This window comes from Wyeomyia smithii, chromosome 3, assembly GCF_029784165.1.
Source record: "Wyeomyia smithii strain HCP4-BCI-WySm-NY-G18 chromosome 3, ASM2978416v1, whole genome shotgun sequence".
NCBI classification, from domain to species: Eukaryota; Metazoa; Arthropoda; class Insecta; order Diptera; family Culicidae; genus Wyeomyia; species Wyeomyia smithii.
Window position 1 is genome coordinate 103,071,318 of NC_073696.1, and position 52,347 is coordinate 103,123,664.

Here is a 52,347-nt window from a genome sequence, read left to right on the forward strand (position 1 = left end):
AGCAATTACTGCAGACGAAATCACACCGCACAAACTATGGCCAGCATGAACCTGTGCGTCGGATGTCCCTGGTTTATAATCGACTCAACGATGATTTTAGTTTCTAGTATATTTAATTGATTGATGTGTAATGTTTGTTTTGACATTATTTGTGTTATCTGTATCGAACTATTTAAATATCTCTGTATATGTTTAATAGATACTGTTTTTGCTGCCTTGCCAGTCACCCTACAGTGTCTTTTAAGGTGCCTAGTCCATATATTAACTTATTCATTAATACTTCTAGTCGGATGGATTTAATTCAATAAAAAATAATGATTAACAGCGACAGCTAAGTGGCGCATTTTTGTCAATGGACAAATGGACATTCGGTATCTGATAAAATTCGTAATTAAACTGTTTCTTTTTTATTTTTCTGTAATTTACGATGGAGCTACAAAATCCAGTCTTCGGCTGAAATCTTTCCCCTGGGCATAAGGCGCCTGCGAATTTGCATTCAAAAAATATAAGCCACGTGTTCTGAAAATAATTAAATAACATGTACAATCTGCCATAACAATTCATTTGCATAAAAATATAAACGTTTGCATGCTGTACGATTTAAATTAGTTGGCTATAAATATCACAGCGGTTAGTTTTTAAAGCGCATTGCATGCATACATGACCAATCTGCGCCCAAGTGGCGTTACAGAATATATAAACATCGCGCCAACCGACCGACCAACCAGGAACAGTTTTCCATCGATGTCTTATTATCTATTACCTCGAGCATGGTGAGGATGAAGACAGTGCAAATGATATAAAACAGAATTGCAAATTAGCCTGTATGTGCCGCAGTATTGTACCAGTGATCCCATTTAACAACAGTAATTGAAATAAAAGGTGTTGAGAGTAACGCTGTTACATTACGCAGTTTCATAACAACGTTCACCAATATGCTTTCGCACTGATCGTGTAGATATAGATGCATATCCCGCATAAATTGGTGATCGTGAGTTGCAATTCATTAGATTGCTTTCTTCATACAATTGCTTGTGCATTAAGATGTTTATATACTCTCATAAACAAACTTTGTTGGTAGAAAGTGTTACTTTATGAAAATTTTAAGTTTAGAATATAATTAATAAAAGCAACGAAATAAATGAATTTTAACGTGAACCTATGTTGCGGAAATAAGTTATAATCTCGAACACACAATATTCAGCTTCCTGGATATAAAAATTTCCCGTGAACCAATGTGGTTACCTTTTTGGACTGTTCACTCAAGCGATAAAAGAGATAAAGAATAAACGCTAGGAAGTACGAACGCTCGATGGAAAGCGATACCACCACCAGCTGGAGCATAATTTCCCACCACCGAGTATTGTTTGGATGCTGCAGACCTGAACTAATGCGTTCCGATAATCATACTACTATGACATCGCTCAGGTCTATCCAACGTCCGTTCACTAACCGCTGCGAAGACGCAAAGCCAATCCCATTAGAGTAAAACAAGAAATGTAGAGGAAAAAACCAGCTTAGTTACTTACGTGTTTGGAGTATGTGCGCCCATAAGGGCAATCATGCTCTGTTCGTCGACTCGGCACATTCCCAGCATGTAGAGATACCAGTGGGCACACCTGTACCCGTAGAAACCCGCTTCCGTGGCGATTGATTCCGCGTAATATTCCGGCGCTCGGTTGTGATTACACTCTCCGGTTGTCATCGTCGTTTGCTGGCTGCACCCTGGCTGTTCCACGCCACCGTTAATGTAAAAATCTGTGTGGCCACTGGGGTGAAGGATACCTCTCGCAAATACGTCCGTGTGAATAACTTGCACAAATTCCGCGTCCGACTGGTCCAGTTTAAATTCGCTTGGCGCAGTGATGAAGAGTGGCTTGGCTGGATCTAAGCCAGTTATTCGTTGCAGTTTACCCGCTCGAAGATAATTGCCAATCATGCCGGAAGTCTGACCTCCGAGGCTGAACCCCACAACGTGAATGTCACTTAGGGTGAACATCCGGCGCTCGATCATATAGTCTAATAGCTGGGCAGTACAGTTCGCGACCGTGGGGAGATTTCGCACGGCCTGGTAGTAGCATGGTTCTAGCGCCAGAGGGTTGTAGTCCAAGGAAACAATATTATATTCGCCGTCGGCCAAATATGCCGGACGGATCGACGTGTTAGGTGCATAGTCTCGGTGCCCAGTATAACCGTGAATCAAAACTATCAATGGACGGCCAGGAATGAACGGGGCACGATCGATTGTATCGGGTTCAAACATATTGAGGTTTGTCGGGTTGTCCTCGGTATCTCTAAGTTTAGATAATAGAAAAAAATATATGCAGCATGGATTTTAGTTGGTTTTATCAGGGGCGTTATATTAACTATGTTCGCATTTTTTCAAGTAACCTTACAAAATAGCTAATTTTATTGAACTCCTTTTCAGGTTTTCATCGGTAATAGTTCTAAATATATGACTTAGGACTCTGAAAAAAAATGATTCTAAGAATAAATCTTGAAAAACTGACGAAATGTAACGTGAATGTAATTGATTAACTCCGAAAGTGATTAATGAAAAAAAAGAAAAAAAAAGAATGCAAATAAACAGCTCGAATAGCAACACCAGAATACTGCTTTTCATCAAAGTACAATTCATATTACTAATGTTTTCAGTCATGTAAATTCAGCCGAATTTCTCTCATTCCACTGAACGCGTAGCGCAGTTAGTGAAAGACTTTCAGTCGTTGGGCTAACTGTCGAAGTTGCAAATCGCTCAAGGAGCATACCGGTTGTACGAATATGTTATTGCTACATGTTGGGGAAAACATAAATAAATCACTGTTTTATTCGCCGTGCTATATTTTGAGTCGCTGGACAAATATTCAGTTGAACACTTATGTTTAAAACTCAGTTCTGAATATATTTTCCATCCGGGAATTGGGGAGGTTGCTGAACGTAATCGGTAAAAAATGGCGTAATCGGTAAAAAATGGCGAAAAGTGATATAAAGTCGGAACAACGAGATGCGATAATTCACAGTTTGGTAAAAATACAAAAGTAACTTAACACAATTTGGTCAACACAGGTGCACTCCAAAAGCTTAAACCGAAGAAAAAGAAAAATGATAGCTATTCAACCATTCCATTGAATTTTGGTGTCCCTAGCCATTACCGTTTTTTTTTTCAGAGACTTTTCTCGTAAACATAACGCAAAGGTGACGAACACGGCGAGCAATTTCCATATGAAACTCTCACGTTAGTTGACGCGTTTTGGTAATGACTAGGGGCACCCAAAATCATAAGAGTGGTTGAATAGCTATAATCTCTCATTTTTTTCTGGTTTGAACTCCTGGAATGCAAGATTTTTTTGACAATTTGAAATTTTTTTGACAATTTGAAAAATGATGGTGAGATTATGTGAAATGTTTATAATAAATATTGGCACCCAAAATAATGATCTCTGAAGATGTAAATTAATGCGAAAACCAGGAATTCAATAGGGAGGTTAAGGGGGGACCCTACTCTAGAAGGTCGAAAAATCATGAATTTTCATATTTTTTTTTGGCTGTCTAGAGTAAAGTGAAGTGTTTGGCTGTTTTGGCTATTGATTAAGGTATATTTGAAGATGTATTTTCCATGTCGTGAATGTAAATATAGTGAGCATTACACTGTTGGCAGCTGGGAACGTGGATGCTCTCTCTAAATCAGTAGCTAACTGGTGGTAAGTTTTTCTCAGCTTCTAGTAGACCGATCGAGCTGAAATTTTTTTTCAGTATATAGAAACATATTATCTTTCTTGTTACGTAGCCGTTTTTGAAAATTCCAAAATTCGCCAAAATGGCGGCCATTTTAGTTAAAAAAATTGTTTTTTTTCATGAAAAATCACTATTTAAAAAATCATAAAACATTGGAAAACTCAGATATCAAAAAACGGCTACGTAACAAGTTAGATAATCCATTTTTACATGTTAAAAAAAAAATTCAGCAAAATCGGTTCAGTAGATGCTGAGAAAAATTTACCACCATTTGAAAAAACATGGTTTCGAGAAAAACACTGCCAACAGCGCAATACTCAATATATTTGCACCCACGGTACACAAAATACATCTTCAAATATACCTTGATCCATAGCCGAAATGCCCGAACACCTCACCTTTCTCTCAACATCCGAAAAAAATATCACGAAAATTCAACTTTCCAGAGTAGGGTCCCCCCTTAACATAGGCACCGAAACCGTAGCATTATTGGAGGGGGGGAGGGGGGTGTCAAGTAATCGAAAATATCTGATTCATCAAATTTTAAAGAAATTCTAGAAATATATAGCTGACTCATATATAAATGACTCAGACTTGACGTTAAGTGATTGGAATGGCAGTTTTGATAATAACTATCATAGACCACAACTTTGCAAAATGGCGTGGGGGTTGTGAAGCTTAAAAATAACCAATAAACTAATGTAGTTCACACGCAACGTTCGTCTCCATATCTAAAAACAATACGCAGCGCAGTTCAATATTTTTTTTACATTCTTCCATAATACCACATCCGCAACCCCACCTACTTCTGGCGTTAGTCCCTTCCAGAGGTATTTAAGACAACCGCACGGCTTATTTCATCACATTCATTTGTCCGTTGACTGGTGCGCGATTTGGGTGTAGATTATATTTTAAAATTGGTTCCAGTTCACATTTATTCTTCGTGTTTCTCGTGCTTACGTTCCTACCACGTGAGAGGAAAACGTAATATAAAAGCACAGCCAGGCTGATAACGCCACGGCCGGTATCCTTGGATTATGCGGGTTGGTACAGAAGTACCTATCGATCTGGTGGGTACAATGTACCTTAATGCGGAAGTGTTGGGATTGGCGGGAAACGCTGCTAGAGATAATAAAACGAGAACCATCCTGTCAGTGGCAATTCGCAGCGGGGGCCTAGTGTGGTTGGTAACGTCTCCGCCAAGCACGCTCGACGCCTGGGTTCGTATCCCACCGCCGACATAGGTGTCGATGGTTGTGAGGTGGCGTGATCCACTCACAACCAACCCAACTGGTCTAGATTCAATCTTAGCCGACACCGGGAGATTTTCTGAGGCGAAAAATCTCTGGGATCACGCCTTCCATCGCATGAGGAAGTAAAGCCGTTGGCGCCGGTCCGTTAATAAACGGGTCGTGAGTTAGGGTCCTGGGAGTGGAGTCGCCTCCCTGGGTGTCGGTGATTGGCCACAACAGTGGCGGAACTAGACCGACGGAAAATAAGCGAGAATAAAAAAAAAAAAAAAAAAGTGGCAATTCGCAACAACAAGAAACTGAACGAGCTTCCATCCAGTGTCACTAATTGCCCAGGGAAAAAAATGTTTTTTCGAATATCCAAGCTCCCAAGTACAGGTCGGACTCGATTATATATGATTCGATTGTATATAATTTTAGACTCGATTATATATAGAATAGGCTGTCCCAAAAAAACCGATGTTGAAAAAGTCATGGTGCTCAGCCCTAAATTGAAAGATAATGTTATTTACAGCTTTTTTGTAGAACATTTCTTCTTTCTAAGCTACAAAACCACTTCTTTGCACTTATTTCAAATCTGTTCTATTCCTACATTTTTCCATATACTTTTGTACTTTTGTGGGATCGTTTTTGAATATTTTGCATGGTTTAGTTCAGCATCGCATTCAAATATTTGATTTGCAAAGCCCATTGAACATCACAAAAAAGTGAACTTTTCTCATAATTTTTAGATAAAACCCTTCAAAACACATAATATTTTTTTTGATCAAGAACTGAAATTTATTAAAATGCATTGTTTTCCATTACATAAAAAATGCCAATATATCAGCCCCCTGATAAGATATCAAGGATATTTTTTTCATGTAAATTTTTGTCATAAATCCTGCTTCGCAGTAAAAATTTCAGTTGTTGATCAAAAATTTTTTTTATTTGTGTTTTGAAGGGAAATATCTTAAAATTAGAAGAAAAAATAATTTTTCTGTTATGTTCAATGGGCTCTGGGAGTCAAAAAACTGAATATAATGCTGAACTGAACCCCACAAAAATGAAAAAATATATGGAAAAATTTAGAAATCGAACAGAACTGGTAAAGTGAAAATGAGTGGGTTTGTAGCATTTTTTCATAAATCACGTTCGGGCGACCTAATAACATTTTTTTGGAAAGTCGATATGCTCTATAAAAATGCTATAAATAACATTATCTTTCAATTTAGGGCTGAGCATCTCGACTTTTTCAACATCGATTCCTAAAATAGAAGCAAAAAAAAAATTGTTTTGAATTTTTATATATGGCTTATCTAGGGCTTATACAGTCATACCTCGATATAAAGCAACTTTATTTTTATTTTCGTTACGTTATATCGAGTTACGTTATATCGAAGCAAAAATATTTTTTCTTTAATTTATGCAAGAATGTTAATGGTTACTCAAATATGCGCGAGAACCCATTTTCTATCACCTATCAGCAGTGGTGGGCACCATTCCGCTAATTCGCTAATTCGCTAATTTCTGAGCTGGTTAGCGAAACTGTTAGCGTCGCTAAAATTTTGGCCTTCGAAACGCTAATTCGCTAAATTTTGTAGAGTAGCGACAATAGAAATATATAGAAAAACTGTGAATCGCTGATGGCGTACGTAAATTGCTTCGAAAGATGAACATACTTTGATGCGAAAGTTATTTTTGTCATTTTTTTACCCTAGAATGGAGTTCCAGTTATCGTACAAGCCACAGGAGCATTTTGAAGAACAAGCACAAGGTCTAGATTGAATTTGCGGCACACCAAGAACTTTGGTAAATTGCAATGCGCTTGAAATTATGACAACTTTGGTTTTACTTTTTTCGATTCAGATAACAATTGAATTTTTATGAAAACATTCCTAAGAGTATCTATTTTCAATGCAAGCTAAATAACTTTTGTTATTCTTGTTTTTACAAATTCAAATATGAATACCGTTTCGTGAACCTCTTACTGTAAATAGCTTTAAAAAATAATTGTTTTCGTTTGTTTAACCAAAGCAGATCAAAGTGGTCCAAATCTGACAAAACACGAGCAATAAATATAGCGATTTGACTTTTTACATATTAAAAAGTTAGCGATTAGCGATTAGCGAAAGTTCCGCTAATGTGGGTTTAGCGTTTAGCGTTTAGCGATCATCGAGCTAAATTTTCCGGTTAGCGACTTACCGATTAGCGTCACTAAATTTTCGGTTAGCGGTGCCCACCACTGCCTATCAGTATTTTTAAACCTTTCTTATGCCCATTTAGAAATGTTTTCAGGAGCAAAAAAATTTTTTTTTTTCAATTGATACACAGGTTACTCAAAGATGCGTGAAAACCTATTTCCCATCACCTATAAGTAATTTTAAACCATTTTTATGCTCATTTAGGACAATTTTCAACAAGCAAAAAAATTTTTTTTAATTGATGCAAGACTGTTGACGGTTACTCGAAGATGCGCGAAAACCTATTTCCCATCACCTATCAGTATTTTTCAACCTTTCCTATGCCCATTTAGAGAAAATTTCAACAAGCAAAAAAAAAATTTTCTAATTGATGAAGACTGTGAATTGTTACTGAAGGATGCGTGGAAACCTTTTTTCTATCACCTATTAGTATTTTTAAACCTTTCTTATGCCCATTTAGGACAATTTTCGCATTATTTTCATTAATTTTAAAACTTACTATAAACATTTTTTTGAAGCAATTTATACCCCGAAAACAGTTGCTGTATCATTTATTTTCAATTTCAATATATTTTCAAAGTTACGTTATATCGAGGTAAAAGTTACGTTATATCGAGTTACGTTATATCGAGGTTGCCTTATATCGAGGTTGCCTTATATCGAGGTATGACTGTATGTCGTAAGAAGATATCCATAAAATACGTTACAAAGAATGAAATATATATAAAATTTAAAAAAAAAACATTTAAAAAAATTAATAAAAAAGTAAAAATATCTAATGAATATAATTTCAAACACACAAAAAGAAAATAAAAAAAAAATATAAAAAAAAATTAAGAACTATAAAAAAAAATATTTTTTTTTGAATTTTGAGAAATTAAATAACGACGAGTTTACAAGTCAAGAATTTACACTGATCAAAATTTTTCTTTACATTTGGTTGCAATTCAAGATAAACTTTTCAAAAGGTCCTATCTGCTTTCATCGTTTTTCCGGAGCATCTTTTCTTTTTGGTAATGGTTCAGCTTTAGTAACTCCCCCAAGCGTGGTTTTCGTTCAGAAGGCTAGAGTGCTCCCTCCGCTATCTACTTGTGCAAATAGCGTGCAATCATAGGTGTTTAATAAGTTGTGGTGATTGAATGAAAGTGATCGATCAAAAAAAACGATCAATGCAGAAAGGACTTTTTGAAATGTTTCTCTAGAATTACATCAGAAATAACTATAAGATACATATTTTCTTTGTAAGAAATGTTTTTTTCTGACTTTTAGGGGGATGAGTCAAAAATAAAATTCTTCTTATATATTCGAAAGCAACAAATCATTTATGTAAAATAAATGGAAATATTTTTTTTTCTCTGATTCGATTATATTTAAAATTCGATTAGGGACCATCCACATACCACGTGGACAGATTTTTAACGATTTAGACCCCCCCCTCCCCCTCCGTGGACAACTGCCCATATAAATTCTAAAAAAATTGTATGGACCGTGGAAATTACCCAAGACCCCCCCCCCCCCCCCAAGCTGTCCACGTGGTATGTGGATGGCCCCTTATATATAGTGAAAAAAAATCGGAGACTATATATAATCGAATCCGACCTGTAACACGCGTTGTTATAGAATAGTTGACGTCACCTATTCCATGACATCTCTATCACCAGAAAAGGGCAAAAATTGGAGGCTGCTATAGAACAAGTACCGATACTAGAGAAAGTATTACATAACTGCATGAAAGTAAGCTAACTTGATAGAATGAAGTAGCAATTTACAGCTCGAGTACTAACCTACGGCAAAGCGCAAATCTGTTGCTATGACAACTGCTAAACAGCGCATGCGCAAATGTGTTGTTATGCGTAATGCAACTAGATTGACAATCGTTTTTATCAGTGGCATAAATTGAAGATAGAAAATAATATTCAACATTGAAAAATGAGTTTGCTTTTGTCGTTTGAGTATTAAAGATGTTTTCGTATAGTAAAACTAGAAAGTGTGGTTAGATATACGATAACAAAAGTTGGAGTGATATTGGTTACACTGCAAGCGTTTTGTTTATCATCTGATGGCGCATTCTGACCCGCTCTGAACAAATATAGAAATCGTTCAAATAAGTAAAATATTTATTTGATCAAGTAATTTTAGGTTGGCTGCTGAATACTTCTACTTGTCCTAAGGAAAAGACCTTTACAGGTACGTAGTGTTGTTATTAGATGATGTAATGTCTCATGAAAAGACGAAGTGAGGATATTGTTTTTGTTGAACTCATCTAAATTGAAAACATCTCCAAAACCAGCAAAAACGAGCTTGTTTTAGAAATGCGCTTGTAGTACACTTATATGACTACTTACATTGTAACTTACTTTCTAACATGTTTTGTGTGTTACTCGGGCTGGTCTGCTATCGATGAAAACAAAAAAATAAGGATTATTCGATTGATTCACAGCTTTGTAGGAAATTAACTCATCCGTCACATTAGGGACGATCACTTGCTTTCAATTGAAGCAGTTAATGAGTTCTTCACATTTCAGTACTATACAGTACACGTAAGGTTACTATTCATAACTGTTCAGTAACCTGCATTACTTACAATCAAGGAAATAACTCGGAACATTCGGCATGGACCTAGGTAACAAAAAACGGACCAGGAGTGGAGACTCGGTATATCGAACTGCAGGTGACTTAATTTAGTGGGGGGTTAGCGTGCTGCTCAAGCAGTTAGAACCTCGCAAATTCGGGATTGTGGCTCTGCAAGAGATCTGTCGCTAAGGAAAGAGGGTGTGGAGAGCCCGCGGCGACAAGACCTAGTTCTACCGAAGCGGTTGTGAAACCAACGAGCTGAGAACGGGTTTTTATGTGCTGGACATAATGCAGGATCGCGTAATCAACTGGAAGGCGATTAACGAGGGAATGTGTTCGTTGAGGATTAAAGGTCGTTGCTTCAACTACAACATAATTAACGTGTACGTGTACGAAAATAGACCTGACGACAAAAAAATTGTTTTATGCGCAGTTGGAGGCAACATACGACAGCTGCTCGCCACGGGACATCAAGATCGTCGTCGGGAATTTGACCGCTCAGGTTAACAGGTTAGTGATGTAGAAACCGATAAGCTTCATTTGGGGTGCAGATAACGCCCCAGACAACCATTTAGTAACATTACATGTACGCTTAGAACTAGCTATGGTGTTTCATATACGATGAGGCCGTCCTCCTCGATCAAACATCCGGTAGTTGCAAAACCCGCTGGCTGCCGAAAGCTACGCGTGTATACTTGACGAGGCTCTACCTTTTACGGACACGGTGCTCCCATAGACCGTTATTATCAAACAAAAATTCCATCAAAACGGTGAACGCCAATTTGTTTGTTATGATGTCCTTCATCTCTGGATAAATTTTTGAAAACATCGTTGGTAGCATTTTTGAGCTATATCTGTTTTATGTTAAAAGGGCCAATATGCTTAGAAAATTCATACACACTGGACCAGTTATTGTTTTTTTGTCTCTCAGATTTCAATGGTACTTTGTAGGTATAGTTATTTTGCCAACCTATAAGCAATTTGCATAACCAAACAACAAGTCTTAGCTTGTAAAAGGGCGTAACTTCGTTATTTCAATATAAATTATATTAGTGAGAGGTCGCTCAACCGATTAAACTTATTATACACATAAACAATAAACGGTAAATAGCTAGATCCTTTTCAACTCAGTTTTTCGGTTGCAGAATTCGACTGCTTATACCGAAGATAAGGTTGAAATGAAACCAATATCCAAAAATATAACATTTACCTATGCCACTGTGATACCGCCAAATAATTTGCATGGATATTCACCTCGAATTTGAGAATACACGTTTACAAATTGGCATAATGATCCAGTTTGATACTGTAAAGTTTATAAAGAATAAATTCATCCTTGCTGCACCCCCTTCCTGCCCACGCTAATGAGATAGACAAAATCTGTTGTTTTAGGATCTCTACGTAACGAAATTAATAATCCGATTATAAATTTATAAATGATGACATTATTCATACTCCTCTCCTTCTACTACTTTACTACGCCACTGAGATATAGCAAAGTCTCAGATTACACAGTAATGTCGTGAAACCCCGCCTCACACCCAAAAACCTTTGTATACAAAATTTGCACAGCTATCGCGGAGGACGTTTTCAAGTTTACAGAGTACAGAGCCGTCGCAACGGAAAGGCCGTAACCGCGTCATTCGATGAGGTAACCTTGAGTCGACCAAATGACTGGTTTGAAGGGGAATGCCAACAGGGGATTGAAAAAAAAGGAGAGTAATTCGCTGGTTAAATTCCAGGATTTGGTGGATGAGAGACAACTGGACTACTCTCCCGTTTATCTCTTTAAGCAAAAGAATTCGTAGAGCAGTATCAAGCGGGCTTTCCGAAGCACGCGCTAACGCGGGTCAAATCTTCAATCACATCATGTCTTTGTGGACTTCAAGACAGCGTATGATATAGTTGATCGGGGCCATCTTTGGCAAATAATGTACGACTACGGGTTTCCAGATAAACTATCACAACTTGTCAAAGTTTCCTTAGACCAAATGAGGTGTCAATGAGTTACGCACCGTGCTGGAGGTGCTTTATTTATTTTTTGTTTACTGGTGAGTTTACATTCTGTGTCTCGGTGCCCACGGACGCTTTCGCATTCCTTTTTCGCTGTTTTTTTTACATTGATTTCACAGTGTATCGTTCGAACAGTCCGATCCCCTCCAACCCCTCCCGAGCAGGGTTGATATTTGTTGACACTCTTGAGTGAAAGTCAAAAAAAGCATCCATAAACGTTATTTTTTTACAATCCTTTCAGAGTTCTCCCTTCCCCCTTTTTGCATGGAAGTGAACTGTCAAAACACCTCATCATATTTTATGTGACGAAAACAAGACAACAAAATCAGTTTATCAGTTAACGAAGATTGTCAAGGCATCGGTCAGTGTCAATGAAAAAGTGTTTCGGTGAGGTTCATTTTGGTTGAGTGGACTGTTTGTTTTTCTTTTTCGCTTTGAAGTGAAGATCATTTGGTTGGATTTGTCGTCAAATTTTATTCCGTAACCGTAAACGATGCGCGCGATCTATTCCATATGAGTATAACAGCACGTTACTAGGACGAAAATCTAGTGTATCTGAAAGAGTGCTGCGATCATTGGAAGTGAAAATTGAAAATGATTGGCTGTAATTTTCGAAAAATTTTGCTGGGGAAAATGACTTTTATCAGCACTGCTCCGGAGCTCCCGGAGGGTTGAGAGAACGAGATAGACTGTTCTGCACGTTGGCCAACATTGCTCTTGAGGATTCAACCAAACGTGCGGGTGTCGGAACGAGTGTCACAAAGGTATTTAACTCGTAAGCTTCGCAGACGACTTTAACGATATTAAAAGAAACTTCGCGACGACGGAGCGCCATCCATGCGCACTGGACGTATTTGAACGAAAAGTATAAGTTTTAGGCACCCGAAAAGTATAAAAGTATGAACCACGAGCTGCAGGCACTACTTGGAGAGAATTCTATTGTGCACTTGACGATGGGCCGGGCATGTCGCAAGGATGCCTAGTGGAAGTGCGATAAAATCGGTTCTCTTCTAAGACCCACCACCCCGGCAGCAGAAACAGAGGGGCTCAACGTGCATGTTGGCTTGGTCAGGTTGGAGCGAACCTGCGAGAATGGAGACGCCTAGGAAATAATTGACAACGATTATCCCAGAACCAAGTGGAGTGGAGAAAATTATTTGATACGGCAAGAAATACCAGGGCTCTAGACTGCTGAAGTAAGTAAGTAAATAACTATATACAAGATTTCCACGTATTCTGAATGAAGATCTGGCTTCCCTGGTATACATGTTTTTTTTTTTTCAAAATTAAAAAAAAAAATCCGCCTAGACTTTTTTTTATTCTCGCTTATGTACCGTCGGTCTAGTTCCACCACTGTTTTTGTGCCAATCACCGACGCCCACGGAGGCGACTCCACACCCAGGACCCTAACTCACGACCCGTTGATTAACGGACCGGCGCCAACGGCTTTACTTCCTCATGCGATGGAAGGCGTGATCCCAGAGATTTTTCGCCTCAGAAAATCTCCCGGTGTCGGCTAGGATTGAATCTAGACCAGTTGGGTTGTTTGTGAGTGGATCACGCCACCTCACAACCATCGACGCCTATGTCGGCGGTGGGATTCGAACCCAGGCGTCGAGCGTGGTTGACGGAGACGTTACCAACCACACTAGGCCCCCGCTCCAGGCGTTGGTTGACGGAGACGTCACTAACCACGCTAGGCCCTCGCCTATTTCTCGCAGATATTATTTGTCGAAGAAACACGAACTGAACAGTGAAAAAGCGGTGATGTAACCTTTATTTTAATAGTTTTCTGTGAATTAAACTTCGTCTTTCTCCCTGCTATTACTTCTTACTGAGAATATGGGAGCCAACAGTTACAGTTACAAGCACTTCCTCCAATTATAGCACAACACAAAAACATATTGATATATCTCACTCATCAGCTGTCAACTTATCAACACATGATCATACAAACGTTTTTATCTTTTTCATAAGCACTTGCAAATGGATGAATTTACGAATTACAGAAAGGTAAGATTCATCCCTTTTATACATATACTCTTATGTGTGATTATATTCAATTTGCATGTCATTAAAACATATTTAAACAATTTTACACTATGACTCCCTGACATTCTTTTTGGTCTTTTCGAAAAAACAGAGCTTTGGTATTTGTTTCGAAATTCGACCTTCTATTTATACGGAATGGATTTCTAAACAAACCGTTAGCGTACAGGGCAATCTCGAGGATAGTACACAGGGAGAGTGGAATTTTATTACAGTACAGTATTTCGAGACCAACCTGAAGCCAACATTAAGTATGTAAAATTGTTTAATCAGAATAAATCTACATATACAAGGTGTAAGGGAGCTGACTTAAAATCCAATAAGGGGTGATAAGGGTCCTCTATCACCCTTTAAAGGATTTTAAGTCAGCTATCACAGTTCTTGTACTAGACCTCGTTAAAGGCTAACATAACCGAAAACTGAAAAACGAGAATATCTCTGCAGTAGTTAAATATTGGCCATATGCGTAGAGAGATTTTTTTCGTCAAATAGGGTCCTCTATCACTAGGATTTTAGGTGAGCTCCCTGACATTCTGTATTTAAAGCCTCATTAAATTCTGAGAAAATACCGCAAAAACTTGCACTTGACATATCTGAATAACAATTATAATAACACACCATGCCGCACCTTGTATACAGCCAAAAACTAACATTTTCATTGGGACACTTCTTCTCAGTTTCGAAACACTTAAGAAAATTCCAGTCCGCGCTTATCACGATTGATAATCCCAATATAACTCCAACGACACATGCTTGTAACATTGTTTGCTCTCCGTGGAAAGTCTAAGGCTTTCTGTTCTAACGTACGCTGGGATTTAACTTCATTTTCACATTGCACTTCATTTTATCTCTTATAACAATTGTATACAACTGTCAAACCACCTGTACCAATATGTATTGTCTGTCAGCACTTAGAACATTCTGAAAAATGACTCCCGCAACCGTTGGATCTTATATACTACGAAGCACTAAAAAAACTTGCAAAAAATAAAAAAAAACAACCAAGCTTTCTTCGTCCTGACGTTCCTCCGCATGCCACCCTCTACTGGTATTCGAGGCACCGCTATATGTCAGTCTTCTTATCATATCAACCGTTTTACCGCTTGGTGTCGCACCGAGCAAATGGCCTGAATGCACTTCTTTTAACAATGGCGATGATCGACTTCCGAAAACCCAGAGCGGCTGCAACAGCGAGAAACTTACCGGTTTCGGCGAAACGCGGTAATTGATGCCATCAGAATTATGGAAGATACTTAACTGGTACTGTTCGACGTTTTCGCACGGTTTGGTATGACGTTGAGGTAAGAAACATGTTCGAGAGAATGAAAGAATTTTGTGTTCTCCTTAGGTGGATTAGCTTCAGCAGGCGGGGTAGTAATTTCGCTTTTATGCAAATGAAGGCACTTACCGGTGATAATTTAGCAAGCCCTACATACCTTCCGAAAATACAAAATCATTAATTAACCGTAATTTCGACCGTATAAACAAAGCATGTACTAAATTGGGATTGGTGTTGATTTTTACTGATTTTGATTTTTAAAAACAAAGAGAGTGATGTATGAGATTTTTCTAGTAGTAGTACCTATGTGTTAATTTGTCACTGTCACTCTGCGTTACTTTTGTCGCAAACATACGGTGGTGCAATCACATACAGTTGCGTGACGTAACAATCGCATGAGTGTTGAACTTGACAAGTCATATCGGAATGATGAATTAACAGTGTTTTATCAGTCGGCGACAACCTAGAAACATTGTATGGTTGAATATTGTCTGGGAACAAACAACGGCAAACATTTGAAACCTTCTGGTTCAGGTTTTCCGCGGCAATAAGGAAAAACAGCAACTGATTAGCGGATCACTTTTAACATGCAAAGCGACGATATAGTTATTTTTCAATTAGAACTTATCGTATAGCTAAACTGGTAGCGGCGATACAATAAAGGAAGCAGGAAATTTAATAAGCGCTCAATCGCGGGTTGATAAATAGTTGTTTTGAATCAAAATAATTAAATAAGATATGAAAAAGAAATATACAGACATGTAATAGAAATAGATTGTCTTATTTCGTTAGGGTGAATTGCAGTAGAAGAGCAAAAATCATAACTGCAACATGATGACATCACTAAAAAAGGAGAAAATGTTCGTGAAAGTTTGTAGGCACTAGGGATACCATCCGTTTTGATTTAGCAGGACATGTCCTGATTGTGGGATCCTATTTGAGCGTCCTGATTTATTTTTCATATTTTAGCATTTGTCCTGATTTTCTTAAATACTCAATTTGGCAAATATATGTACACGTAAAAGTGCTAGCCTCAATCAACCAATGCAATGTATTCTCTCGGAAGGCACAACAATTTCTCTAACTTCGCAGAAAAAATGTGTGAAATGCATAACGCAACAGATTTATAATGAATGCATTGACAGGAATCGGATTCCGAAGCATTGGTTTGGGGCTAGGGGCTAGACACTATTGATATATTGCGAAATATTTCCAATATTCAATATTAAAAAGTATTTATCGTTTCATTTTTAGGCACCCTATATCATAGCTCATTGACGTTACATCAAGCGTTACATTATCGTTAGAGGGTGTCAATTGACAGATAAACGATAAGTATCAAAATATATCAACCAATATCGTGTAATATTATCAGAATATTTTGGATGAAAATAAAGGTGTCTAGCCCCTAGGTTTGGGGTGAACAATTAGTTTTGGGGCGTTCAAAAAATCATTTTCGTAAGCCGGTACATATAAACGATGAGACGTCCCCAAAAGCACGGTCTGCCATTTGCGCTGATTTTTGCCACAGAATTATCATTCAAGCGAATGACACAATTTTTTTAAAAATCACGTTTTGCTGTAAAAATTATGCACTTTCATCCAACACATAAAAATCAGAAATCCGTGAATAGCCAAACAACCCAATTGCAGTGTTATCACTACAATCCTTTTATTATTAACAGTCTCTTCCGCGCCGGATTTCGAATCTACGACGACTGGTATTTTAGGACCTCGAAACCAGCTAGGAGGTCTTAGGCTTAGATTAAAAGTGCCCTGATTTCTAACTCCGACCAGATGGTATCCCTAGTAAACACGGACTTAAAACAATTGTAACAATTTTTTCTCAACAGCATTTTATTGTCCGGAGGTAAGAAATTCGTGTAGGCGGAGAGTTGTTTGATCTTTTTCGTATTCTCATTAATTGCTCTCATTTCCAACAGCACAAACTCACTAAACGATAAGTCGGAAAAATTCTAACACCTAACAAACAAATCTCCTTGAACTGAAGATCTATAGATCATTGCATACTAAAATAACCTCACTTTTAGACAGTTCGGTGTTGTTACTATAGCGACAAGAATTTATTATGTCATATATATGAATAACTTAACTTATTGATCTATTATTGTGACATTCCTTACAAAAACTTAATTATTAGTTAGAAGCGAGCAACACTTCAATACAATTTTTGAGAAATATATCAATTTAATTTAATCAAGTAACATGTTTTTTGTTTTTGATGCCGACTTTTTTCTCAAAAAACTGAAATATATATGTATTTCAAAGTTACATTTTTTATCAAACGTAAATTGTAAAAATGAATTGAATTCATCTCACATCCTTAAAAATTAACAAAAATTAACATATATTGTCGTTTTCAAAATTCAGATACGGATTCAATCCGCAAACCATTCACAGATTCAAGTTAATTTTATTACTTTCGTCAAAAACATCCAGTTTTAAACATGTATTGGTAGAGTATTTTAGTATTTTTGAGCGGGGGCCTAGTGTGGTTGGTAACGTCTCCGTCAACCACGCTCGACGCCTGGGTTCGAATCCCACCGCCGACATAGGTGTCGATGGTTGTGAGGTGGCGTGATCCACTCACAACCAACCCAACTGGTCTAGATTCAATCCTAGCCGACACCGGGAGATTTTCTGAGGCGAAAAATCTCTGGGATCACGCCTTCCATCGCATGAGGAAGTAAAGCCGTTGGCGCCGGTCCGTTAATAAACGGGTCGTGAGTTAGGGTCCTGGGTGTGGAGTCGCCTCCCTGGGCGTCGGTGATTGGCCACAACAGTGGCGGAACTAGACCGACGGAAAATAAACGAGAATAAAAAAAAAAAAAATATTTTAGTATTTATTTGGAACATATACTGATACCAAATATTCCTCTTACAAACGGGTGGTCATGGGTTCGAAGCTAAGTAGAATCAGGCTATTCGATATCAAAGGACTCAAGTATGGGTTTATTCTCAGGTACCTCCACTAGAACAAGTTTCCCCAAGACTGAAAAACGTTTATCTAACTTGCTTGAAAACAATTTAGTTTTTTTTACCACAAAGTTCATCCAAGGAAAAGGGGCAGGTTTTAAAGAAATCGAATAATGCAGAGTAATTGATGTAAATTTAGTGGAATTTGAGATTAGCGAAAGTAATGGGCCTTTTTAATTATAAACCACCTACTTTTTTAAGGTAGTAATATTATTTTATAGCAATTGCTCGGATGTTACATAAATGCAAACAGATGGCGCTGCTCAGAGCTTTTGAAAAGCTTCGTTCGTTCGTGTTACGCTTTTTCACGATTCCACGTTACGTCAAATAGCAACGCAGTACACAGAAGATTTTTGCTGCACGGGCTGTTATTCGTCCGAAATAAACGTCGTAGTTACGTGTTCATGTTTAGGAAACGATAAAACTTTAGATACGAAATAATACGGTCGCTGATTATGGTGTTTTCGAATGAAATTCAAAAACTACCGAACTATCATATAAAACAAAGGTAAGTAAGAAATATTTATCATGAATCGCTCTGTTGTTTCATACTTTTAACATCAACATTCTAGTGTAAACAAACAAAAGCCACAAAAAATTAATGCAAACTTTCCTTCGTGGCGGTTCAAATTTGAATCCAACTGGATATCGACTAAACCACGTGATGGCATCGGCAGTGGAATCGACGCTCAAAATACTGTTTCTGGGTGCCGTAGATGCCGTTAAACCGAAAGCTCTGTTTGAGAGTTACCTCCGTAATAATACTCCGCTCTCAGAACAGCTACAAGTTCCCGATAAACGCTACCACCTGGTCGGTTTCGGCAAAGCGGTACTCGGAATGGCAGTTCATATGGAACGACTATTGGGCGATCGATTGAAAGGTGGGTTTATTAGCATTCCAGTTGGAACGACGGAGCGGTTTAAATTAGACAGAGATTTCCAGCTAAGCGATCCAACAAAACTGAAAGTATTTGAGTGCGCGAGAAATAATCTCCCTGATCGGGAAGCTGTTGATGCAGCCAAAATTATTAAGTCATTTGCCAAATGTCTGACCAAAGAGGATATTTTATGTGTACTGATTTCCGGAGGAGGATCGGCTCTACTGTCACTGCCGAAAGAACCGGTTTCGCTGCAAGAAAAACTGTTTATAATAAAACAGCTTGTGGCGGCTGGAGCATCCATTGATGAATTGAATACGATTCGGATTCAGCTTTCCGATGTGAAAGGCGGCAAACTGGCATTTGCTGCTAAGAATACTTCCGATTTGATAAGTTTTGTCATTTCTGATATTATCGGTGACCCGATTCCACTGATAGCGAGTGGACCTACAGCGAAAAATAATACTACGCGGCAAGCCGCTCTAGAAATTTTACAAAAATATGATTTAAACAAGAAACTGCCTTTAAATGTAAAACAAGTGCTCAATAGCTCCTTACCTGAACCAGATTTTGATATTAGGGAAAATATTCATCTTGTTGGCTCTAATCAAGTAGCTATTAAGAGTATAGTTCAGAATTGCCAAAATACTTCATTGACTGCCATAAAAATGTCTACAACTGTTGAAGGAAACGTAAAGGACATTTGTCGGGAGTATATTGAGTTAGCATCTCTGGTGATTCAGTTACAGCGAAAGCTGATCAATACTAGCGAATTTATATACAAGATGATGCAGTTCAAGACTATAGGCTGTAGTGATTTGCAGAGAAACAAAAAAATTGTGGATCACATTTTGGAGAACATCGAAAAGGATTTGCTACTGGTGTTTGGAGGGGAACCGACAGTGATTATAAAGGGTAGTGGCGTAGGTGGACGCAATCAGGAACTAGCGCTACTTTTTAGTCATGAATGCTTCGAACGTAGGGAACTGCTAGACCAGGTGCGGTTTTTATCGGCCGGCACCGATGGAATTGATGGGCCAACGGATGCCGCAGGAGCGATCGGCGGGGCTTGCGTGATCGAGTGTTATGAACAACAAGGTTTAACAAAACCGGTGGAGCAATTTATTGAGGAAAATGATTCCTATAATTTCTATCGAAATGTTAAAAATGGATTGTATCACATAGTAACTGGTCATACCGGTACCAACGTCATGGATATTCATCTGTTGTATATTCCAAAGGACAAAAGGAAATAGATTGTGATAAATAGAGTGAAATCAATTAAACACTATGAAGATATATTGAGTAGGAAATGTATTTTGTTTTTCAGAGATGGCTGAACCGATTTTCATAAAATCAGTGTCAAATGGAAGGTCTAGTTGCCCCATAAGACCCTATTGATTTGTTTTGCAATCGGACTATTAATTTGCCTGTTATGTTTGAAAATGTGAAATCCAGCTATGAAAAGGAACATTTTCCAAAGACTACTTGAACTCACTCACTTTTCTCAGAGATGGCCGACCCGATTTCCACAAAATTAGTGTCAATTAATAAGTCTAGCTGCCTCATAACACCCTATTGAATTTGACTGTAATCGGACTGTAACTTCGTCTGTAAAATACCAAAATGTGAAAATCACGAAACTTCATTATCTCAAAAACTACACAACCGATTTGATCAATATTATTATCAGATGAGCGGGCTAGTTAAGGGTTAACTGATGAATTATGATTGAACACGTAGTTTCAAAGTTTGGCTGCCCTATACGTTCCCATTCCATTTGATTATAATTGAACATAAGCCACCGTTATGTATTAAATTGTTAATAAAACAATGAAAGTCTATTATTTCACATGACTTATTTAAACATAACTAGTGTCATACGAACGAGTCATCTCTCAAACTTACAAATAACAAACTTCATAACAATTTAATATATGGCTCACAGGTTATGGAAAAAAAAGAAGACTATTTAAAACTATACCTGCTTTGATTGATATATTTATGTGGCCTCAACATAATTTAAATGTGGTTTTGTACTATTTGAACGTTCCAAAGTCATTGATTCAATATGTATCACCCTATAGTCAAAAGTTTGTAACCTCAAAACCCAGCGTTCGATTCGCGCGCACGGCTTGGAGCGGATTGCAAACAAAAAAGCTAATGCTTTGCAATCTGTCAGGATATCGAACGATCTCCCTAGTAAATAAAACTGAAAACGTTCCACTGCCCAGACTATAGCCAGCGCCTCCTTTTCAGTCTGGCAGTATCTACGCTCAGGTCAACGATTTGGAGGCAAAACTTACTACACGATGCTCGTTATGCTGGTTGAACAGGACTAGTATTGCCCCTAGCCCATGCGGACTTGCGTCAGTAATGACAGCTGTTCGGTCTGCTAATCTATAGAATCCTAGATTTTGAACATTGCTCGAAGCCGATTTGATCTTGTTGAAAGCATCGTTTTGTTCCTTTGACCATTCGAATTTGACATCTTTTGCTAACAATTTTCGTAGTGGTTGATCTATAGTTGCTTAATTCGGTATGAACTTGTTCATGTAGTTGGCTAAGCCGAGGAAGCTGCGGAGCTCCTGATCATTTTAGGTTCACGGAACGATAACAAAGCTAACATCTTCGTATCTGAAGGTCGGATCCCTGTTCTGGAGATTCTGTGTCCCAGGAAATCCAATTCGGTAACACGAAACAGACATTTCTCCCAGTTGAGAGCCACATTTCGATTTTTCAAACGAGACAACACCTGCAACAATTCATACTTCGTAAGGATTTTTTGAGTTATAAATAAAACTAGTGATAGTGGAATAATTTAAGCCAACTTTATTGACTAAAAACCGTTACATTACCTTATTGAGTCGTGTGTCATGCTCGTCCATGTCTTTTCCTTCGATGATAACGTCATCGAGATACCAAGCTACACCCTCACACCCGGCTAGAATCTCATCCATAGCCTTTTGGAAGAGCTCCGGTGCAATCACCAAACCGAAAGGCATCCGTTTGAAACGGAATAGTCCTCGTCCGGCGATAAACGTGGTCACATCCTTAGATTTGTCGTCCAGTTCGATTTGTTAAAAGGCTTCCTTTATATCCAGTTTACTCCAAATAGTACCTTTGCCTAGGCGCGCAATGTGATCATCCACCACAGGCATAGGATGATGCTCCCTGAGAACCGCTTCGTTTACACGGCGAAGGTCCAAGCACAACCTTACTTCACCGTTTGCCTTTCCAACCACGACGAGTGGAGATACCCAAGTGATAGGTCCTGTTTTCGGCTCAATGATGTCGCGTCGAAGAAGCTCGTCTAACTTCTTGTTGACAGCTTCTTTCAATGGGAGAGGTAGGCGGCGCATAGGTTGGAACACAGGAGCCATATCTGGATCGATGTGAATGAATGCTTTAACACCCTTGATAATCGAGAATGGCTGTGGTTCATTGTCGACCTGATTAATATTCAATCCGACTTTGAGGATTCCCAAGCACTTTGCTGTAGTGTCACCAAGGAGGCAACGCTGTCCACCTTCGACAACTAGAAATTCAGCCCGAATCGTCCTTTTACTAACCCCTATCTCCGCCACAAAAGTTCCTAAAATCTTCAACGGATCGTTGCTTCCGTATGTCTTGAAAATCCTTGTGCATACTTTCGTGGAGGAGATCAATTTTACTCGTTTTTCCTTTAGGTTCAACCAGGCCACGTTACTAATTAGATTCGCGTCGGCGCCGGAGTCGATCAGCATGTCCACATCAACGCCCCCGATGTTGCACGTCACAACATTGCTCTCGTTGCCGGAATAAAAAGCATAATATACCTTGTCCTGCTCAGTTTCTTCCTTGTTGCTTCCATCGCTCTGATTCGGTTTTTGGTCCTCTACGGTTCGCACTTGCTTTCTAATACGTTCAAGCAAGGAACGCTGTTTTATTTACGGCACATACGCTCGAAGTGGCCATAAATATGGCAGTTTCTACACGGTTTGCCGCGAGCTGGACACAACTTCGAAGCAGCCAGATGGTCAATATTGCCACAGTTGTAGCAGGCTCTATCTGTATTGGACCTCACCGATGAGCCTTTGTGGTTCGCAAATCGTTCCTTCGGTGGACCTACGCGACAAATCTTTTGAGGTGGCACATTCAATTCCTCGATTTGTTGATTCACACCCTCCAATGATATTCCAAGAGCTTCAATTTCGGCAAAAGGCAAGTCTTTGAGCATAATCCTTCTTCTGACCTCGTTAGAATTGACCCCTCTACAACCGCATCGGTGAGGTAAATCTCCGTTAGTATTTCTTCGATGTCACCTCCGTAGTGCTCGAAACCACATTCCGAAACTTGTTGCTTCAGCCGGGTTATAAAATCGGCAAATCTCTCTCCAGACTTCTGTTTGAGCTGGCGGAGCTTGCGACGTTCTGATGTTGTTTGATGCCGGGGCTCAAAGAATTCATCCAGTTTGTCGACCGCGGCATCGTACCATTTTGGCATCAGGGAAACTACCGGCATATGGTCACGATCTTTCAAGTTCTTGAACACGGTTTGAAGCGCTGGGCCACCTAGTTGCAATGGTTTCGCCTTCATAACCTGCTGATCCGTTATGCCATAAGCCGCGAAATAGCATCCCAAAGATTCCTTCCATGATCCCCACTCTTTTGCCAACTTGCCTGTCTCTATCTGGTTGCATCTGAAAGGTGGTACCGGGCGTGAATCTTCCATCTGAAAGTGGAATATACACCAACACCTTTTGTCAAACCCTTTCAACTAGTTAACTACGCATCAATATCGTTTTTAAACAACAACGAAACCATCCCGTTTTCGTTTGCTCGTGGAAAATTCTGCTAGTTTTCGCCTTTTCTACTTCTTATAAAAAATAAATCTTGGAAAATCCTGTTGATTTTCGCCATTTTTAATCGAACTTTCCGATACCACATGGAAAATCCCTAGGATTTTCGCCCATTCTGGAACGATCATTTAAATTCCCGGAAAGCCCTTTTCGATTTTCGCAACAACTCGGGGCAATACTTCTTATTCCCGCTTTGTTCCAGAAAGAAAAACATCCGACATTACGGAATTTTCAGAATTCGACCAACGCCACTGCCGTAATGTCGTGCTAGAAATTATCAAGCCAAAAAAAAACTCTAGCCAGAGGAAATTTTCCTCTTAACTTAAACGCTGAACATTCTCACAAAAGGCATTTGCCGCCTTTTCTAGATTTTCACAAATCCGTTATGCTTACCATGTTATTTTTCGCAAAAGAATCCCTACAAGTCGCCAGTTTGTAGTAACGCGTCTTATTCCGTTGCTTGTCGTCTCACGAAAATCCCTGCTGATTCTGATTCTCCAATCCTCTTCGCTATCCTCTCACTACTACACTCTCATTCATTTAAAGTCTATTAATAGGAAAGGTAACTGGTATGGCCCCTAAGATTCCTTGGTAGAATCGTATTTTTTGAAGTCAGAATCACTATTTTAATCTGAGCTTATTTTGAAAAATATAAAATTTTGTGTTGCTCACACTGAGGACTAACATTTTCCAGTTATGTGTTCAACCATAGTGGAGCTTTTTTCTTTCACTGGTAAAGTATACTTGGCTAACTGCTCTACTGCTCTACTATACCGAGCCTCTTTTCTATCCTACCAATATCGCCAAATTACAATTGCCTGAACTGAGGCTACACCTAACGTTCCTCTCTGGCCAGGTTTATTCTAAGAGGGACTTATTATGTCAAGAGGAAGGAGTCTTATCGAAACCTCGTTCCTCGTGCCAATATCGCCAATTACAATTCCCTGTAGAGGGTAAATATTTCTGAAATCAGTTTTATTATAAGAAGGACTTATTTTGTTAAGAGGAAGGAGTCTTATCGAACCTCGTTCCTTCCAGTATGGTCTATATAAAGTGTGGCAGTGGTATCATAGTTGTATTGGTACATGTGAGTTAAGACTTCCTTTAAGGGAAAGTCGAAAAAATATTTTTTTTTTATCGGAGCTGAGCTCCTTCTTTATTTGATGCTTAGTAAGAACTGATTTACAATTGACTCTTAACCTACGAAGAAACCTCGCGTTGTGGTCAGCTCCGTCTAGAACAAAGGGGGTGTTTGTATGCATTGCTGATAGCTAGACGATGGTGTTATGCTTATGTTGCATTTCCTGTAGATATCGTTTGGGTGGTCTGGGAAAGATTGTTGTGGTTTCCGGAATGATCTCAACTCGTCTGGTGAAATTGCGATAACGTTGTTGCTTGTTGCTAACTCCTCCCTTCTTAAATGGCTTTGTCCTCAAAGTTCACGAATGGATGGGGCGTAGTAGCGTTGGTGTGTCGAAGAATGCCTGAAGTTCTTTTTTTCTTTCTTCTGATAGTCCCTCCGTCTCGGTGATAAGTGGCGTGTGTTTGGTTATTGGAGATGACGGCTCTGGTTTTTCTATTGTGATGACTTCATCTGCTTTGTCGAATTGGACTGTGATGTCACTCTTATAGGTATGTCTGGAAAAGTAGCAAAATATTGTTATTATGCTTGCAATAAGAAATATTGTTGGTAGGCCGAGGGAACCAAAAAGATTGAGCTTCCAATTTATGGAATGATTTTGTAAATTGAGTAGCTGTAACTTATCTCTGTGTTGAATGGTCAGGTTTTGAAGGTATTCGGCTGGTTTTTATCTCATTGGCTAATAATCCTGTTGTTGGGAAATAAACTCGACCAGGTAAAGTGGTTTCGGGGTTTGGGTATAGTTCTCCGTTGATATGAAGATTGCAGTCGGCGAACTGAATTAGAAACGATCCGTTTAGCGTTTGGCTGAGATTGGTGCAATTTAATGAGACTTCTACGACTGCGTCGTTAATTAAAACTGCTCCGTCGTTTATTCGTTTCACAAGTCCTCCTGAGTATACCTTTTCAAAGGTGCAATTGGAATGTCTTCCCGTGGTCAATCTGTGTATGCAATCGTTGGCGTGTTCGAGTTGTGACATCTCGCAGAGGAAATACTTATTTTGATCTTCACATGGTTGGCTCATCTCGTATACGTGCGTGATGTTCCTAACGATGTAATTTCTGTTGAGTGCTATTCGTTTGTTAGATCTTATTATGGAATCTATGTAATCATATTCAAAAGATACCGTAGATATTTGTGGTACCTTTAGTATGTAGAGGATGTGAGTATTGTTTAACATCACTTGAGCTTGTGATTGTGACAATAATTCCTCGAATGTATTCATTTCTATTTCGTGAAATTGCAGGAATGTGGCTATTTTTGTGAAATCCTCCATGGATAGTAATTTGCTACTCGGGATTCCGTGTTTAGCCATCAGTATTGCTTCTTCTACTGTTTCCACTTGGTTTTGAAGAGAGTCTAGATTCGAGAGGACTATCAGTTGATTAATTTCTAATGAATGATTCTTCGTTCTTTCATTTTCGATCCTTAGTACTTCGTTGGTGATATCGGTTATTTCTTGAATTCTCTTGTCCATGGCTTCGTTGATTAAGACTTGCTTGTTATTTTGAAAGATGAGGGAGTTTATAGATGAGTTGATCATTCGAAGGTCCTCGGCATCTGGGCTTCCGGCGATCCATTTCCATGCTGTTCCGATAGTATCCCATCTTTTTGGTCTTCTTGTCAGAGGTTTGATTTTTGTGAATGTTTCGTACAATTTATAGTTTTTTATCTGTATTAATTCGTATAACGGGTTAGTGGAAGGATTGTTTTGAATGTCGCGATTGACGTTAGATATAGTTTTTCCGATTTGTATCAAGTCGATTGGGTGGATAATACGTATGTGTCCTATCTTTATTCTTGCTTTTCCAAGTGGTATAATGGCCAGAGGATTATTTGTCAAGTCGTGAATTTGTATGAATGCCTGCATATTAGACACGCAGAGGGCGAGTCTGAAAAGATATTAAGAGGATGATTATTCATGTGGATTCTTCCTTAGGTTACATTTGTGTATTTTTCTGTTATTTGAATCTATAATATATGTGCTGTGATCTTCTTTTATTTTGACTATGTTATATCTACTTTTTCTTTTGTTATAAGATCACGTTTTCTCATATGCGTAAGAGTCAATAGTGTATGGCTGATAGAGCTTTGGTATTATTTTCTCGTCTTTGTTTTTATAAAGTTGTAATATTTTTTCGTTATTTTTGTTTCGAATTGTGGCTATCTCCTCGTATGTTGCGTTGTTCCTACTTTCACATATATAAATGTTTTTTGGAGTAATTTTTGTGAAGGAATGTATGGTGTTATTATATTTGTGTGTTACCTCTTGAATGAGTACTTTCACGGGCATATCTGGATTTAGTGCTTTAGTGCACCTAGCTATTTCTCGAATTGTAGAATGGCATCTTTCTACTTGGCCATTTGTTTCCGATCTATTAACTGGGGTTTTGAAAATTTGTACCCCCAAATTTAGAATCATTTGCTCTACGACGATTGATACGAATGAGCGCTCATTGTCAGAAATGATATGGGCAGGCAAGTCCCAATCGTAAAGGAGTTGTAAGAGAACGTCTTTTATGTCTGAGATGGCTTTGGATTTGATGGGTCGCATTTTTAAGGTATTTTGAGAATTTATCTAATGACGATATAAAAAGGTTATTCGCGTTGTACACAAATATATCTATGTGAACTATTTCTCCGGGATATTGGGGAATGGGTGTTTTAACCGGTATGAATTTTTGTGGTTGTCTCTCATATTTTTCTGTTTTGCAGATTTCGCAAGTTTTAACATAATTTTGGATGAGTTTATGCATCCCAGGGAAGAAGAATCGTTTAACGAGTTGTAGTGAATTCTCTTTTGCGTTACGATGCGCAAAGTTGTGAATGTTTTTTATCTCGTCAAGTTGGCGTTCTTCGTCCTCAAGATCTTCGACTCTTAATTGCGAGAATCTTGCTCTAGTTATTTTAGGATTAAAGTGGGTTTTATAAATTTCTTGGATGGTTCCCATAGTTGGTTCGTCTGTAAATATACCGTTCAGGACTCCGGGATTCAGAAATTTTAGCAATTTGTCTTTTAGAAAACCGATAGTGAATTGTTGTTCCACAAATATATGTCTGGTGAATTTTTCAAAAGGGACATTAAATTCATATGATGAATTCGCTCCGATCTGAAAAATCAGCTGGTTGCGGAACACATTAATTGGGGCCTCTGTGGAGGGTATGTACGAGCTGTCGTCGTCTTCTGCTGAATGTTGGGTTACGGTTAATGAGTTAATTTGGATTCTGGATAGTGCATCAGCCACCACGTTGGACTTTCCGGCTTTATAGAACATTTCGTAATCGTGTTCCTCAAGAAATGCCTTCCAACGTTTCAGCTTAGCATTATTGTTTTTTGGTGATAATGTGAATGTGAGTGGGAGATGATCTGTATAGATTTTTAATTTTGCTCCGTATATGAAGTTCCTTAAGTTGTGGAGTGCCCACACGACACCAAGCATCTCTCTCTCTCGTTGGTTGCATAGTTTTCTTCTGTGCTGGAAAGAGTTCGAGAAATAAAAGTTATTGGTCGTTCTCCATCTGGAAATTGTTGAGACAGAACTGCTCCCAGTGCAATTTCTGATGCGTCTGTGGTGAGGATAAAAGGCTTCTCAAAATCTGGAAAGGTTACGACGTCGTTAGATGATAATATACCTTTAAGTGTAATAAATGAGTTGATTGCTTCTTCGTCCAGTTTGATTGCATGGTTTTTTGATTGATTCTTCGGAATTTGGCGGTGGCCATCCTCCCCTTTTAAAAGCTTTGTAAGGGGTTTCGCGAGTTTAGCGTAGTCCCTTACAAAACGTCTGTAATAGCCAGAGAGTCTGAGAAAGGCTCTCAAATCCTTCAGGTTTTTGGGTTCCGGGTACTTCCGGATGCATTCCACTTTTTTCATGTTAGGCTTCTGATACAATGAATCCTAGGAACTCGACTTCTGTTTTCAAGAATTCTGATTTGTCTGGTTGGATTTTGAAATTGGCTTTTCGTAATGTTTGGAGGATTATTTCGAGATTTTTCAGATGTTCTTTAAATGTTTTGCTAAAAATTATAATGTCATCTATGTATACGTGACAAATTTTTCCGATGTGTTCTCTGAGAACATCATCCATCACTCTTTGAAAAATAGAAGGTGCGTTCTTTTAACCAAACGGCAGGCGAATACATTCGTACTTTCCGTTATTGACTGAGAACGCTGTTTTTTCGATGTCTTTTTCTGACACTGGTATTTGGTGAAAGCCTGAGGCCAGATCCAATGTCGTGAAGTATTTGTTTGCTCCTAAGATAGCCAAAACTGCAGAAGTGTCCGGGATAGGGTACCTGTCGCTTATTGTTTTCGAATTTAATTTCCTGTAATCTATTACCATTCGGTACTTCTTTTCGTTAGAAGCGTCCATTTTTTTTGGGACGATCCACACGGGAGAATTATACGGTGAATGGGAAGGTCTGATTATGCCGTCATGAAGTAATTTTTCCACTTGTTTGTTGACCTCTGATTTTAATGCTTGTGGATATGGGTCAGTTTTGCTGTATACTGCGTTTTCGTCTGTTGTTTTAATGTCGGCTTTTACTCTGGTAGTAAAGGGTAATTTTTCGTCAGGAGGTTGAAATAAATCTTGAAATTTCTTAAGTATTTTGTTGAGTTCATCTCTCTGGTATTCCAGGTGACTATCGCGGATCTTGTTTACTTCTTGTAGTTTGTATTGAAGTAAAGGGATTACAAATTGATTTTCCAAAATTAATCTTTCATTTGAAGTGTCTATGACTGCTTTGAGTTCCTTCAGGGTGTCGTGTCCTATTATTGCGTCAAAGGATTTTAGTTCCTTTAGGTGGAAAAATTTGATTAAGGCATCTGAATAAGGTAAAAATAACTTTCCTCTTGAATATTTCTCTATTTTTATATCCCCGCCCACTGAGGATACATGGAATGTTTGTTTCACATTGTGTGAAATATTAGTGTGTTTTGGATAAATGAAATTTTTGTTTGAACCTGTATCGATTAAAATTTTGAGTGGTTTATTGGCTTTGCCATAATAAAGAAAGTATGGTAGGGTGGATTTTATCCTAAAAAATTGAGCTCGACATTGTTTTCTACGTCCTCTTCAGGAAGATCGCATTCTTGGTTTTCGACTTGTCTCATGTAGCGTTGGTAAGTACTGGATTCTTCGGGATAATATTCTTCATCTTCTAATGGGCAGTAGTCTGCTCTTTCGTCGTTCTCGCTTTCAACTGGTGGGTCTTCGTATTTTCCGGTTACCGTGTTAAAAAGTCTCGGACGTTTTGATGGGTTTGGTTGTTGGGGTCGATTACCATAATTAACTTGGTTTGTTCTAATTGACTGATCAACTTCCATAGGTTCTGGTGGGGGTCTAAATGGATTTCTCTGAGGGACTCTAGGCGGTTGGTTCATGTGTTGTTGTAGGGGTTGCCTAAAGTTGTTGAAATGTGGAGGTGGTCTGTTATTTTGGAAAATTGTGGTTGGGAAATACTTGTACTGGTCTAAATGGTACAGGGTCTCGTCTCGGTGCCATTCTAGGTGGTATCCTAGGTGGAGCGAGCGGAATCAAATTCGATCAAATTCGGACTCCGTTTTCGATCCTTCTTACAGGGAAAATCTGGAGATCTTCTTGAGTGCCTGCTCAGATTGTTATCGAGTCCTATTACCTCAGCTCGACCATTTGCCGGGTTGCAATTGAAACCAGGTCGAGTTGGGACCGATAGGTGATTTCCTTCCTTCTCGGTACGGTCGGTAGATTCCTTTTTTGCCGGGACGAGTGGTTAGCTGTTCCGGATACTTGGGGACCGATTCGTACGGCTGCTTCTGCGATTGGGATAGGTTTCGCTCAAAGTGCGGATGTGAGATTCTCTTACAGTTTCACTACCCGGTGTTTGATGGTACAAGATGTTCACTTCACTCTAACGTTGTGATACTTCTTTTTGGTTTCGACACTTTAACACTTTTGAACTTATTTTCACACTAGGGTCCCTATTCGGGCGCCAGTTAAGACTTCCTTTAAGGGAAAATCGAAAAAATATATTTTTTTATCGGAGCTGTGCTCCTTCTTTATTTGATGCTTAGTAAGAACTGATTTACAATTGACTCTTAACCTACGAAGGAACCTCGCGTTGTGGTCAGCTCCGTCTAGAACAAAGGGGGTGTTTGTATGCATTGCTGATTGCTAGACGATGGTGTTATGCTTATGTTGCATTTCCTGTAGATATCGTTTGGGTGGTCTGTGAAAGATTGTTGTGGTTTCCGGAATGATCTCAACTCGTCTGGTGAAATTGCGATAACGTTGTTGCTTGTTGCTAACTTGTGTAAAACTGCCATGATTTTGTTTACACTGCCGTTGCTAGGAAAGGTGCTACGTCATACCAATGTTTTAGTTTCGTTTTCCTGCGTTGCTGTAGTGTAGTGATTAAAAAAAATTGAATATTCAGCTGCTAAAACTTAAAGTATTCCGGAATGCCCAAGTGCGCAGTCTCCTGTTGTGGCCTTACTGCCTACCGTGCTGGAAAAGGTACCAGCTTACATTGTTTTCCGAAAGAACAGACTATACGGAAACAATGGATGAAATTTTGTGCCGTTAAAACAGATACGAAGGACCTCTTTATATGCTCGAAACATTTCCAGCCGCTTGATTTTGAAAAACATCTATCGTGACGATGCTCGAAGAAAATTGGTAAAAACAGGTACGTACTGACAAAATGAGAAAGAAATCATCCTGTTGAAACAGTAACACTCTAGCTGTCCCATCTATTCGATTACCTCCCCCCGAAAAACCATCAGACCGAGAAATTCGTTTTAAACGTAACACTCAAAAAGAACATGTGAGGGAACTTCTGAAAATGCACGAAACAGGCTCGGGAGGTTATGGGGAGAAATTCTGATTCGGATTGCGTCTCGCATTTCACTGCGATTTCGAGTGCAATGAGTGAAGGATCGTTGCAGACCTTCGAACAGTTAACGCCTTGTAGCAGAACCCATGCATCTGATACTGAAATGCCGTGGCAAAGTATCCCCGAGGTAGAAGCATTTCATAAAACAAATCTGCAGAGTAATCGTCCGTTCATCGACGATGTTATCGAGAGCATGAAATCGATTGGCAATGTCCAAATGATTATGTGTAGAGATCAGAAGAACGAAAATATAATTACAGAGCATCGTGCAACTATCGCTAACCTTCAACGTAATATCGAGAATTAAGTGCGAAGGTAGGTACCAAAAGATGATACAAGTTTTCTTAGATAACACTTATGGCTGTGCAGCTTCGTGAAAAAGATGCCCAGATCCATTCGATAACATCAGCCTATCAGAAACGTGAGCTTCAGACAAACAAACAGATCAAAGATCTATATCAAGCTTTAGATGATCTTCGAAAAGCTCAAGAAAACCGAATCACATTACCGGAAGAACGAATCAAACGACGTGTGCGTTCCGAACTACTCAAGATTTTCACTGAAAATCAAACTAAACTGATTTTAGGCGAACAGAAAAAGGTTGTCTGGACTTCTGAAGAAATTGCAATGGCATTTTCGCTTAGGTAAATTTTTGATTTGAAATATAGGAATATTTTCGAAGTAATTCATTTTTACACAGACATGACACAAAACATTAATCCTGATTGGTTCATGACACAAAAGCAGTTCACTAACTTTAGATTTTTTTATATTAAGATACGTGTTTTGGTGCATACATTAATATGTTTTACATTAAACTGGACAGATACCACAGCCAACCCGCATATGAGATCGTGAGGACCGATTTGAAGATTCCATTACCATGTTTGCGAAGCCTTCGTGAATGGGCATCATGCATACAGATGAGGAAAGGTATTTTGACGGAGATTTTTGATTTCCTTAAGATCGTTGGAAAGCAAATGACCGCACGGGAGCGAGTAGTTGTGTTAGGATACGATGAAATGTCCGTCAGCGGTACGGTGGAATATGACAAAAGAAACGATGAAGTTATCGGGCCTCATAAGGAATTCCAAGTTGTTGTAGCTCGTGGATTATTTTCGCCTTGGAAGCAAGCGGTGTATGCAGATTTCGATTGCAATATGTCCAAATACATTTTAGAAGACATTATCAAGCGATTTCACGATATAAATTTTACGGTTGTGGCCAATGTTCATGACTGCGGTGGAGGCAACATAAAAGTATAGAAAGAAGCCGGAATCGACTATACAGTACAAAAAACGGCAATGAAGCATACTGTGACTAATCGCGATGTATATTTCTTCCCCAACGCTCCACACTTGCTCAAATTAATTAGAAATTGGCTCCTTGATCACGGATTCCTTTACAAAGGTACTTTTTACACTTATAGATGAATTCAACCACTTTTTTTGGCTAACACGTATTTTTACATATACGTACAGGAAACCTAATTACTAAGCAATTTCTTGAGCAGTTGATAAAAAAGGCTACTACATTGAGCAATCCATTCTCTAAAAAGGAATGCGAATCAAAGCACATTGAATTCAACTCTTTGTTCAAGCTTTCAATGAAGCACATCACCGTGAGCGGAGCAGAACGACAAAATGTCGGTAAGGCTGCACAGCTTTTGAGCCACACCACAGCTGTAAATTTACGACGTCATTTTGGCCAGTACAAAGAAGCCCTCTTACTCAACGCCCTCTTACGGAAGTCATCGATAATATTGATGCTTGGTTTGATGTCATGAACTCTCACGTTATCAATCAGTCAATACCTACAAAGAAATGCTACGGTTTGGATTTGAATTTTCAAAATGAAAAATTAGATGCTATGGCTGAACTTATGACCAACATGAGAACATTGACTAAGCATTGTTTGCCTGCAACGAGTCATTTGCAGGTTATTTTTTTTTTCATATAAAATTATCGTATTTACAATTTTACGTTTATTTTAGACCTTTCAAAAAGCCATATTAGTTTCTATAACATCCCTCAAGAAATTATTTATAGATATGAAAGCCGATTACGACATATCGTTTTTAATGACATACAAGCTTAATCAAGACTACATTGAAAACATGTTTTCGCTGATTCGCTTGAATGGTGGCACGCACGATCATCCGTCAGCTTTACAGGCCCTCAATCGTTTGCGGTTGATACTTTTGGGAAAAACGCTAAACCATCAGTTGAAGAGGAATCAGAACACACAATGTTCAGTTCTTGGTGAGGACTGTATAATGGCTACACTTTTTAGGAAGCAAGGTCTGAAAAAACAGAGAGATGTACTCTCTAACAGTGCTGAAGATTCTGATGAAGATGTTGAAATGGGAAATCGGAATACTAAGGAATCGACTGAAAAAATGGATGGCAGGCAATATGCTTTCGGGTATATGGCAAGAAGTTTGCTGAAAGAGTATCCTACTTTAGGAAGTTATACGCATGAACTCGAAGACTTAACAAACAATGGAAAAAACCTGAACTACGTAGAAGATCTTTCCTTCGGTGGGTTAGTGAAACCATCAGATGTGTGGATGGAAGACGCTAATAAACTGGAAAAACATTTTGGGAGCTGAATTGGACGAAATTGATTTTCGAAATCCAACAAATGTACGTACCCGAACCGTAAAAGTGCTCAAAAAACGATTCCCTAACATGCCGGACAAAATTGTAAAAAAATATTTTACTACCAGAATCAATATCCGTGTGAAACATATGCAGAAGGTCATTCAGGAACAAAAACTGCAAAAATACAAATTTCAAAAGAAGCAACCCAAAAATAAAAAAATCATACAAGAGATAGGAACAAAACCAAAAAAAAAGATTCAGCATTTCATTAATTGAATAAAAAAACATAATGCCAACATATTCTGAAATTGTTTTAAACATTCGTTATACATATCCGAGAATCAGTTGGTGGTTATTATCGAATGGGTATATTTATGCAATTTCCAAAAAATTAGGATCATTTTACGGTTGAAGTACGTTGTTCATCGCAAAAAAAAACAACTAATTTATATCAAAATTCAACGAAAATAATCAGAGCGTGAACAGAGCTTTCCCCTAGACTATTCCTGAAATGATTTTTTAAAAATTATTTGTAAAATAAGTCAAAACATAAAAAACTATGCATTATCTCCATAAGAATAATGAACAACATTTGCGGTATGACGTCACAGCTGTACGCTCGATCGTTGCTATGATTATTCGACTCGCTAACACAATTTTACATACACTTCTTCCACACCCTATATAAACCATACTGCGTTCCTCCTACCAACACCGCGTCACAATCACAATTCCCTGAAGAGGCACTCAATGCTTCACCTCTGGTCAGGTTTATTATAAGTAGGACTTATATTTTTGTCAAGAGGAAGGAGTCGTATCGAAACCTCGTTCCTCCAGCCAAGACCGCGTCATAATTACAATTCCCTGAAGAGAACTATTATACGTTACTCAGAACAGTTTTTTTTATAAGAGGGACTTTTTTGTTAGGATGAAAGTCGGCAAGGGTACTATAGAATTCAGCTTGAAGGAAGGGTATGTAGTAGGGGGTATGTAGTAGGGACAACCAAATGGCCTGATTCTACTAAGATTCGAACCCACGACCACTCGCTTATCAAAGCGGACTCTGTAACCTTGCGGCTACGAAGCTCTCTTTAGCTACGGCTACGAACCTCTTCATCTATTAGCACAGATATAAGTGGAATCCACTTTGCAGTAACGTGTCGATTTTTTACAGTGTACTCTGGCCAATGGATATTCCATCGTAGTCGCAGGATCAGTTCGGAAATACTGTTTGTTTCAGTATTAAAGGTATACTATACGCAATATACTACGTTTCACTGGAGTACTATTGAGGAAACAGTAGCAAAGCAAGTAGTATTTGCAGCAAAAAAATACTTTCGCTATGATATGTTATGCATTTGCCGCACTTCATAAGAGCTAACACGTCATAGTTAACCTTCATTGAACCCTTGTGTGAAAAACCACACAAATGAATTTTGTTTTGATTTTTTTTCGAAAACTTCTTGATCGATTTTGATGAAATTTCTTGACAATTTCTAAACCATCAATCTTACACAAAATACATTTTCTCCAAGGGAAAAATATTTTTTGTTGATGAGATATTTAAAAACTTACGTTGTTTACCCTGGTGTGTGGATTTCCACACATACAACATTCCAATTTATTTTGGACAAGAAACAACTTAATTTTGCCCCAAACATATTTTTTTCATTGAGTGCTTTCATACCTGAAGCTATTGGTACCAATTAATCCTGTTTCGAAAATCGAATAAGGTGTGTATGTGTGCGGAAGTATGTGTATGAGTGTTTATTTTCATTCTTACGACCATTATATCTCGATTTTCTCAGCATCGGGTTTAGTCGCGTTTGAAAGAGCTTAAAGTCTAGTTATTTGATGGAAAATATCGTTTTGATCCGAAGGTTCAGTCAAAAATGACGTAACAAAAGGTGATCAATTTATATGGGAACTGATAAACTAATTGATTTTTTTTTTCAACGGTTTGACTGATTTTAGAAATGTATAAAGGTGCATTCTTGTAATTCAAAATCAAATTAATCAAAAGGCTACGTTGGACATGTGTAAAAGTATGTGTTTATTTGTTTCATCCCAGTGTGAGAATTTTCACACATATGGGTTACGAATACGCTAATGCTAAAAGTACCTATTTAGTGTTTGCACAGCCTGGTTGAGCAGTGTTCAACATTTATACAGTTTTATGTCTACTGCGAGACAAGTATACTCGCACTTTTAGGTATATTGAAATAAGTTTAGAATGGATCTCCCGAGATGGCTAACAAGCCAGTCGTCGTGGGTTCGAGTCTCGGCTCGGAAGAAACTGTTAGTGTTAGTAGGATCGTAGCGCTAGCCCAGCTATTGTCTTTTACACTAAACATTTGACTGCGAAGTCTGTGTATAATGAACGAATCGGAATGTAGCACCGAGGCTTTGCTTACTTTACTTAGCATAGGTTTCAGAATATTCTTACGAACATTCCTAGCACCAAATTGCTTCATTTGGTCAAACCGATGTTAGGATTTTTTTGTTCAATTGCTATCATAGCATGTTTAATTGGTCTCATGTAAACACGTTTTGTTTTGTAACTTTTGCATGAACCATCGGATCAAACAAATGTCCGATGATGACCGAATAGCCTACAACTTCAAGCCCTTCCTATTGCAGCCAAAAAAATCAAATCAATACATCCATTGCTGAGATAATCCAAATGTATTTTTCAAGATTGTTTTTGTACACTTCGCATAATATCATTCAATTGGTTACCTCCAAACTACTGCAATGTACTAGGCGTTTCCACAAGTTTTGTTTTGTTTTTTTTTTTACGTACCTTTGGAAATTATCATTTAATTTTAAGTATATTTTTGAATATAAATCTACCCTCTAAATCCTAACAAACACATCTAGCACCAAAAGGACTCAAATCAGTCAAACCGCTGGAAGAAAAAATCGGTTAGTTCATCAGTTCCTATATAAGCTGACCACATTTCGTTACGTCATTTCTGAATGAACCCTCGGATCAAAACGATATTTTTCGTCAAATAACTAGACTTTTAGCTCTTTCAAACGCGACTAAGAACAATCGAATCGGTTCAGCCGATGCTGAGAAAATCGAGATATAATGGTCGTAAGAATGAAAATATACACACATACATACCTCATTCGATTTTCGAAACAGAATTATTTGGTACCTATAGCTTCAGGTATGTATGCACTCAATTAAAAAAAAACAAAGTTTGGGGCAAAATTAAGATGTTTCTTGTCCAAAACAAATTAAAATGTTGTATGTGTGGAAAACCACACACCAGGGTAAACAACGTAAGTTTTTTTAAGGATGCAATGAAGGTTAAGAGTGTATGAGTGAATCGTGTATCGACACACTTCGAGTCCAGAATACCTGTCCATTAACGTACCCTGAATTCACTCATTTTTTCGACAGCCACATACGATATTAACAAAAAATAGATAAAAATTTACCCATTAACGAATTTCCGACGCGTACCGTGTAGTATTTAGCAACTTGAACTAACACGGATACCGATGTTTTATTACCATCATGAAAACAGATGGTGCTGCTCGAGGCTTTTAAAAAGCTTCATTTATGCGTGTTACGCTTTGTGCGATTCATACGTTATAACTCACAGCTGATGACTTTTGCTGCAGGGGCTGCATTTCGTCAGACGTAGACGTCGTATTCTCGTGTTTAGAAAAAAAGTCTATAGATAATAACACTGTCGCTAATTATGGTGTTTTTCCATTGAATTTCACTAATTACTGAACTGTACCTAAAACACTGCTAAGTATAAAATATTTTCCTTTAATTTTGCTTTTGGTTTGTAATTTCATAACAAGATTTTAGTGAAAACAAACGTAAGTAATGCAATTTTTGCTTCGTGGTAGATTAATTTGAATTCATCTGAAAATCAACAGAAACACGTGATGGCACCAGCAGTAGAACCGACGCTCAAAACGTTGTTTTTAAGCGTGTTAAGCTGTTAAGCCGAAAACACTGTTTGAGAGTTACTTCCGTAATAATATTTTTTCTTCAGAACAGCTACAAGTTCCCGACAAACGCTATCACCTGATCGGATTTGGCAAAGCGGTGATTGGAATGGCTGTTCAGATGAAATGGCTATTGGGCGATCAATTAAAATGTGGATTCATTAGCATTTCAGTTAGAACGAAAGAGCGATTTAAATTAGACATAGACTTCAGTTAAGCGATTCAACTGAACTAATAAAAGTATTTGAGTGCGCTAGAAATAATCTCCATGATCGGTAACCTGTTGATGCTGCCAAAATTATGAAGTCGTTTGCAAACCAAATAAATAATTTTGTTGAGTAATAGCTTATCAACCCTTAATTCAGTCGGAATCCACTCATTAATAGCTTAATGTGCAACTGATTTCCGGAGGTGGGTCGGCTTTACTGTTACTTCCAATAGAACCCAGTTCCGCTTGCGATCGTTCTCGCTCAGCTAGCTGGCATTTCGCCATGTTTCGAGGACTAACATCTCAGCGTGTGTGTAAACGAGATACCATATCACCGCCACTTTTCATACGCATAACATAGCATCTGTCAATGGGGCCCGCAAATTGTGGATCCGCAGTGATGTTAGCTCCTAACGGAGCAAAGCAAATAAAATAGAGATGCCAGCTAGCTGTTCTCGCTGTAACAGTGAAAAGAATAGCTTTGGAGGAGTCTTGATCGCAGTCGCTGCAAAACATGTTAGTTCATCCATCACGACAGGAATGGCTCGTCAATTGAGCAAGTATGCGTTGCAGCTACAATCCGAGGAAAGAAGTTTTCGCTATGTGCTGTTTATTTACCACCTGATAAGAGTCGTGATGTGGCAGTTTTTGAACAGCACGTATTAACGGTTCGTGAAATTTGCGACAAAGCATTGCCCAACGATATTGTGTTAGTATGCGGCGATTATAATCAACCACGATTAAACTGGTCCTCAAACGATAGTCAGATCTTTTGCTGTAACTCCAGTAGTTTTACGCCGGCAAGTTCCACGCTAATGGATGGAATGGACTTTCTGAACATGTGTCAATACAACTTGGTGCAAAACTTTCTTGGCAGAACGCTTGATTTGGTCTTCGCTAACTCAGCAAGCGTGTTAGTTGATGTTAATGAATCATCTGCACTGCTACTTCGTGTTGATTCCCACCACTCGCCTCTGGTTGTGTCCGTTTCTTTTCCTGCTGATTTTGCCTCTAGAAACCGATAAACTCCCACGGATCCTGTTCTCAATTTTCGGAAAATCGACTTCGAGGCACTACTGGAATACTTGTTCAACTCTGATTGGACCACAATACTGTCTTCGTATGACGTGGATGATATGGCTGAAAGCTTTTGCTGGCATATTTCGGATTGGCTGTTACTTAACGTGCCTGTTCGTAGGCCCCCTCTTTCACCTGCTTGGAGTACAGCTGAGCTACGTAAGCTGAAACAAATGCGTAATACCAATCAACGACGATACCGCTCATCTGAATCGAAAAATGCTTTTCATTCTTCTTGCGATGCTTATCGGAAATTGAACAGGAGCTTGTACAAGTCGTATGTGTTGAAAGTTCAATCAAATTTAAAGCGTAATCCCAAGTCCTTCTGGAATTTTGTTAACTCAAAAAGGAATTATTCTGCCATTCCACCGACAACATTTCTTGACGACGAAAAATCGCATTCTGATGCTGATACATGTGAACAGTTTGCTAAATTCTTCGCTTCTGTGTTTGCACCGAACATCGCTTCTGATCACGAGGTTGAACAAGCTGTAGTTGATGTTCCTGCTGATATCAATAAGCTCAAAAATTCTTTTTCTCCTGGACCTGATTGGATTCTAGCTGTTGTGTTTCGTCGATGTATTGCCGCATTAGTTTCCTCACTCTGCGCTTTAATAGCTCATTCGAACAGCGTAAATTCCCGAAAATATGGAAACAATCATTTCTGGTTCCAGTGTTCAAAATTGGAGATTAAAGTAATATTCGTAACTACCGTGGAATTACAAATCTCTCGGCAGCATCGAAATTATTTGAAATTATTGTCAATCGAAGTCTTCTAGCTGGAATGAAGTGCCACGAATTTCTTGGAATTTACGCATACTTGTTTTACACAACTGGAAGCAAAATGCCAAGTGGACGTGGTTTATACGGATTTGAAAGCCGCATTCGACAGAATTGACCATCGTATACTATTGCGCAAAATTAACCTGCTTGGTGCCTCTGACAGCTTTGTTGCATGGCTTAGTTCATACCTGTGTGACCGATCACTTCGGGTGAAATTGGGAGCGTGCAGCTCAACTCCGTGCGTCAACTTGAGTGGTGTACCTCAAGGAAGTAACTTGGGACCGCTGCTTTTTACAATATTTTTAAACGACGTTAGTATTTTACTTGGTGACGGATGTAAGCTTATATATGCGGATGACCTAAAACTATATTTCGCCGTGAAGTGCATAGAAGATTGTCACCGTTTGCAGCAGTTACTGGATATGTTTGTAGAATGGTGCCATCGTAATAAGCTGATTGTCAGCATCCCTAAATGCTCTGTATTGACATTTCATCGGAACTCGCAGCCTATAATGTTCAACCACCATATCGATGGAGTCTTCAACAGGGTTGAAGAGATGAATGACTTGGGTGTGACAATGGATAAGAAACTCTCTTTTACTAGTTATCGATCGGCCGTCATTGTTAAGGCTAATCGTCAGCTGGGGTTTATAACCAAAATAGCCAAAGATTTTAATGATCCGTATTGCTTGAAAGCTCTGTATTGCTCTTTAGTGCAATGCTTCACTATGCTTTAGAGAATGCTTCACTAGTTTGGCTTCCACATCAACTGACCTGGAATTTACGAATTGAAAGAGTGCAAAAGAGATTTGTCCGAATTGCTTTGAGAAATCTGCCTTGGCGTGACCCACTGAACTTGCCTCCATACTGTGATCGGTGCAAGCTGATCAATCTTGACACCCTAGCTCGACGACGGAAGATTCAGCAGGCTACATTTGTCGCTAAACTCCTGAACAATGAAGTAGATTGTCCCAAACTACTATCTTTACTTGATTTTCGTGTTCCATCGCGTGATTTAAGGACTTCTACTCTTCTCCAAACATGGTTTCATCGCACAGCGTTTGAATTTAATGCCCCTATGTCTTCGATGATACGTGCATTTACTTCTGCTGAAGATTTATTCGAATTTGGTGAGCGTTCCAGTTGTTTCTCCAGTCGAGTAGCAAGATCTGCTTGTTTTTTTCTATGACGTTGACGATATTCATATTCATTAAGACTTTATGTTAGATGGATAAATAAACTAATAAATAAATAAATAAATAAAGAAAAGCTGCTCGTAATAAAACAGCCAGTGACGGTTGGAGCATCCATTGATGAATTGAATACGGTTCGTATTTATTCAGCTTTCCGATGTGAAAGGTGGAAAACTGGCATTTGATGCTGAAAATATATCGATAATATTGATTTGATAAGTTTTGTCGTTTCTGATATCGGTGACCCGATTTCAATGATAGCGAGCAGGCCTACAGCAAAGAATAATACTAGGTACGCGGCAAGCCGCTTTGGAAAGAAGCTGGTATTTGAAGGTAAAACATGTTCTAGATAATCCCCTATCTGAATCTAATTTTAATATTTTACTGAAAATATTCATCTTGTTGGTTCTGATCAAGTTGATATGAACAATATTTGCTCAGAACACACATTTTGAACAACATTTTGAACATTTTGAAAGAGATTTGTGGTGAGCGCATCCTGGAACTAGCACTACTCAGCCATGAATGTTTCAAACGTAAAAAACTGCTAGACTAATCAACAGGGTTTTACAAAATCGGTAGAAAAATTTATCGAGAAAAACGACTCCTCTAATTTTCATCGACGTTTTAAAAACGGATTGTATAAAATAGTTACTGGTCATACCAGTACCAACGTCATGGTTATTCATCTGTTGTATATCCCGAAATGTTTGCATCCGACTGATGTTCCTTTTACTGTCGATAATCAAATTTAGCTCCATTAGTCAGCGTTTATTTTACGATGACTAATCACCAGAGAAAACTACTCGCCATGGCGATCAGATTGAAGCCTAGCCTCATTGAACTTCTTTGTCTTCAGACCTCCGAGACTAATGTGCGGCGAGGTCATTAAATTTGTTTATCTACGATGATCGTCCTGCAGCGTGGGATTTGTCGGCACGACCGGTCGCTCGCTCGGTATGCCAGGTGCATTGGAGATATGATTACTGATTAGAATCAACCCAATCGGCGTGGAGCGATGATGGACCAATTGGAGGATTAGCGCGAATCATCCATATCTGCTTTTAGTTCTACGTATCTTTTATAGACACTATAATTCCGCTAGCAATCGCCATGATGGAACTGGAGGTTTGTGAGAAAATTTGTATTCATGCATGCCATTTATTTAGTATGTCCTATTTTTATAAATACAAAGCATAAGATGAGGATTTCGTGAATTTTCGGAGAAAATAAAACTTGTAATTTTTTCTTTGCCAATTTAGTCATGGTAAGAATAGGGAAAATTGAACTAATGTTTTCCAGCATTTGCAAAGATTCAGCATTTCTCAATGCTAACATGCGAAACTGAAATAAATTATGTTCACAATAAAATTAACACTCTGTCGAATAAAACATGCTGTTTTTGATAGAATAAAATTTAATGCTAGTTACGTGAATTGGCAAAATGAATTGAAATATAAAGACTGTACGGTAGATAGACGTCCAATGTGTCAAGTTTTGTAATACTAGCAATACGTAACCAAATGGCGCTACCAGCGATGTCATCCGTTCTTTTTGCTCTCAAAGAGTTAATTGTGGTACTTTGACCGTAATTTTTAAAAAATTTCTGTTTGATGCTGGAGAATTACAGAAAACTCATACAAAAGCGAATTTCCATATAAAACTGAAAATTCCTAACCTAAGTTCAGAATATCTTATCTCTGTTTTTCGAAATCTGACGAAAACTTAGCTTTGAGAGGCTTAGAACGGAAAGAAATGAATAAATGAACACTTCGATTCACAGTGAATGTGTAGACAGGACAAGACGAAAAAAAACGCAACTTTGTTTTTTAAGTAATATTCAATCATTCTCAAAAAATACTTTCGCAGAAAAGAGTTTATTGATGAATAGGTTCTTTCCGGGCCGGATTTGATAGCTGGAGGGCGCTCTTTTTATTTTAGAAAATTTAGTTGAAATGATCTGGAAACTTGTGTTATTATATTGTGTTTGAAATTGTTTTTCATCAGAAAAACAACCGCATTTCGAAAACAAGCTCGTTTTTTTTTCTGGTTTTGGAGATGTTTTTAGTAACATGAGTTCAACAATAACAATATCCTTACTAAGTCTTTTCGTACGACGTTGTACCTGTAAAGTGCTTTTCCTTAGAACAAAGGTCGTAGCAGTCAACAGCCAACGTGAAATTACTTGATCAAGTTAATATTTTAATTATTTGAACGATTTCTATTTTTATTCGAAGCGGGTCGAAATGCACCATCAGAAGATAAACAGAATGCTTGCAGTGTAACCAATATCACTCCAAGTTTTGCTATCGTGTATCTACGTTGTTACGTTTTCGTTAGTTTTGTTAGATGTTATCCAGATAACGTTGATACTATGCGAAAGCAATTTTAATATTCAAGCGAAAGAAATAACTCATTTTGAATGGTTGAATATTATTTTTTATAATCAATTTATAAGCAATTAATACCCCGTACACACTACATCGCATATCACCTGATATCAGGCGATTCGTGCTATCGAGACCATATCACCTGATATCCCATACAATCGAGCTGTCATCGGATATCACCTCGGCTACATGATATCGCGGATATCATGTTCGAAAACCACTAAAAACAAGATTTGTAGCAGTTGGCAACACGTACCAAAGACATTTGACACAACCCTACAAATTTCGGAATTCGCGTTGCATTCGAAAAAGAAGGAAGAAAATATTTTTGCTCTTGTCGTCCCGCAGTTCGCGCCGGTGCGAGCCAACAAGCTCACATCTCTATCCTAATTGCAATGCTCTTGTTGTCTTGTTTTTGCTTTGACCTGTTTTTGTTTTCTTCTCATTTCAATCACCAAAGCAAATGTCAAACCATATCACCACTGTAATGTGAACACCCGAAGTGATATTCGATATCATCTGACGAAATCAGGTGATATGCGGCGTAGTCTGAACAAGGCATAAAACTGCCACTGATAAAAACGATTGTCGATCTAGTTGCACTGCGCATAACAACACATTTGTGCATGCGCTGGTTAACAGTTGTTATAGCAAGGACCGTGTACAAAATTCTCTCCCGCATCCTGTTCCACAGACTGAGCCCGTTGCAGGAGACCTTTGTTGGCGAGTACCAATGCGGTTTTCGAGGGGGACGCTTCACGACGGACCAAATGTTTACCTTGCGACAAATCCTCGATAGATTTCGAGAATACAACTTGCAGAAGCACCATCTGTTCATAGACTTCAGGGCAGCGTACGATACATTCAAGAGTAATGAGTTATGGCAGATTATGTTTGAACATGGCTTCCCAACAAAGCTGATTAGGCTGATACGTGCCACCCTTGAAGGTTCTACATCAAGCGTCAGGATAGCCGGTGAGATATCGGACTCGTTCGTGACGTTTGATGGTTTGAAGCAGGGTGAAGGGCTGTCGAACTTATTGTTCAACATCGCATTGGAAGGTGCTATACGGAGGGCTGGTGTGCAGAGAAGAGGCATCATCATTACGAAGTCGCACATGCTTCTCGGTTTTGCGGACGATCGACATCATTGGTATCAACCGTAGAGCTGTGGAAGAGGCATTCGGACCTCTCAGGAGAGAAGCTGCGAGATTAGGGCTTGTCATAAACTCTGCCAAAACGAAATACATGGTGGCTGGCAGAGTGCGTGGTAGTCCGTCGGAGGTTGGTGCTGCGGTGGTGCTAGATGGGGAAACATTTGAAGTAGTCGACGAATTTATTTACCTGGGAACATTAGTGACATGTGACAACGAGGTTAGCCGTGAGATAAAGAGGCGGATAGCAGCCGCAAACAGGGCCTTTTACGGATTACGTAACCAGCTAAGGTCCCGCAGTCTGCAAATCCGTACTAAACTTGCACTCTGTAAAACACTGATTCTTCCGGTGGCTCTCTACGGCCATGAATCATGGACGCTGAAAGAGACTGATCGGCGAGGTCTTGGTGTTTTCGAGCGTAGGATTTTGCGTTCAATCCTTGGCGGCAATCTAGAAAATGGTGTTTGGCGCAGACGCATGAACCATGAAGTGTACCAGGCATACAAATCGGCGGATATAGTCAAGCGGATAAAACACGGCAGGCTTCAGTGGGCTGGGCATGTAGCGAGAATGCCGGATGAGCGTCAAGCGAAAGCTATATTTAGCAGGAATCCCGATAGAGGTCGACGACTTCGAGGTAAACCCCGCACTCGTTGGATGTGTGCTGTCGACGAGGATGCACGCGAAATAGGTGTTAGGGGCGATTGGAGGATAGCAGCCCAAGACCGAGGGACATGGCGACGTATTCTGGATTCGGCACTGGATCGATAATCGGTCTGTCGCCTTAAAAGAAAAGAAGAAGAATCTACACAGATCCTAAGGCTGCCTTCGATCGTGTTGACCATCAATTGTTGCTAACTAAAACTGAGCGTTAAGGTGCCTATCCTCACTTCGTTAAACAGTAGGGATCCTACTTGATCAACCGTTAGCTGAATATCAAACTTGGATCAACTTTCTCTTACAGCTTCACTAACAGCTCTAGAGTACCCCAGGGAAGCAACTTGGGGCCTTTATCGCACTCTATGTACTGCCTATCTACTTCCTGGCTGTAAACTAGCGTATGCTGATGATCTTAAATTTTTCGTCATCGTCAAATCAGTAGAAGATTGCATTGAACTACAGCGACTGATTGAAATGTTCTAGAAATGGTGCATGTGGAGTCAACTAGTCATCAGTGTGCAGAAATGGTATGTCATATCCTTCACGAGCAAGAAATCAACCATTGAGTGGGCTTACGAAATTAACGGATGCCTGGCCGTCAGCGTTGAGGTTGTGCCAGACCTTGGAGTTTTATTGGACTTACAGCTTTCGTTCAGAGATCATTACTCGAATATTATTGCTACAGCAAACAGAAACTAAGGATTCATTACTAGAGCTGCCAAAAGCTTTCCGTGATTCCTACTCCTTGCAATCACTGTTCTATGCCCTTGTTCGCTCAGTGTTGGAGACCGCTTCAATCATTTGGAGCTCCTACATAAACTGTTGGACCACTAGAATCGAAGCTATACAGTCGCGATTCATAAAATTTGCACTAAGGTTGCTTCTTTGGAACAACCCAACGAACTTCTTACCTTACGAGAATCGATGCCGTTACCTTGACATGACAGTGGTAGCGGAATTTAACTAGAGCACTGTTTGTTGCCAAGTTGTTGCTTGGTAACATTGACTCTCCCAACCTCCTGGAGCAAATCAACCTGAATATACCGGTAGTACCCTTAAGATCTAGTTACTGTTTAAGACTTAACTTTAGACGAACTAACTACGGGAGAAATGAATCTGGGTTATTCCATTCGAAGTGTACATGCCACTTGAACGCCCAAGGTTGGGGTTACTTTGGAAAAATTCCAATTTTGGTGTCGATTGGAATACTCCCCGCTCTGTGTGACCCCCCTTTTTGTTACAAGATACCGCATATTTTTTTGTCACGTAAGGCGTCCGAAAAATACTGATAGGTGATTCGTGAAGAAAACAAAGCAAGGAATCCAAAAGAATATTATTTTTGAACGGAAGTGTTGCCAAACAGACTTTTTTTTGTATTAAAAAATAAATTTCCATTTTTTGAATAATGTAGCCATTTTAAATTTTAAATTTTAAATTTGATAATTGCATCGTATTTTTCGGAAAATTTTACGCAAAAAACACTTTTTATTTCGAGGTTTAATGACGCGGGCTTAGTGTAGTTGGTAACGTCTCCGCCAACCACGCTCGATGCCTGCCTTTGAATCCCACCGCCGCGGCCATAGGTGTCGATGGTTGTGGCGTGGCGTGATTCTTTCACAACCAACTCAACTGGTCCAGATTCAATCCTAGCCGATATCGGGAGATTTTCTGAGGCGAAAAAACTCTGGGACCACGCCTTTCATTGCATGAGGAAGTAAAGCGGTTGGTGCCAGGCTGTTAATCAACGGGTCGTAATTTAGGGTCCAGGATGTAGTCGTCTTCCAGGGCGTCGGTGATTGGCACTTCAACAGTGGCGTAACTAGACTGACGCAAAATGAGTGGAATAAAAAAAATCCCGTGGTAATATTGGCCATTCTCGAGATATAACATTTTGCCTTTCTCCTAGAAAGGTATAGCAATCACTTGCAAAACCGAAAATATAAAAGTGCTCCAAAGGGCCGAATGGCATATATCACTCGACTCAGCTCGACGAGCTGAGCATTTCCTGTGTGTGTATGTGTGTGTGCATGTGTGTGTGCAGATTTTTATTCTCACTCACTTTTCTCAGAGATGGCTGGACCGATTTTCATGAAACTAATTGCAAATAAAAGGTCTTGTTGCCCCATAAGATCCTATTAAATTTCATTGTAATCGGATTTTTAGTTTAGAGGTTATGTATCAAAATGTAAAAATCATGAAACATCATTATCTCAAAAACTACACAACCGATTTTAACAAAATTGATTTCAAATGAACGGGCTACCTAAAATACTTTTAACTTTCGAATTTTATGAAGATTGAACATGTGGTTCAAAAGTTATGAAAAGAAACGTGTTCTGAAGACTGTTTAATCTCACTCATGTTTCTCAGAGATGGCTGAACCGATTTGCATAAAATCAGTGTCAAATGGAAGGTCTAGTTGCCCCATAAGACCCTATTGATTTGTTTTGCAAACGGACTATTACTTTGCCTGTTATGTTTAAAAATGTGAAATCCAGCTATGAAAAGGAACATATTCCGAAGATTACTTGGATCCACTCACTTCTCTCAGAGGAGGCTGACCCGATTTCCACAAAATTAGTGTCAAATGAAAGGTCTAGCTGCCTTATAGCACCCTATTGAATTTTACTGAAATCGAACTGTAACTTCGTCTGTAATGTACCGAAATGTGAAAATCACGAAACTTCATTATCGCAGAAACTACACAATCGATTTGAACAATATTGATATCAGATGAATGGGCTAGTAAAGGGTTAACTGATGAATATGATTGGATAGTTTAAATGTGGTTTTGTACTATTTGATCGTTCCAAATTCATTGATTCCTTGCGATGTGTTCAAAGTCTGCAAATGCACGACGAATCGGCCATAGGATATGATCAAAGTCAAAAGACAAATCGTTTGAAATGATTGGTTCTATCGAAATGACAAAATCTTCGACTTCTGGCTTTTGGCGCCCTAATGCTGAATATATTCATATTGGGTGATATTCGGTCATTTTCAGCAAATTTTCTGGCATCAATCTGTCACCGGAAATACTCATATGGTTGTTTTTCAGAAACTAACAGTGGTCGTCTTTAGATTCAAAATGGTGTCAAGGGTCAATGTTTGGTTTCTATGCATCATCTCGATTACGGAAATATCCATGTTGAGTATTATTTGGTCATTATCGACTGTTTCCTATAAGTTGCCATTTAGCGATTCAAAATGGTGCCTGAGGTCAATTGTTAGCTCATTGCATCATTCTGGTTCCAGAGATACTCATATTGGATGGTATTTGGTTATTTTAGGCTGTTTTTCACAAACCGGAAGTCGCCATCTTAGAATTCAAAATTGTATCTGTGGTCGAACTTAGCTTCTGTGTATCTTTCTTTATCCGAATATTATATTGGGTGGAAATAGTCCATTTTTGGCTGTTTTTCAGAAACCGGAAGTTGCCATCTTACAATCCAAAATGTTGCCTGAGGTCGATTATGGAACATATTTGTTACCACTAAAAACATTCACCTGCCAAATATGGTTCCATTTAATTGATTAGTTCGCGAGATGTGCAGAAATTTGTGCAAAAACATGGGCTTCCATAAGAGGGAGGGGCATCGAACCATTATGGACATTTTTATTACCCTTTAAAACATCCACATGCCAAATTCGGTTTCATTTCCTTGGTTTGTTCTTGAGTTGTGCAGAAATGTATGTTTCATTTGTATTGGACACCAAAAACCCCTACATACGAATTTTCACGTCGATCGGTTCGGTAGTTTTCGAGCCTATATGGATCAAACAGACTGATAGACCGGACTACATTTTTATATGTATAGATTACAACATCAATATTTTAAAACCTAAAGAGTGAATATACATTTATTGGATTGGAGCGCTCATGTAAATCTATTTTTACAAATAAAAGTTTGAATGAGAAAGGCTGGGTCTGACCGCTAGGTGGATTAATTTAGGTTTTATGAAAATAGTCACTCTCTGGTTATATGAGCCAATCTCGGGATATAACATTTTTGTGAAAAATAATTACGAGATTTAAAACTATTTTCGTAAAAATGTTACACGCGAATTCCTCTGTCTTTGTTTCAGTAGAAAAGCACCCTTGGGGGCCATCCACATACCACGTGGACAGCCTTGGGGGGGGGGGGAGTTGGCTAATGTCCACGGTCCATAATTTTTTTTTAGAATTTATATGGACAGTTGTCCACGAAAGGGGAGGAGGGGGGGGTCAAAATCGTTAAAAATCTGTCCACGTGGTATGTGGATGGCCCCTTGTACATTCGTTAGCAAATTTGATGGTTTGTGCGTGGCATTATTAGAATTATATTTTGTAGATATCTGATATATTTCTTTTTATTTGCTTTAAGATGCAGTAAATTGCCTCAAACAATCAATTCCAGATTAGCGCTCCGCGTTCACAACTGATTACGCCTTGCTTGAAATTCTAGTTCCCCGCGCAGCTTTGGCTGCTATGGGAACGAAAACGAGACAGAAAATCCGACGATCGTGCGCACCAGACCCCAGCCAGTGGGTCTTGATCGAGTTGCAACCGAAGAGTGCCAGGAAGAGCCCAGAGTGGTGGTCAGATAGCATTCCGATATAAAGCGCAGCAAAAAAGCTCGGTCATCGCGACGGTGCTGACGATCATCATCACCTGGATGATTAAATATGTGTATAGGACACCTGTTTTTGTTGTTTTATGATCATTTTTATAGATTTTATTGATGCGGGATATAGCAGTTAATTATCAGGAAATTTAGAAAACAAACCCGATTTTATGCGTTTATTTCTTCTATTCCAGCTCGGTTGGAATATGACAGGAAACGAAATGCTTCTCATGCGGGGCGTAATAGGACGCGAATGGGAGCCACATGAGAGCCATTGGAATGCACGTTAGTTTGACATTGAACCTAATCGGAGGTGAAGGCGGTGCGGAGTGGATGAAACAGGTCTCAACTTCAAGGTGTCATGGTTTCTGGCAGGCTCGAAAATGGACGAACTTTGGTGAATTTCGCAACCAAAACACGACTGCAAAGGATTTGTTTCTGTTTGGTTTTCATTATTCGAAGCCTTTTTCTACATGGATGACTTCATTAACAGCAAATATAACGAGATGATCTACTTATTTGAAATCGGATATTTTTTTTATACGACTGCCGTTTTCGACGGTGGAAGACTGCTTGGCATCACAGCACAGTGGTTGGCATGAATGAACATTTTATGCACTTCCTGCTTCAGTCCTTAAACATCAAATAGGTTACGTGTGTATGAGTTATTATTAGCTTGGTGGTGGACTGTTACGGTTTCAGGTAATATTCTTTGCCTTCATGCACGTAATCTTTGATGTTCTGTTGTCGAAGCTCATAGCCGTTCACGTTGTCGTCATCATCACCGTATAAACCGAGATAGCTTGCGACGAACGGAGCGGAGGACTGGTTCAGGTTTCACCTCATCCATCTGGACCGGGTCGAACTCGCTGATGATGATCGGTGTGATGGACGGACGATATCTCTTCTGATGACATAAATATTTTTTCGACACTGCCGATGACGGTTCGAGGGGGCTTTGCTTGTCCGTGAACTTGTCAATAATAAACCATCGATAAAGTTAGCAAATGCGTAGCATGGGTATTGAAGTTTTAGGTGGTTTCCAACAACTAACATAGGAGTGGAATGAAATTAAATAAGTTTATACCTTTTGAAGAAATCTCGCGAATAAACACATTTAACCTAACAAATCTTTACATCATTATTCAATCAAGAAACCACTGCAATCTCTACCTCTCTACTAAATACAACACACACAAAGAAACAGTCGCTTTCGAATTTCGGAATTTGTATAGTTTTTTCCTTCAATGATAACTTAGGAATTGTCAAATTGAAACAAAAGGCCCAAATGCACACACGGCGTAATGACACCTTCTCCATACAAAATGGAAGGCGTGATGGCGATCGCGCCTTCTAATTTGTATAGAAAAGGCGTCATTACGCGGTGTGTGTTTTTCGGGCCTTAACATCTTCTGGAAGTTCGTGTAAAAATTTTGCGTATAAACGTGAAAATTTCGAGATACTAATTTATAATTGTCTGCTTAACATCATTTTCTGGCTTCCTTTGTAATATTGTAAACATATTTGTGTTCAAATTTTGGCTTGTTCTTCGATTGTTTTGGTTTCAACAAATGAGAAATTTGGATTAGTATGTTGTAATAAAGTGCAGCAGCTTTCAACTAACCTTCTGTTGAGCTTCACAGTTTTAACGTCTTCTTCTTGTTCTTCTCTTTTTCTTTATGAATTCCAACGTCTTAATTATAGAGTTTGATGACAGAGCTAGCCCCGTGTTACCAGTATTGCCGCGTTGCATAACGTTGACCTTAATTAACAAATAGTTCTTAGTTTCTTTTTTAGTTTTTCTCCAACACTCACATCAAAAGCGTTCATTCTTATCGCGCCTCTGAAGTGGGTTTGAATAAACAGATTTTTTACCTCTTCAA

General features: G+C 38.9%; 3 protein-coding genes across 5 annotated transcripts; 1 reads left to right on the forward strand and 2 right to left on the reverse strand.

The window, feature by feature from the left end:
- Window positions 1–383: 383 nt before the first annotated feature.
- Window positions 384–14,769, reverse strand: LOC129727308 (pancreatic lipase-related protein 2-like). 2 transcript variants are annotated; one of them, XM_055685020.1, is made up of 3 exons: window positions 14,433–14,769; window positions 1,530–2,294; window positions 384–519 (listed from the first exon to the last, which is right to left on the reverse strand). In XM_055685020.1, exons 1-3 carry the CDS (start codon window positions 14,564–14,566, stop codon window positions 423–425), a joined length of 996 nt encoding a protein of 331 aa, XP_055540995.1. In that variant the 5' UTR covers window positions 14,567–14,769; the 3' UTR covers window positions 384–422. The 2 variants fall into 2 exon arrangements, with proteins under 2 accessions (XP_055540995.1, XP_055540996.1); XM_055685021.1 differs by having other exon boundaries at window positions 14,423–14,563.
- Window positions 14,770–18,450: 3,681 nt separating this feature from the next.
- LOC129727307 (glycerate kinase) lies at window positions 18,451–21,769 on the forward strand. 2 transcript variants are annotated; one of them, XM_055685019.1, is made up of 3 exons: window positions 18,451–18,588; window positions 18,653–18,961; window positions 19,010–21,769. In XM_055685019.1, exons 2-3 carry the CDS (start codon window positions 18,682–18,684, stop codon window positions 20,212–20,214), a joined length of 1,485 nt encoding a protein of 494 aa, XP_055540994.1. In that variant the 5' UTR covers window positions 18,451–18,588; window positions 18,653–18,681; the 3' UTR covers window positions 20,215–21,769. The 2 variants fall into 2 exon arrangements, with proteins under 2 accessions (XP_055540994.1, XP_055540993.1); XM_055685018.1 differs by having other exon boundaries at window positions 18,653–21,767.
- A 269-nt stretch (window positions 21,770–22,038) lies between these two features.
- Window positions 22,039–30,269, reverse strand: LOC129728457 (uncharacterized). Its single transcript, XM_055686902.1, has 3 exons — window positions 30,012–30,269; window positions 23,193–23,671; window positions 22,039–22,855 (listed from the first exon to the last, which is right to left on the reverse strand). Exons 1-3 carry the CDS (start codon window positions 30,267–30,269, stop codon window positions 22,039–22,041), a joined length of 1,554 nt encoding a protein of 517 aa, XP_055542877.1.
- Between the last annotated feature and the right edge of the window lie 22,078 nt (window positions 30,270–52,347).

Bases quoted from the DNA above. Each gene is read 5' to 3' on its own strand.
- LOC129727308 (XM_055685020.1), bottom strand. From the start codon at position 14,566: ATGTTACAAGCATGTGTCGTTGGAGTTATATTGGGATTATCAATCGTG. The intron at 2,295-14,432 runs GTGCGGCATGGT...ATCTAAACTTAG, and splicing joins AGTTTTTGGCTGTATACAAG to AGATACCGAGGACAACCCGA. The intron at 520-1,529 runs GTAAGTAACTAA...AATTATTTTCAG, and splicing joins GGCGCACATACTCCAAACAC to AACACGTGGCTTATATTTTT.
- LOC129728457 (XM_055686902.1), bottom strand. From the start codon at position 30,269: ATGGAAGTTGATCAGTCAATTAGAACAAACCAAGTTAATTATGGTAAT. The intron at 23,672-30,011 runs GTAGAAAACAAT...TTCCACTTTCAG, and splicing joins GCGATCTTCCTGAAGAGGAC to ATGGAAGATTCACGCCCGGT. The intron at 22,856-23,192 runs GTCAGAAGAAGG...TGAACGTATTAG, and splicing joins GAGGGGTCAATTCTAACGAG to AAAGCAAGTGCGAACCGTAG.
- LOC129727307 (XM_055685018.1), top strand. From the start codon at position 18,682: ATGCAAACTTTCCTTCGTGGCGGTTCAAATTTGAATCCAACTGGATAT.